The sequence below is a fragment of the Rattus norvegicus genome, chromosome 19, assembly GCF_036323735.1.
Source record: "Rattus norvegicus strain BN/NHsdMcwi chromosome 19, GRCr8, whole genome shotgun sequence".
NCBI classification, from domain to species: domain Eukaryota; kingdom Metazoa; phylum Chordata; class Mammalia; order Rodentia; family Muridae; genus Rattus; species Rattus norvegicus.
Window position 1 is genome coordinate 65956843 of NC_086037.1, and position 72089 is coordinate 66028931.

The following is a 72089-nucleotide window of genomic DNA, read 5'->3' on the forward strand; positions in this document are numbered from 1 at the left end:
GAGGGGCCCTGAGTCTGCTGATGGCAGTGAAGGGAACCAGCCAGCTGAGAGCCCTAGACATTTTCACTTCTCATGGCGTCCGTCTCAGGCACTGGGCCTACAGCCGCACAAGTTCTAGTCAAAAAAATCTCTTTTCTGTCCCAGACACTCAGTGAAAACATTGTTTCACTGGCTCCCTTCTTTGCCCCATCCAAGGACATCTTATTTTTTCTGTTCCAAGCACAAGGGGAGCATTTATAGAGTGCTATATGTTTGCCCCTGGGGGACTTCTGGGGTGCTCCCATCCCCAGGAAGGCATTTGCCTGCCCCTCTCTCAGCAAGGAATAAAACTCAGAAGAACAAGAGGAAAACGGCAGGGGTGGGGGGGGGAGCAGGACACAACAAAACAACACCTGTCCTAAATAAGATCTTTCTGGTGAGTTCCAGAACCATCTAGAGCATCTGGAGCAGTGGTCCTAACCTTCCTAATGCTTCCACCCTTTAATATATGGTCCTCATGTTGTGGTGACTCCCCTGCCCCCAACCATAAAATTATTTTGTTGCCACTTCATAAATGTAACTTTGCTTCATTTATGGATAACAATGTAAATGTCCGATATGCAGGATATCTGATATGTGACCCCCCCAAGGGGCCAAGACCTGCAGATTGAGAACAGCTGAGGCTAGTGTGTCTGGGTAAGTCAGCAAGTTCTCTTTTAATGAGCCTGGCAACTTTGTGTCTATTTTTAAAAGTTTATGACCCTGGATCTTCGAGTAAAAACCAGCACAGTGCTGCCCGCAGCTGCGTAGGCCTGAGAGCTTGGAAGTTTCCACCGCCCTCCAAGTGCCATCCATCAAGATAAGGGGGAGGGTGGGTGGGAGCCAGGCTCTTGAGACCGCCCAGGCCTGACTGGGCTGCTTAGATGGATGGCATCCTAGGCCCCAGCCTTTAGCCAAAAAAGGGCGCTCCGGCCAACCTCCATCCTGGGCTACTGCTGGGGTATGGCCTAGGGCTCCCAGCCAGTGCTCTCCCCAGTAATACCAGCTTCCTTCTGGGACAGGGAGAGCCGGAATGAGCAGGCACAGAAGAACAGGAGCAGGGAAGAGACATGCCTTCTTGGGTATGAGGGCCCAGTGGTTGCTATAACTGTTTTCTGTAAACTGGGTGGTAGTGGTGGGGAGCGTTGCTGAGAACTAAGAAGTTTGCCTACCCGCTCTGGAATGAGAAATGAAGGTGCCCACAGCTGCCTTCATTCCCAGAGAGATTCCTTCCAGGCAATGACTGCTCTGAGGCCCAGGGAGGCCTCGGTTTGTGGCTGTAACCCTCTATTGGCCTCTTATCCTAGGAACCCCAATGTCACCCAGGAGGGGCTCATCTAAGAGCTCCCACCAGCTCTCAGTTCCCACAGCCTTGGTCAGAAATGTCTCCTTCTTGGGTTGCCGTTCAATGACTCATACTTACAAAGGTGGCCACCTTCATTTCATTTTGTGGCTGTTGGCCACAAAAGGCAGAGCTGTCAATCACCCAGTGAACGGGACCTTGGACTCGGCCCCCTCAGGATGTTAGGACCTGGACTCCCTACACATCAAGTCCATCACAGGGCTGGCCCTCATCCTGAGAACCAAAGGTGGTCCATCTCCCAAAGCCTGACGCAAGCTGCTTAAACGCATAGAGCCCTCTCTGCAAACATAGCCACAGAAATCCCAGTGTGTCCAGCGGATAGAGGAATGTTGGCTGCTGGCGCTGCCAGGGGAGTGTGCAGTGAGGAGGAGTCAGGACCTGCCAGGAACCTCCCAAGAGCTGCTGTGCTAAGAGGCTCAGTCATGGGTGCTGGAGCTGAGCTGTCCCTGAAGCCAAGAGCATTGGCTCCTCTCTCCCCTCCCCCTTCCTTCCCTCCATCTTCCCCTTCCCTTTCTCTTCCCCTTCTCTCTCTCTTCCCATTCCATGACGATGCTGGAGACTGAACGCAGCATCTCACACGGGCTGGGCCTCATCTCCAGCGCCCTTTTTACTTTAGGTTTACCTGACTGGCCTTGAACTCATGATCTTCCTACCTAAGAGCCCCGAGTAGGTGGGGTTATAGGCCTGTGATTTTTTTTTTTTTTTTTTTTTAACGTCCTCTCCATGAACACTCCAGGTATCCTGGTTAAGATTCAAATTCAGTCTCTTTAAAACAGCCAGTTTCTTTTAAAGTCCAAAGTCTTTTCAAAATCCAACGTCTTTCAACTGCGGGCTCCTATAAAAAACAAAACAAGGGGTTGGGGATTTAGCTCAGTGGTAGAGCGCTTGCCTAGCAAGCGGAAGGCCCTGGGTTCGGTCCCCAGCTCCGAAAAAAAGAAAAAAGAAAAAAAAAAAAAAAAAAAAAAAAAAAAAAAACAAAAACAAACAAAAAAACGAGAAACACTATTAATAATTAAATACATTCTTACCGCAAGAGGGAAGCACCCAGGCATAGTCACAATCAAATTCAAACTAAACTTCAACCGCTCTCACCTTCACCTGGAGCCTCTCCTGGGCTCTCTCTTCAGGGATCCCAGCCCTGCTACACAGTATCAAGCCTCAGCTGCTCCCCATGACCCCTTCATGTCTTCAAAACCAGCACCACCTGAATGACTTTCACACTACCAGGTTCTGTTGCCAGCCCAAGGTACAAGGTTGGCTGCCTCTGGGCCACATCTCCTGTGTGCTGACCCTGAGGAAAGACTTCCCAGAAGATCTCACCCCAGTGATGCCAGCCTTTTCTTAGTCACAGCGGATTCTTCAACCCCAGGTGACCGGAACCACCAGTTCTTCACACAAATGGCCCCGTAGAACCTTTATGCAACCTCACAAGCCAGGCTCCACCATCTGCATTTTTCTCAGTGTTCTTATCTCCCAAGCTCCTACAGAGCAGCTCACTGAGCTCTCAACGCTCAATGCCTTTTCTAGCTCAAAGTGCCAAAGTCCTTCCACAATCCTCCCCCAAAACATGCCACAACAACACCCCACTATCCTGGTACCAACGTCCGTACTAATTAGGGCTTCTGTGATTCTGACAAAACAGCAGGACCCAAACTCAAGTTGGAGATTGTACTGGCTGCTTTTGTGTGTCAACGTGACCCAAGCTGGAGTTATCACAGAGAAAGGAGCCTCCCTTGAGGAAATGCCTCCATGAGACCCAGCTGTAAGGCATTTTCTCAATTGGTGATCAAGGGGGAAGGCTCAGCTCATTGTGTGTGGTGCTGTCCCTGGGCTGGTGGTCTTGGGTTCTATAAGAGAGCAAGCTGAGCAAGCCAGGGGAAGCAAGCCAGTAAGTAACATCCCTCCATGGCCTCTGCATCAGCTCCTGCCTCCAAGTTCCTGACCTGTGTGAGTTCCAGTCCTGACTCCCTTTGGTGATGAACAGCAATGTGGAAGTGTAAGCTGAATAAACCCTTTCCTCCCCAACTTGCTTCTCAGTCATAATGTTTGTGCAGGAATAGAAACCCTGACTAAGACAGGGAAGGAAGGGGTTTTTGGCTTACACATCCTGAAGAAGTCAGAACTGAAACTCGTAAGGACAGGAATCAGGAGGCAGGAGTTGATGCAGAGAACAAGGAGAGGTGCTGCTTACCACCTTGCTCTGCCAGCTTTCTTATAGAACCCGGGACCCCCAGCCCAAGGATGGCTCCACCCACAGTGGGCGGGACCTTCCCCCATCAATCACTAAGAAAATGCCCTACAGCTGAATCTTATGGAGGCATTTTCTCAATTGAAGTTCCCTCCTTTAGACAACTGTAGCTTGTGCCAAATAGACATAAAACTAACCAGCATAGCAAGTTAGGAGACACACAAGGATTTAAATACATATAGTTACACACACACACACACACACACACACACACACACAAAGGCTTGGTGTGCGAGACAAGGCAGCTGGCCTCGGCGCAAACCACACAGCAACTGTCGTCTGCTCATCCCATGTCATGTGACTGCAGCTCACAAAGACGCTAAAAGGTCGTGGTTGGAAACACTTGAGCTTATGTTGATGGGTTGGTTTCTAAGAATAATAAACAAAATGATGCTTAATACATGCCCTGTCCCACCCACCCCAGGTGGCCTGGGACTGGACCTTGCAGACATCTTTGTTCTTCACTCCAAGAGTGACTTGGGACACAAGGGACACAGAGCATCTCTTCATGGCCTGGCCACTCCCTACACCCAGTTCCCATTAGGACTTTTAATTTCCAGTGCATCCAGAACCTGTCTACACAGATCTCTCAAAGAGCAATCTGTCTGTCATCTGTCAGCACCTGTAAATACCTCTCTAGCAGTCACTCATCATCAATTTATATTATCTGTCTTAGGCAGGGTTTCGTTGCTGTGAACAGACACCATGACCATGGCAACTCTTTTTTTTTTTTTTTTTTTGGTTCTTTTTTTCGGAGCTGGGGACCGAACCCAGGGCCTTGCGCTTCCTAGGCAAGCGCTCTACCACTGAGCTAAATCCCCAACCCCGACCATGGCAACTCTTAAAGGGACAACATTTCATCGGGGACTGGCTTACAGGTTCGGAGGTTTGGTCCATTAGCACCATGGCAGGAGCATGGCAGCATGCAGGCAGACTTGGTGCTGGAGGAGCCGAATATTCTACATCTTGATGCAAAGGGCAGCAACGGGAGACCGTGTTCCACACTGGGCAGAGCTTGAGCATAGGAGACCTCAAAGCCTACCCCCCACAGTGACACACTTCCTCCAACAAGGCCACACCCACTCCAAGAAGGCCACACCCACTTCAACAAGGCCACACCTCCGAATCATACCACGCCCTATGCGCCAAGCACTCAAACACATGAGTCTGCGGGGGCCATAACTATTCAAACCACTATACTATCTATCATCTGTCTATTAATCACCTATAAATCATCCATCAGCCACCACTGCCTATTATTTATGTACAAATGTCAGTCAAGCAGTAAGGGTCCAGTTTTCAAGCCCTAGCAATTGCCCTGACTCCTGTTAAGAGTCACAGATCTGGGGGTTGGGGATTTGGCTCAGTGGTAGAGCGCTTGCCTAGCAAGAGCAAGGCCCTGGGTTCAGTCCCCAGTTCCGAAAAAAAGAAAAAAAAAAGAGTCACAGATCTGGAATGACCCTCATAGGTAAGCTGACCTTGAATACACACACGTAAGTGATGCTTCTATCCTCAACTGAGAACTCAAAAGGACTTTCCACCAATCAGAGTCAGTATCCACTCCTGGACACGAGAAGCAGGACCTGCTGATGGTCCCAAAGCATTTCTACCTTCAGTCTGCCACCCCAAGGGACAAATCAAATCCCGTCCACACCCCACCCACTCCATGTTCAGAGCGAAGCTGCCCTGAGTGTTCTCATGGTATATGTGTCTCAGGATTCGGAGAGCTCATCTGGATCCCTACACATGGGGGTGTGGTGTTAATGCCAGAACACAGCCGCAGCCAGGAGCCTGAGACCCTCAATGAAAGAAGCTCATGGAGATCCGTCTCATGCCACAGACCTGGCATGTGCCAGGCAGCCACAAGGAATAACCCAGGAACATGGGACTCTTGTCCTGGAGGAAATCAGCAGCTGATGGGGATGGCCTCCCATAGTGTGGAGTATACAAGAAAGCGAGTCATTAGCGTAAGCTGGACTGCTCTGTGGGGGAAGATGTTGCATAGACAAACAGCTAAGCTGAAATTTAAACGGCAATGAAATGACTGAGGGGCTAACATGGCTGCCACTCAAGCATGAGGACCTACGTTTGATCCCTAGCACCCACGCAAAACACTGGGAGTTACATCATGTGCCTTCAATCTCAGCCTTCGATTAGACTGAGGGAGGAGGAACCCTGGGGCTCATGGGGCAGTTGATCTAGCTGAGAGACCCTATCTTAAAAATGAGGTAAAGAGATGAGGAAAACACCCCTTATCAACCTCTGACCTTCACCATGTGTACACAGGTGGAGAGTGCATGTGTGTGGACACACAACACACATAACACACACACATGTACACACACACACATACATGTGCAGACACACATACATATACATACACACATAACACACACATACACACCACATAAATGTGCACACACATACATATACACACATACACACATACAAATATACACATATAAATACACACACCACACATACATACACACATACATGTGTATATACACATTCACAAATGTGTACACATACATACATACACATACATATACACACACATATATACACGTACGTATATACATACAGACATACCAAACACATACATGCACACATACACACACACACGAATGAAGATGTTGGCAGGAGAAATATAGAAATTTTCTCTCTAGCCTTGTTTGCAATGGTGGGGATTGAACCCAGGACCCACACACCAGGCATGAGCTCCGCCACTGCATTACAGCCTCTTTGACTTTGCATCATGAGACAGGGTCTTGTGAAACTGCCCAGCCTTAGCCTTGAACTCACTGTGTAGCCCAAACTACCAATGAGCCTCCTGCCTCAGCCTCCTGTAGCTGGGGTGACAGATAATAGGACCCACACCTCCACTTTGAACAAAAAGCAGAAGCCCCTAGACCAGGGGGAAGGGGAGCCCAAGGCAGCCTGTGGAATTTTCTAGGATTCTCCCCATGCTGTTTCCTTCATCTCCTTACTCTGTGGGGTCAACTGCAGGGTCAACTGGGATCTCGTGGTCGCTGTTTTTCTAGCTCTTGTGTTTTGAGTTGACATGTAAAGTTACTTAAAACATTCGCTGAGTGCTGGCGTTTCTGGGCCGAATTTCCTGACGTGAAATCAACACTCTATCTCGAAGGCTTTGTCCTCTGGGGACTGGCTGGACAGCAGACCTGTTTCCCTTGGCAGTGGCTGGGTTTCTCTCCCACGCCAACAGTAAGATGGGCCGATAATGTGGGTCTTGGTTCCTAGGAAAATACCCACAGTGTGGCATCCTCTGTGCCCTAATGGGTGACAGGGTGTTTCCAAGAGAATGCTTGGGGTCCTGGGATAGGGGTCAGTGCAGGGGCACTGAGTGATCAGGCACAGAAAGGGCTTCTATCACTCAGGACCATACCCCCAGAGGCACACACAAGGCAAAACTGGCAAAGAAAATCCCCTGGAAGAAGCTTGTTACCTGAAGACAGCGGGCCTTTGCCTCGCACATGCAGACCATATGCAATTCCAGGCACGCCTAGTGGGCAATAGAGTGCTCTATCCCCACAACGCGCCCACCACCAAGACTTATGAGTTTTGACCCTAAAGGCATGCATGAGGCAAGGGTCTCTCTAAAAGGCCTGGTGTAAGGTTCGGTGGGGACAGGAAGCCATGGAGCTGACAGGAAAAGACCCTGGGGTCCCCAAACCAGTCTCTTATTCCCACCATACCCAGGCCCACCAAAGTGATCAACAGAACTCATGATTCCAGCTCCTCCAGGTGGGGAGTGGGGGGTGGGGTTCCCTCACTCTTTCGCCACCTCCAGCAAAGGCATCCTGAACCGCAGCCCCTCACCCTGGCCCTGAACCTGGACAGCCTCTTCTGTACTCAGGCCACTGTCCCCTGATTGTATAGCACGACCCATGCCCTTGGCTGCAGTGGCCTCCCGGCTCCCAGCCCTTCTGCTGTTCTCTCCTGCCATCTCTGGAACCAATTTGACAGCCGAGTGGGTTTTACAGGCTCTAAGAATCCATTAGCTGACCTCATCATTTTCAGAGATCAAAAGGTCAGCGTTATCTGCAGGCCCACCTATCACAGACTGGGATGGGGATGGCTGCTTCCTCTCTGCACTGCTTCTCCAGAGAGAGGCTTACCCGAGGAGGAGAAGATCTGATTGGAAATATTTTCATTAAAGAAAGAACTCAGGAGGCTCAAGGGAGCTGATAGAAGAAAGAACATGGGGGCTGAGGAGGCTCAGGCAGTAAAGTGCTTGCCACACAAGCGTAAGGACCTAGAGTTCAGATCCCACACCCAAAAGCCACACCCATGGTGTGGTGTCTCTGACGCTAAGCACTGGGATGGTAGACGAAAGATGCCGGAACTTGCTGGCCAGTCTAAGCAATGAGTGAGCTCTGGGCTCCTAGAGAGACCTTGTCTTTAGAAGAAGACATCAGATACTACTCTCTGTCTCTCTCTCTCTGTCTCTCTCTGTCTCTCTCTGTCTCTCTCTGTCTCTCTCTCTCTCTCTCTCTCTCTCTCTCTCACACACACACACACACACACACACACACACACACACACATGCCACAGGATATAGGGGATGAGGCTGTGTTTGCACCATGCTCAAAGTTCTGAGGATACAAAGTTGCAGGATTAAAAGAGGATCCCCCAGTCTGTACCACAAAGGAAAAATCACACTACCCATGGCTAGAGAGGGTCAGGGGTACAGAAAGAACCATGTGTGTCTAGGCGAGGCCTCTGACTTCCCAGTTGACTGACAAGCACAAAGTCCTGGGTTTGAATGAGGTGTGGCGACTCATGCCCCGGAACACTTGGGAGGTAAAGGCAGGAGGATCAGAAATCCAAAGCTGTCTTCAGCCACACAGTAAGTCTGAGGCCAGCTCAGGATCTGGTCTCAAGATGGGATGGGGAAAGAGGAGGAGGCAGAAGCAGACGCACAAGGTATATTTGTACGTGTGTATTCAGCTGTGGTGGCAAGCCCTCCCCACTATGGGCTTCAGACACTACCGGGGGACTGGGAAGTCAGAAGCCATACATGGTTCTTTCTGTGCCTCTGACCCTCTCTAGCCATGGGCAGTGTGGTTTCTTCTTTGTGCTACTGACTGGGGTCTCTTCCCAGCACAACCTGGCAGGGTGGTTCTAATCCTGCAACTTTGTGTCCTTCTCTGTCACTGAGTAACATTGTTGTTTGAAGACACGTGGCCTCTCCACCTCAGTGGGATGTTAGGTCGTCTCCACCACCTCCAGACACAACTGCTGTTGCCCCTGCTAAACAGATTCATAACAGCGCCACAGTCCCACTCCTCACTTACAGAGACCCGCCTGCTTCTGCCTCCCAAGTGTTGACATGAAAGGTGTGTGCCCTACTGTGCTGGCTCTATTCCCCTCTTTCTATTTGTGGTTTTAATTGCTCGCTCCCACAAAATGCCATGTTGGTTTCTACCGTCTGTGTCCTAACAGTCTGGCTTATTTCTTTCCAAACTATCATTCATGCCCCTCCTCTTCCATACCACAAAATAATCACTTGGCCCCAGCCACCATTTGTGGAAATCATGGTGGAAAGTGGGAGAAGACAAATGATTTCTTTTTCATATCTCTTTATTTTGATAACAAGAGAATTTAGAGAGTGGAGACTGTGTCCCTCAGTGAGCCAGAATAATCCAGGTGGACAGGCTCAGAAGTCAACACACCTAAACAGGACACTGTGACAGTAGCCGTGAGCCTTCCACCCACGTGTCTCTGGAGGTCCAGCTGTAAATGCCAATGACACTGGTGCCCTCTTCAGAGATGGGGGTGAGCAGTAACCATACTCAGGAGTTCGGGCACAGCTCAGACACAGGGAGCCACCAAGCTGTGACCATTAGGCACTTGTCTTCGCTGAGGACACTGTTCCCATTCTGACCAGCCTCGGGCAGCATCCGGCTTAACAGACCCTTGAGTTGTTGACTGATTGACGGGAGGGGAACTTGACATCTGTGAGACCAGGGAAGGGGCCGAGGTGTCGGAGACACGGGGGCTGACAAGCACTAGCCGGGGACCACCCAGTTTGCTGCAGGCTGCCTGCTTGGTGACTGATCCCTGTCCACATCCCAGCCATCCACACTTCCCTTTCATCTGACCGCCCCTCAGCCTCGGCTGACACTGTGTCAGGGCCCCGCTTGAACACCTCAGGTGCCAGCTCCTTAGTCAGTCAGCACAAGCTCTTTGCTTGTCACTGGCACCGAGCTCTCTTTGTGTGGATCCGTCGGCCACCCGCCCAGACGGCCCCCCTAAAAGAGCTGTCAACCAGTCCATCCCAGGCCGTCTATGTTGGCTCACGATGGGTAAAGGCAGGCTCCAGGTCGACCATGAAGATGTGTAAGGGGTCAAAGAGGACACAGCTTTGGGCATCACAACCCCAGGCACAATTTGAGGCTTTGCCTCTCTGACTGGGTGTCTCTAGACATGGTCCTCTCTGAGCCTCTGTCTGCAACCGAGAGGGTTGAACGCTCTGGTCAAGTTCTTTCCGAGTCTACAGTCAGTTTCAGAATCTGTGGCGACAGACTATGGGCCCAGCAGTGCTAACGCAGGAGACACTGGGGAGGCAAGGGACGGTTGAGTGGATCCTCAGAGGTCGTGAGTGCCGTCCAGCCATCCTATCTACAGGTCCTCCCTCTTTGAAGATACCTGTGAGGCCGGACTGCACTGACAAATGATGCCCCATCAAGGCTTCTCACAGCTCTGGGGGAGAGAAGACTAAGGCCAAGGGGTCCCTCTCCACCCCTACAATGAAGCTCTAAGGAGCGTCCTTCCCACCATTGGAGACTCTGGTGGCTGTTGCCATCCCTTGGCCTAGAGCTGGGCCTCCACAGCCTCTGCCTCCACCTGCACGGAGCCTGGCTGATCAAATCCCCTCTTCTGCTAAGGGCACTGCTTGTGGGGTTTAGGGCCCCACCAGCCCCAGGATCACCTCATCCAAGATCTTTAGTCATATCTGCAAAACATTGTTTTGTCAGATGTAAACCACTGTGATGGAGTAAAGATCTATCTATCTATCTATCTATCTATCTATCTATCTATCCATCCATCCATCTATTATCTATCTATCTATCAATCATCTATCTATCTATCTATCATTTATCATCTATCTAACATCTATCTATCATCTATCTAACATCTATCTATCTATCATCTATCAATCATCTACCTATCATCCATCTATCTATCTATCTATCTATCTATCTATCTACCTATCTATCATCTATCACTAACATCTATCTATCTATCTATCTATCATCTATCTAACATCTATCATCTATCTATCAATCATATATTTATCATCTATCTATCTATCATCTACCTAACATCTACTATCTGTCATCTATTTAACATCTATCTATCTATCTATCTATCTATCTATCTATCTACCTATCTATCATCTATCATCTAACATCTATCTATCTATCATCTACCTAACATCTACTATCTATCATCTATTTAACATCTATCTATCATCTATCTATCATCTATCTATCTATCTATCTATCTATCTATCTACCTACCTACCTATCTATCATGTCTGTCTTCCTATTTATTTGAATTTTTGAGACCTATGTGAGGGTCTCGAATAGTCCAGGCTGCCTTTGAACTTACTGAACAGCCAAGGATGACCTTGAACTCCTGACCCCTTTGTCTTCACCTCCAGAGTGTTGAAGTATTCGCCAGGCATTACTGTGCTCAGTTTCTGTGGTGCCAGGGATAAATCCAGGGCCGTGTACATGCCTGTCACGCTCTCCACACACCGAGCTACCTCTCCAGCTTAGAGACGCTTTAGATTTTAAGAACTTTGTTATTGTCGTTATTGTGTAGAATATCGTGGTCGGGGGCAGAGTGCTCATGCCACCATGTACGTGTTAGAGGGTGGGGTGGGAGGAGTCAGGGACAACCCTGTATGGTCTGCTCTTTCATTCCACCTTACAGAGGCTCTGCTATGGAGGTCTGTCTGTCTGCCATGTTTATACTGCACAGCAAAACTCTTGACCCACTGAACTCTATCTCCAGCTTCACTTAAGCCCGCACAGTGTGGGAAGCCGCCCTGGAACGACACCCAGCCTCTCACTGGCAGTGAAAGGTACGAGTGGTCACTCAGGTGTCCGCAGCACCTCACAGTGCTCTGCAGGGAAGCTTCTCCATGTACCGAGGGGAGGCCCACAGGCTCACAGAGCCGGTGTGGTAACACAGGTCCTGCAGGTGCACTCTCGGGTTGATGGCTAGAATGGTTTCTTCCTCTTCCTTCCTGGCCCACTGTGTCCTTGCTGAAGTCAGAAGGGTGGGAATCAGCCTCAGACAAACATAACCCCGGAAGGTTCAGCCCTGAGGAACAGGGGCTCCAGGTCATCATCGAGAGCTGACAGGAGGACCGGAGCCAGTACCAGTGTGGCACTGGGTTCTCAGAGCAAAGTTAGCACGGTGCACAGGATAGTCACCCGTCCCTCCACGATGCTCCAGAAAGCAGCCAGGATATCTGTGGCTGGTTTCCTCAGCGTCACCAGACGCCTGTTCTTGCCTGTTGTTTTCGGATTAAGCAATCAGTCTGTTCTGCGTGTCTCCAGACCACAGCTGAAAGGCCTTCAGACGAACAGGCGTTGGCACAGCAGAGATACTGCGGGATCATCTGACTTGGACCTGGGGCTAGTGCAGCAGGCTCAACTTGCCCATGATGTGGCCACTGGGATTCAGAAAACATTAGCAAGGGGTAGGCACTGAGCTCCTGAGGAAGAAAATCCATCTTCCCTCTCGACTGGAGATATTCCAGTGACTAGACCAGTGACCTGTGCACACGCAGGACCATACCACAGAAGCAGGAGACCACACTGCTCGGCAGACACTCTGGATCCTTTCGCTTGGTCTCCACAAGGATCCTTCAAGCCAGGAGCTGTATTCCTCTCCCAGCCAGGCCTTTCCATATGAGCCTCAGATAGAGATCAGTCAACTTGGCCATATCTTAGCTTAACTCTTGCCACATACAAGGCACATAGAATGAAGACAATCACCCCAGACATAGAGTCCAGACCACTGATGCTATACAACAGTTAGAGGTAGACGCCTGCCAGTCTGCCCTCTGGCCACTATCTATCTCTGAAGCCACGCAGCATGTCAGACCCTTCCCTAAAAGAGAATCTACAGTCCCACCTGTGCCCTATCCCTGTTTATAGCTCAGAGCCCTGGCAGCCTGGGTATTGGTGTGTGGCAGTTCCCCACAGCAGAGCCAGGCAACAGTGGGGTAGGAGGAACAGGACACAATGACCCTCAGGGACTAACTCCCCCGCCCCTCAGGAAGATAAACCTAATGGGGCCCCTCCTGGCTCAGACCATCCTGTGGGGTTCTCCATAGCCAGTAACACAGTTCCATCCTGTCCCGTGCTGCTTGCCCTGGCTTCTAGGAGGAAGACAGGAAGGTGCAGAGCAGAACTCCGTGAGGGCACAGATACTGCCCTGAGAGGCAGCAGAGACCAAGGACGCTGTGCCCCGGGGGCTGCTGGCCTCAGAACCCCTGTGAGGTGGCTTTACATTTCATCCGCTTTCCAGGTGAGGAATCAGAACTCCCAGCAACACTGCTCCAGCTGGATTGGAGCCTTGGAGCCTTTTCCTGCCCCCCTCCCAACCTGCCGTGCTCTGCTCCCCATCTTTCCCAAGTCCCCAGTGTGCTGCCAAGTTCCCACCACGCCAAGAAAGAACTGCAGAGCCTGAGGTCTGGGTTCTGTCCCTTTGATTTCTGGCTTTACAAGTCTGCTCTTGGCTGAGCTAACCAGACCTCTGCAGATGGTCATCCCTTGTCCCTGGTGGTGTGGTGTAGAGAAGCGTACGTCCTTCCCTTCCACCCTGCCTGGCTTCGCTCCCCTCCCTGCCTCACCCCTCCCCTGGCTGCCCTGTTGACTTGTGGCCTCTGCCTCCAGGTGCATCCTTCTGTTCACCTGCCAGGGTTGAGAGAGTCAGGTTTGTCCTACTTCTTTGCAAGCTCTGGGTGTGCAGTGACCCCAGGTGCTCGAGGTGAAGCCTGGGATGCGTCTGAAGTCTGTGAAAGCCCCCCTCCACCGATCCCACCCAGACAGGAGGACGTCTTTCTTTGCAACAAGAGGTGCAAACAGCCAAGCTGCACTTGCATTTCCAGACCCTCACCTGAGCCCACGGGCTGCCTAACCCTAACCTCACCTGTGAGTGCTGGATCATCTATGGGGTGTATCATCCCTGGCCAAGGGGTGGTCTACATGTATCCCATCCAAGGGCATAGTGTGTCTGAGGGGACATCAGTGTGGTGGTGCAGAATTCATACCTCCAGGGAAATTTGACGTCCTCATCTGTGAGTTTAGGGAGCATGGACAGGGACAGGGTCTGCACCATTTTCTTTAAAAACATGTACACAGTGCCACACTGCCAGGAAGGGACAGAAAGTTCTAGAAACAGCAAAGGGGTCTTGCTAAGAAAAAGCCTGTAGGCGGATACAAACCCAGTTTAGATTAGTCAACCTTCAAGGCTGCCAAGTGGCTTCCTCGGTGTATTGTTAATACCTTGGGAGCTGGGTGGAGCCAGGTCCTTTCGTTTTCACCTTTGACCTTACCTCTGTGCTCTGCTACTCATGCCTGGTGGAGAAAGAGGACAGGAAGAAATACACTCCTAATTCAGTGACCAGCAGCCATGAGTCCCTCAGCCTAGCTCCATGGGTACACATGGGTAACCCGAGACCTGAAACACTAAGTAAGCTACTTCCCCATGCTGGAGTCACCAGTTGGTATCTCTTAAGCCTCCGGGCCTGCTTTGAGTTCAGTAATCTAAGACACCTGTAACACAGGCAATCAGGATGCTGAGGCAGGAGGACTGCAAGTTCAAAGGCGAATTGGATGACTTAGTAAGACTTTGTTGCAAATTCAAAACAAAAAATAAAAGAGAACTAGGAGTAGTCCCCCACAGAGGGTCTAGCTTGGCCTAGCAAGCGACAAGCTCTGGGCTCCAGCCTGAGAGACAAGAAACAAACAAAGCTTTAGCCAAAATGGCTGAAGCTGGGGTCTCATACTGAGAGACACTGAGGGTGGTTCACTGTTTTTCTGTGGAGACGGTGGTCTCACTAAGTTTCCAGGCTGCCTTTGAATCTCTGGCTCTCCTGACTTGGCCTCTGGAGTAGCTGTGCCCAAGTTCCTTCACAATCACTCCTAGCACAACTGTGCTGTGCATGGCAAGTTTGGGAACCTGAGGCAGAGGCAGTGTGACAAACACCTAGACATTTGTCATCCAGAGCATTATAGAACTCCAGTGCTGATGTGTGACATCAGCTGTGATATTGTCTCCATGTAAGCTGACTCCCACCAAATATCCAGGGGTCTCCTAGCTGCAATTCTGTTTAATCTCGCCCCTGTTCTTACAATCCCACCATGATTAAGCCTGTTACACAAGACTGAGCCAGCCCTTGGGGACATTTTCTAAGTGGATGATCCCAAGGGCAATGGAAGCTCAGGCTACCACCACACGTGGCTGAAAGGTGCGTCCACGCTGGCTGGCTGCGTGTGGGGAGGGTGTCCTGATGAAGGTGACGCCCCCACATTAATCCCACAGCGCCCCAACTCCGACAGGAAGCAGAGTACAAAAGCCGGAAAGGACATCAAATGCACCAGCTTGGCAGAGGCGTGGATGTGTGGGATTGCTGTCAGAGTTCAAAGGAGGGGCTAAGACGCGGAGGGTCCTGCACAGCATCTCCCCCTGTGCCGCTGCTCCTCGAGGGCACTGGAGACAATCACAGGCTGCACATGCTCTTCCTGAAGGTGACCTGGAGCCCGCAGGGCCTGCTCTGGCTGGCCTCGCAATGCATGCTGGGAGGCAGATGAGGCGATGCTAGAGGGCAAGTGCTGGTGGCTGGTGTTCTCTGAGATAGCTCTGTACACCAGGACCGTTTGTCTCCATCCTCGGAGCCCTCTCTTCACTGACCCCACCACTGTTTTTCCAAAACCAGCACAACTGAGTCACGGAGAGGGGACACACTTGCCTGAGGTCTAGCAGTCAGAGAGCAAGGAGAACTTACAGCTGGGGAGAGTAAGGAAGCTGGGTTTTGACAGATGAGTAGGAGTTGTATAGGGAGCGAGTGGGGAGATGAGCTGAATTACCCACTTCAGAGCCCGTTACCGCTGCCTCTCCATTCTCTGCCCCCGACAGCCTTTAATAATATTCTATTATTAAATGCACTAACATATAAAAAGCAAATAAACCCATTCTTTAGAGCAGGGGAAACTAGCTAGAATTTCCTTTATTGTGGCTGTGGATTTACTAAACCTAAGAATGTTTGTTTCCTAGCGCTCAAGCCTGTCTGTACACTAGCATGGAGTGGGAGGGGCTCATAAGCCCCGCCCCTGACTGAGGAGCTATCCAACCAGACGGCTTCTAGCAAAGAGAGTCAGTTTTCTGTAACGATGTAGCTTGGTCACGCTCCTGTGGATGGCCACACACCAAAGAACCCATGAGCAACACAAACTGGAGTCAAAGGGTTATTAAATTTAAAAAAATAAAGGCAGGGGATCGGGAGGAGTTAAGGAGAGGAGTCAGGGTGAATAACGTCAGTATATAATGTTTAAAGTTCTCAATTAATTAAAATATTCATTTTTAAGACGTGAAAATACTCAGAGATAAAGTGTGAATCTCTTATACATATAAAATGTGTAGTGCCGAGGCTGGAGAGATGTCTCAGCGGTTAAGAGCACCAGCTGCTCTTTCAGAGGACCAAAGTTCAATTCCCAGCACCCACATGGCTGCTCATATCTGTCTGTAACTCCAGTTCCAGAGGATCCGATGCCCTCACACAGACATACATGAAATAATTTTTTAAAAAATGTGTAGTGCATTTAATTTGTGGTAGTTCTTTGTTATGGGTGCTGGAGGGAGTTGATTTAAACATCATAGCTCTCATTTTGTTATTTCTCATTGAGAAATGTTATAGTTAGCTCGATATGAGGAAGCCCATCCTCCCATCTGGGCCTCATCATGCATCGGCTGTGGAACCCACAGGGTCTTGGTAACTTTTCCACTGCTGTGATGAGGCACCATGTCCAAGGCAAATTATAAAATACAGAGTTTACTGGGGCTTACAGTTTTCAGAGGGCGAGTCCATGACTGTCATGGCAGGGAGCGTGGCACCAGGCGCGGTGGGGAGGCAGGCAGGCAGGCCTGATGCTAGAGTTGAGAGCTCACAACTGATCCACAAGCACAAGGTGGAGAGACACTGGGAATGTCATGGGATTTTGAAACCTCAGTGTGCCCCAGTGACACACTGTGGGAGTGGTTCTCATTTAAACCACTACACTCAGTGTGATGGTTTGTATATGCTCAGCCCAGGGAATGGCACTATTAGAAGGTGTGCCCCTGTTGGAGGAGGTGTGGCTTTGTTGGAGTGGGTGTGGCCTTGGAATGGGTGTGGCCCTGTTGGAGTAGGCATGGCACTGTGGGTGAGGGCTTTCAGACCCACATCCTAGCTGCCTGGAAGCCAGCATTCTGCTAGTAGCCTTCAGATGAAGATGTAGAACTCTCAGCTCCTCCTGCACCCTCCCTGCCTGGATGCTACCATGTTCCCACCTTGATAATAATGGACTGAACCTCTGAACCTGTAAACCAGCCCAATTAAATGTTGTCCTTTATAAGAGTTGCCTTGGTCATGGTGTCTGTTCACAGCAGTAAAACCCTAAGTAAGACACTCAGTATCTTGGGTATTGAGCAGGGGATGCTCTAGCCCTCAGTGCTTCTTCTTTGGTGGGGAGACAGGAAACAGACAAGTTAGTGTGTGCTATTGCCAGAGATAGGGACTGCCCACTGGGCACTGTGGCTGCTGAGGGACAGAGACTTCCCGAGGGGTAATCGAGGCAGGCATCGGCAATGAGGTGGCATAGAGAGAAAGAAGATTTCAAAAAATCTAGAGGAGCCAAGAGAGACAATGGGGGAGAACGTGGAAGGAGAACAAGGAAGAGAGGGTCATTAATTACTGTCACTGTTAACATCACCACCACCAACAGCACTGTGAGCATCACTGTCAGCATCGCCGGCGTCACCAAGGCCATCAACATCACCATCACAGCAATTACTATCATAACCACTACCGTCGGCATCACCATAACCACCTCCCTCACAATCCCCATCACCACTATCACCATCATTATCATCATCATCACAACCATCACCATCACCACCATCACCATCATCACCTTCACCACCATCCTTACCATCGCCACCACCATCGCCACCACATCATCACCATCGCCACCATCATCACCACCACACCACCATCACAACCATCATCATCACTATCACCACCATCATCACCACCACCACTATCATCACCACCACCATCATCACAACCATCATCATCACCACCACCACCACCATCATCATCGTCATCACCACCACCACCATTACCACCATCATCATCACCATCACTACCATCATCACCACCACCACCATTACCACCACCACCATCACCACCACCACCACCATCACCACCACCACCATCATCACCACCACCACCATTACCACCACCACCATCACCACCACCACCATCATCACCATCACCACCATCATCACCATCATCACCACCACCACCATCGTCATCACCACTACCATCACCATCATCACAACCATCATCATCACCATCATCATCACTACCACCACCACCACCATCACCACCATCATCACCATCACCACCATCATCACCACCACCACCATCGTCATCACCACTACCATCACCATCATCACAACCATCATCACCACCATCATCATCACTACCACCACCACCACCATCACCACCACCACTACCATGATTGTTGCCATTGCTCTTGGCATCGCTCTCTAGAAAGCAGGTCCTTATCTCTGAACAGCTCTAAACAAAACATGCTTAATGCTGACATGAAGCCCCTCAGAAGGCAGGATCACTGACAGGACTTAGAGGACGGGAGAGCCAGGGCATCTCAGTCATATCGTTCTTGAAACTTCTTCCACCCCTCTCACATCTGTGTGTGTGTGTGTGTGTGTGTGTGTGTGTGTGTGTTTCCTGCCACTGAATAAAGCATCATTTTCAGAAACAAGCTGTGACACTGGAAGCCCTACAATTATCCACTGCACATCCTCAAGAGGACTGAAGCAAGTTGGAGGTTCCGCCTTTGTCATTCAACAGGATTCTGAGGCTCAACGGCTTGGTAACCCATTCCCTTTAGCGCTAACAGGGGATGGCCACTGTGGTCTGGGTTTATGAGCATCTGCAGAGGTTGTATGAGAGAGTGTGTCTAAAAACTAAAACCCGGCGGTGGCTGGGTGGCCAACGTCAGCTCTTACTGTCAGCAGTGATGTCTTTGTCTTGGTTCTTCGTAGCTTCCTTAGTTCAAATGTGTTTCTTTCACATTAAAGGTGAAGTGATGGGGGCCAGCAAGACGGCTCTACAGATAAAGGGGCTTGCCACCAAGCCTGACGACCTGAGTTCTGTCCATGAAATTCACAGGGCGGAAGGAGAGAGTGGAGTCCCACGTGATGCCCAGTGTTCTCGGTGTGCCTCACTGGATTGCTGGTGACCTCAGGCTCGGAGCCCTGGAGGTCCCTGTGCCTCTACAGAGGTCAGAGATGAAGAGAGAGTCTCTCTATCTGGCTGGGCGGGTCAAACCCAGCTCATCCCTGACTGGGAAAACTCATTAGCCTGGCTTTCTTGGCCTCAGCTTCCTCTTGCAAAATGGAATTGATAAAGCCACACCACAGGAGGGCAGGGAGAGTGAAGACACTGTACAAGGAAAGGTGCCCGGAACAGGTGATCTCTCTCTTACAGAGAGGCAAATCACAGGGGCTTTATCAAATTCTCTCTCTTTGCTTTACCTTGAGACAATGGCAGTCCAACTGACAGGCATGAAAAAGGAAGTAAGAAAGCAAAAACAAGTAAACAAGAGGGATATGGTACAGGCATATGCACATGCACACACATGCACACATGCATAAACATGCATATACACATACACACATGCACACAAATATGCACACACATACACACAAGCACAGATATGCCCACACATATAACATGCACACACACACATACATGCACCCACATGACTACATCCACACATGCATATAAATGCATATACACATGCACACACATGCACACATATGCACACACATGCACACATATGCATATACACAGGCACACATATGCATATACACAGGCACACATATGCACACACATGCACACATATGCATATACACAGGCACACATATGCATATACACAGGCACACATATGCACACACACACACACACACACACACACACACACACACACACGTGCTCATTCACAAAGGCCAGCTGAGGGACCCTGTTAATGTATAAACAAAAGGTGGGGGGTAAGCCTCGAAGGCTTCACTCTGACAGCCCCCGAGGCAGTGATGAATTCGAGAAGTTATCTCATTTCCCACTGTTTTAATTAGAGACTTGGGCTCTGAGGCCTTGCAGCTGGCTGCTTTGTGCCTCGTTCTGTTGCCTGACAGAGAAAAATGTCTCCATGATGTCGGCCAAACTCCGTGCCAGACCCGAGCAAGCAAAACTTCTGAGATTCATAAACTTGTGGTTTGGGGCCCGAGTGTCATTGAAGCTGGGCCTCCGTGGGGAGAAGGTGACACAGACTGTCCTTCTCTTGGGTGACCTCTTTCAACCAAGGTGGGGGGCCTCTGGCAGGACTGCAGGAGGAGCAGGTGGGGCCCAGGAGACAGCTCTAAGATGATGTCTTGCGTTCCTGGGTCTAGTTTCCATGAAGTGGAGTCTCCTTATGGCCTCCTAATTGAGCCCAGCTTGGAGAAGGAGGCTCTGCTTCTCCAAGACAATGCCTTTGATTGCCGAGGGTGCGCTCAGGGGTAATTGAATTTGTTGCTCAACTTCTGCCAAGGGAGCCTTTATGACAGTGCCACAGCATGTGCTGGGGCTGAGCTCTCTGTGTCTCTGTCTCCCCTGTGATCACCTGCAGAAAGGAGGTGACAGGCAGTTAGAGGTCAACTGGGGAAACAGCCTGCCTCTGACCCCAGATGGTGAGCACAGCTTGGGGATGTGTCTGGTGTTGAGTTTGTCTCTTTGCAAACACCTTAAGTAGTCACCTGGCTCAGGACATCTTGAAGATGAACTCTGGGGAAGGGCAACTGCTAGCTTAGAACTAAGGAAATGGTCCCGTGAGGGCCATATGAGACTCTGGTAAGGGACATGATTAGGACCTGTTTGTATGCACTCCTGCTGAGACCACCCAGGACGGCCACCTTGCTCAAGGTAGACAGGAACTCTCTAGACTCTAAACAGCTGTCTAAAAGTGACTGTCAGAAGTCATCTCCCTCTGCCGTAGAGGATCCTGTTCAAAGCCAGGCCAGCTTGCACATGAGATCTTGTCAGCATCTCACCGGGGGAAGGCAGGCCCTCCTGAATGTGCTCTGTGAGCAGTAGATGCCCAGAGCTAGCTGTGGCCAGCACAGTTACCTAGGCATCCATCAAGCCTGTGGTCAAGCCTGTGGCCAAACCTGTGATCAAGCCTGTGGCCAAGCCTGTGGTTAAGCCTATGGCCAAGCCTGTGGTCAAGCCTGTGGTCAAGCCTGTGGAGGATGGGCAGCTGGCTGAGGCTTAATCTCTTGAATGACCATAAGAGAAGCTATACCAAATAAGGGAGATTATAGATGCTCCAAAGATATCTGTAATACGTTGACTTCTTGACCCGAAAATAACTTAGGATAGTATAGACTCCAGAATATGATCCATTTGCTCATTTTGTTCATAGAAACCAACTCTTTAGCCCATGCTAGATGCTCAAATAATTCTTGGAACCAGTCACCTTTGGATGATACAAATTTTGAGTATTAAAAGGATAAAGGTTTTTTTAAATATATATATATATTTTTAAATGTCTACTCTTGGTCAAAATAAATGATGTGTAATGCCCCCTAATGCACACTTTAATCATTAAACTATCATTTAAAAGGCATCTCGAGATCGAGCAGTGAGGAAGGGCAGTGATCTGAAAGATCAAAAATGAATGAACAAATAGCTTCCGGTCTGTTTAACTGACCTCTCAAACTGAGAAATTAAAAAGCACGCAGCACCCAAAGTGCCAAACCACAACCCCCGGCATCAATCCAAACGGCAAAGGGTCACGTGGCAAAATAAGATGCTAGCTCGCAAAGGATGGGCAGAAATGGACCCTGTGACAAACTCAGCAGACAGTGCTTCAGGGCTCACGGGTTAGAGAGAGGTGGAGAGGATGAGCAGAGGTGTGAGATGTGTTTGGTACAAGATCCCAATCAAGGTCATGAGAGACGAACCTATGATGTTGAAGAAGAGGGGCCTGCAGGCCTTGAGGCTGGAACGACAGACACCACCCAAAGTGAGGTACAGAGAGAAAACCTAAAGGAACAAGGAGGGACCACTGTCGGGCAGTGGAGCAATTTTCAGTAGCTAGAGACCCTGGAAGAGGGGGGAGGTGAAAGGGAGGTGGAAGGGGAAGAGGGAGAGGGGAAGATGGAGAGGAAAAGGGGAGGGAGAAGGAGGGGAAAGGAAGGGAAAGGGACAACAAGAAGTGGGAGGGGAAAGAGAGAGGAAGGAGGGGAAGGAGAGAGGAGGGAGGTGGCGGAGGGGAAGAAAAGGAAAAAAAATTACTTGAAGAAACAACAACTGAAATGTTTCCAATTGGGCTGGAGAGATGGCTCAGTGGTTAAAAGCTCTGGCTGCGATTCCAGAGGTCCTGAGTTCAATTCCCAGCAACCACATGGTGGCTCACAACCATCTGTAATGGGACCAGATGCCCTCTTCAGGTGTGCATGAAACAGAGGACTCATATAAATAAATCTTTAAATAAAAAAAAAGAAAGAAATGTTTCCAATCATGGTTAAAACTGCAGCCCAACAGTGTCACAAGAAACAGGAGCGAAACTACAGCAGGGCACAGAATGATGAAATTATTTAAACAATCAAAATTTCCCAATAAGAAAGAGGAAATTCCCCAGGTGTGGCTGTGCCTGCCTGTGATCACAGCGCTTGGCAGGAGGTTTCTTGTGAGTTCAAAGCCAGGGCTGGGCTGCATACAGAGTGAGGCCCAATCTCAAAATAGTAAAACAAAATTTAAAAACACGAAACATCACAGTGGATATGGAGGTCTGCTGAAACAACACAAACCAGAAGACCATGGAACCAAAAAGGATTAGAAAGAAAGAAAGAAAGAAAGAAAGAAAGAGAGAGAGAGAGAGAGAGAGAGAGAGAGAGAGAAAGAAAGAAAGAAAGAAAGAAAGAAAGAAAGAAAGAAAGAAAGCAAGCAAGCAAGCAGCTTCAACCTAGAATCTTACACTTATGACAACGCCTTCCAGTACCAAAGGCAAAGTGAAGGATTTTCTCACTCCAAAACAGGAAGAATTCATCACCAAAAATACAAAAAGAAAAAAAGGTAGAGGGAAGCTCATAAAGGCAAATAGAGATGGACAGAAAACAATGGCAAGACCATAGTTTTACACATAATAATGTCAAAATCACACTAAATGTAAATGGTACAAAAAAATTTAAAAGGCTGAGATTGTCAGACAAAATAACAAAAAGGTAAGTCCTGACAGCATGGACACAAAACATCTTTCTTACTTAAATTGCTTTGAAGGAACTTTATTGTTGTCGTTATTGTGTAGAATATCGTGGTCGGGGGCAGAGTGCTCATGCTACCGTGTACGTGTTAGAGGATGGGGGGTGGGAGGATGGCAAAGATGCATCTGGGGGATTGAAAACACATTTATTTATTATGTGCCTATAAACAAGCACAAATGCCAAAATAGGGGAAGTGGAATAGGCTGTGGTTTGTGTGAGATCATACCACAGGCAGGCAGCCTGAGGTGTGTGCCAAATGTGTGCATCCTGTGTTATGTTCTGAGGAGCAGCTGAAAGTAGAACCTAAGATGTTGCTAAGAAGATGACAAAAGGAGATAGAACAAAGCAACATTAAAATAATATCCGGTTAATTAAAAGAGAGATAGGAAAAGAGGAGAAAATGGAGACAGTATACAGAGAACAAATAGCAAGAGCTGTGCAAACAGCTGGTGACCGAAGTTCTTGCCCTGCAATCATGAGTACCACAGTATGCATCTCCAGAATTCACATAAAAGCTAGGCGGGTATGGTCACCACCTAGGACTTAAGAACCAAAATCAGGGGATCCCTGGATCAAGCTGCTAGCTAGGCTAGGATTCATTGAGCTCTGGGTTCATCTAGAGACTCTTGTCTCAGTGAATACAATACAGAGCCACTGATAAAGATACCCAACAACAACTTCACCCCCTGCCTCCGTATGCATACATGTGCCCACTGAAATGTCTTCAGGTTGTATGAGCTGTGAGGACCAGTGTGACTCCCATGATCCAGTTAGCTCTGCTCCAGGGTCATCACTACTCAAAGTCATCTCCTCCAGGGTCATCACTACCCTGTGGCAATGGCAGCACGGTTACAAGGTAAACACACCCCAAACTCATTTCAAAACTTTGCTTAAATCTTCACCGTAACATCCCATTGGATCAAGTTTGAGTCCATGTCCCATCGCCACAGAACAAGGGAACACATGCAACCCTCAACAAAGGGCCTCCAAGGCCCAAGATGAAGGTGTGCACACACATCAAAGTGGGAGTCTGGCCAATAGTGGAACCTTCCCTGGGCATAATTCACTCACAAAGAACCTTGAACTACAAGCTTACACTCTACAAAGAGCAGAATCTGGTCTAATCAGTGTCCAGTTTTCCTCATAGCCAGGATAGGGTTGGGCAGCTTCTCAGTTTGTCTTGAGTAGAAGCACAGAGAGAAGACACTGTCCTCACACATGGTAGTGGAAATATCCCTCTGCCATCACACACTATGGTGACCATGGTAACCAAAGAGAGTTACTGATAGGTTCCAGTGCCCATTGTGTATTAATACACACATGCCTGATGCACACTCTTTACTCCTAGAAGAACCTCAGTACTGTGCAACACCATGGGGAGACAATGTGATATGTGTGTGTGTGTGTGTGTGTGTGTGTGTGTGTATTAGTGGATTGATAATGGATGATGGATGAATGGATGAAGGATGAAAGATGATGTGTGGATGATGGATGGGTGGATGATGAATGGGTGATGAGGGATGGATGAGTGGATGATGGATGATGGATGGATGATGGATAGGTGATGATGGATAAATGGATTATGGGTGAATGATGGATGAGAAATGAATGATGGATGGATGAACGGATGGATGATCGATGAAGAATGGATGATGGAGGATGGATGGGTGATGATGGATGGATAGATGGATGATGGATGAATGATGGATGGATGAGAAATGGATGATGGATGGATGATGGACAGATAAACAGACAGATGGTTGGATGAGTGACTTGATGGATAGATTGATGGGCAAGTGATGGAGAGCTGTTGAGCAATCAAGATGGCTGGATGATTGACACTGTATCAAAGGGTGGATCCTACTGGACTAAGCTCATCATGGCAGTCCTGAGGTCATCGCTGGCACCTCTCTGTGTGTGAGGCGTTGGCAGCGTCTGATTCCACTCTTCAGGTTAACAGTTTGACACCCCCCCCATCTCCTGTGCCTGCCCCAGCTAAGGCCAAGCAGATTCACCAATGTACTCCATGTAAAACCACCTCCCATAAAAGCCCCTTGGGCCGAAGGCAGTTTTCAATCCTACAAAAACTGGGGCTGCAGGGTGGGGGAGGGGGAGGTGATTCTTCCATGTCTTTTCCTCGTCTGCCTCCTCTAACATGCGCTGTATCGTGTCCTGCTAGGGATCATGATAAGGCTGGCAGCTGGATCTGCCGAAAATGAGAACCCTCACCCCTTCTCAGTGACATGCCTAATTAAAACCAAGGGCTGAGGGCCTTGGACTTGAGAGCATTAACCACGTCCTGCTATCGGGCGGGGGAGTGCACCCTACAGGAATGCAAAGGCCGCAGCTCCAGAACACAGAGTCGGGCCTTTAGACTTTGCCCTCTGTCCCCGGGCGGGAAGGCAGGCTCTCTGCAAGGACGATGGGACTTCTTTATGGACAGGACTCTGCTGGAGCCAGCGTCCACCTCTGCACACCCTCTCCCTGTCTCTGCTTGCTGTCTTCCCTGAGTCTCTCCTATTATCCCTGTTTTCATGGCTCTTCTGCCTCTCCATCTCCCAATTCCTCTTGCCTTTGTCAACCTGTCTTTTCTCCTCAGCCCCCCTTATTCTATCTTAGCTTTGTTTCCACCCCATCTAATCCCTCCATCTTCTCCAGCTCTCCTCTCTCTCCTTCCCACCCTCCATTCCTCTCTCTTCTTCCGCCCATTTTCAATCTCACCATCAATGAGCTGATACAGTACAGGGCTTAGCCAGGCCTTGGCATAGCAGTACAATAGAGGCCTGCTCTACCCTGGCAGTACCCTTGGGCCATGAGACCAGCACTAGGCCCATTCTAAACCAAGACCCCATCTTCGGTATAGTAAGTCTCCTGAGCTGGCAAATCTTCCAGAAGCACCTTCTCCGGTGGCTCGAGCAGCCATCCTGTATCCATGGTCACATCAGGGACTTCAATGTTTCAGCTCTAGAGGCTAATATGAACCCTGTGCAGATGGACAGGAAGAAGAGGTTGAAGGTTTGGGGAGGCAGAAGGGAGGAGAGCCAGGGCTGCATGGGGTGGAGGTCTGCCAGAGCAGGGGCTTTGGGTCTTATGGCCAGAACACCCTGCCACTCATAGGCTTAGTTCACACAAGTGTGTGTGTGTGTGTGTTGTGTGTGTTATGTATATGTTGTATGTGTGCATTTGTGTGTGTACGTGTGTGCATATGTGTATATGCTTTCTGTGCATTTATGTGTGTGAGTGTGTGTATGTTGTATGTGTGCATTTGTGTGTGTGCATTTGTGTGTACATGTGCATGCATGTATGTGTGTGTATGTTGTGTGAGTCCATTTGTGTGTATGTGCACATACATGTATGTTTGTACATGTGGGTGGATGTGTATGTGTGCATGGGTATGTATGTTGTGTATGCGTGGATGTGTGTGCATTTGTGTGTACATGTACATGTATGTATGTGTGTACATGTGGGCATATGTGTATTTGTGTGTGCATATGTGTGTGTTATGTGTGTGCATGTGTGTATGGTGTGTGCACGTGTGTATGGTGTGTGCATGTGTGTGTGTGTTTGTGTGTGTGTGTGTGTGTGTGCCCACGTGCATTCATGGAGATAGAGGGAGAGAAGACATTGTAAAGAAATACACTCAAGGGGCTGGGGAATTAGCTCAGTGGTAGAGCGCTTGCCTAGGAAGCGCAAGGCCCTGGGTTCGGTCCCCAGATCCGAAAAAAAAAAAAAAAAAGAAATACACTCAAGCAGGCAGACTGACTGGCTTCTCAAGACTTGCTTGGCAGGACAGTCAGATGGAGGAAAAGACGGGAATGAGACAGACAGGGAGAGCAACCAGGAAGCCAATCTCAGGAGAACAGGGAAGGAAGAAGACTGTAGAGAGGGAAGCTTCCTGGCCCCTGAGAGAGAGGCAGCAGCTCAGGCAAGGAAAGCTCTCAAGTTGGGAACCATTACTTGGAGGCTGTTGAGGTGTCCAGGCCAGTACACTGCAGCCGGGAGCCCTAGTGTGCGAGTTTGTGAATGTAATTTGGGAGCTGGCCACACCATTCATTTATTACAGGCTGTCCGTGGCCACCTTCCTCACCAAGCCTCCCAATCTGCAGTCAACCCTTCCCCCACCTCTCCAGACTCCGCCTGCCGACCTAGAAACCTCGATCCTTTTGCAGTGTTCCTAGTCTGCCATTCACTGGGTTAATTCAATCAGAGTCACACACTGTGCAGAGGGCATGGGAGATGGGAAGGGGACCCTGTCCTCAATGCTCCCCCATCTGGGTCCCACCAGCACCCAGATCCCCTCTAATAGCCCTGGGTCCTCCATGGCTTCCCACAATCTCTTGGATCTTCCCAGTGCTTTTTCTAAAAATGAAAAAAAAAAAAGGCTCAAAAATTGTTGCTTTTTCCCACCCTGCAGAAAGGGCCAAGAAGCCACACCAGAGGCTCCCATCAAGACCACCAGAGCATAGAGGAAGTGGATGACCATACAGGGATGGGGCAGGTGAGGACAAAGGACCTGCCAAGGGAGGTGCTGGTAAGAGGACCACATCTCCAGTTGGAGCCCAGGCTGTTGCTGGTTCTAACACTGGAGACCTTCTCCTGTTGGAGGTTCTCTGTCATCCTAAGACACACTGTTCTCCCTTCATCTGAATGTGTGAACTCCTGCCTCTCACAGCTCTGTTCCTGACACCTGCATCCTAACCCAAGGCCTGGACAGAAGAGGTGCCACTCAGTGAGCCCTGGCACGGCCACTGCCCTCAGTTCTAGTCCTCAGGGATGGAATTCAACCACCCTTCTAAATGGACACCACACCCTGATGCACACATGCACTCCGTGTGCTGCCACAGGGGACAAGACATTGACTAAAGGGATGCCCACCCCAAGTCCTCAGCCTTCTCCCTCCCCAGCAACCCTGCCCTGCCTCCGGGGCTCCAGTATTCAGGTCTCACACTGAGATTTCAAACAGCACCCATCTTAGGTGACTAATATTGGGGACCCAGGAAACACGCACTCCCCAGACTGCCTCACTTTTGCTGGGAAATTTCTTTATTCCCACCAAATAAGCAAGAAAACCCATCCATTTCCAGGCGGCCAGGAGAACGAAGGCTTCCACGGCCCCAGGACACCTGCCCTCCAGCAGGAATAGACCCCATCCAAGTAAACACCCTGCCTAGGGAAGACGGCCAGTTGGGGGAAGGAATCCATCCGCCAGGCCCCGGACATCCTGGATAGCAGTCAAAGCGCTTCCTTCCACATCCTAGAGAAAAATGTCATATTCATCCAGCCAATTCTCCTTTCACACGGGGAGAACGGTACCTGGTGTGATTTCCGCAGAGCAAGAACAACCTGGCTCTGTTCCCCAGATGTCAGCCTGATGACTTCCCTCAGTCCTGCATCCCTTCATGTTTACTCTACAGACATTGCCTGAGTCCAAGCTCAATGGATAGGTCTTGTTCCTGGGGTGCTGTGTGAATCGAGCACTTCACGATCCACTACGGTCAGCCTAACGAGGACTTTGCTGTCGCCACACAAGACGGCATTTCGGGGATGCTGAGGTGTGGCTGGCAGGCCACCATCCAGTAAGGAGCTCCTCCGTCCAGGGAGGACCGGGTTGTTCAGATGTCCTTGCCCGTAGCACTGACTAGAGAGGAAGTCAGAGACATAAGGACCCTATTACAAGCAATGGATGTTTTTGACTCCCCTATCTAGCTCTAGTCTCCGAATGCAGAGAACATCTTAGTTCCACAGGAGGAGGAGCTGGTCCTATAACAGCCATCCCTAGCTCTGCTACTTGTGGTTCTGGGTGTGAGGGATCACTTGTTACAGCAACCAAACTAGCCCTGACAGGGGTTGAGCAGTGCTTACAAGCGCCCCCTACAGGTGAAGACCAAACTCAGCCCTTTGTAGTGGAGATGAAGTCAACCCTGCACCTTCTCTACTCAGCTGCCTCCTGGGTCTGTGTTCTGTTTTGACTTCTACGGTTTCTGAGGGGAACGAGGGGGTGTGTGGGGGTGTGGTATTAAATTGGAAAGACCGTGGGCAACAAAATTGATAACTTACTCTATATCTATCTGTATCGGCTCCTTCCCTTCCAAGAAGAACACACTGCTCTCTACCTTGGTTCCCGCCACCACCACCTCTGAGCGAAGCTCAACTTCTCCTCTCAATGTCTGTTCCCAAGAGAACCAAGCTATGAAGGAGGAGCTCAGAGAGCTCAAGTAGATCACCCAAAGCTGCCCAGCGGCCTGCAGACTGAACTGTCCGCTGCCTTCTTTCCTCCCTGTGATCTCTCTGACCTTTCCTTCAGATAGTTGCAATTCTAAAATGACACTCGGGGACACACCTTGATCAGAATTACCCTGAGTGCTCTGGCACAAGGGTGTCTTGCGTGTTCTAGAGAGGGTGTGGGCTTTGCTGGGCTAAGGAATGCTCTAGAAGGAGCTTGGCACTGCCTGCTGGCCTGTAGTCAGCCTGCACTCCCGACCCCCATCCTGAACACCGTGGGACCTCTGTTCTCCATGAAGTTGTAAGAGATGTGGGGGTGAACTTGAGAATAGGGCAGTGGGGAGGAGAGCTCCTTCCACTTTCCCTCTGCTCTCTGAGCCTGGTACCTAATGATAGATGGCCTCTCCACAAGGCCTTCAGAGAGCATTCATTAGTCACCATGTTTGGCTGGGATAACACCACAGGATTAGTGGACAGTGAGGACACGCAGACAGTGAAGTGTTACACACAGGTAAGCACAAGGCAGACGCAAGGACAGGATGTGGTCAATGAGGAGACCCCTCCTGGGGACCAGCCAGCTCAGTTCAGACACAGTTAAGCTCCTGAGGTCAAAAAGTGTAACTACACCAAGCAGCCAGTCACCAGGGGACACTCTAAACACCCATGTCCTCTTCGAGTTCCTGGGGGCACTCTGGGCACTGTGAAATCACATTTATGCAGAGGTGGGAACCATTCTGAGCAGTCATTTATCCCCCGACCTCCAAATAGGTTCCCAAGGCTTGTCAGAGGCGGAGCCCGTGAATAATATTTCACACTGCCTGGGGCTTCCTTGCTCCCTCAGAGCCTTGGCTGCCTGGGAGAGGCTGGCTCTTCTGGAAGCTCGGGACCTACTTGGACACGCCTGTGTTTTTGCACCCTCGGCCGGCCGTCTGGGTGTGCATTCACCAAATGGATGTATGTGTGTTGAAGTTGGCAGTGGAACTTTGGAAGTGGCTGGGCGCTGTGAGGAGATAGGGCCCTGGCTTAGAATAAATTTGCATTAGGCTCCCTCAGCCCCTCCAGGGCCTGGCTTAGAGAGGAGACTTATTCATCAACCGCCATGGAATTTGGTCCCCAGGGTTCCTGGCTGCGTCCCTCTGTGCTGACCATGTAATCCATCATGCAAATAGCAACATTATCTGTAAAGAGAGGTGGAGTCACATGGCACAGGCAAGGGGAGTTGGCACCAGTGGGGCTCTGAGACCCGGGGTGCTGTGGCTTTATACTTGTTGGTCCAGAGACTCCTAGGTCTCTCAGAGGGAAGCAGGGAACAGAGAAGTGTCTTGCCCAGTAAACTAAGAATAGATTCCCCTAAGGAGGTGAGCAACCAGAGAGTGGGCAGACCATTTGTCTTGTATAGATGACCCTCGTGTCCCTAATAGGACACACGTAGACTTTCAACAAGGCAGAGACAGCCCTGTCCTGCCTTCTCTTCCAAGGCCTGTACTTCACTATGTGTGTGTGTGTGTGTGTGTGTGTGTGTGTGGTGTGTGTGTGTGTGAGCACACACATGTGTGCATGTGTATGTGTGTACATACATGTGCATGCTTTTGTGCATGTATATGCATGTGTCTGTGTGTCTGTGTGTACTAGCACGTGTGCATGTGCATGCACATGTGTGTGCATACATGTGTGTGTGCATGTGTGTGCGCATGTGTGTCCAGCCATCACATAGTGGCCTCCTAGCCTCCTTCTTCTTTGCCCTGGCTGGCACATGCACATGGCGATGCTGGAGGATCAGCTTTGATCACACGGGTAAAAGCATCCCTCTTAGTGCAAAAGACCAGAGGGGGAAGCTCAGTCTTGAGTTACCATGTGGAATAGGGCGCCCAGTCTGATGGCTGTGTGTGTGTGTGTGTGTGTGTGTGTGTGTGTTAGTGTGTGTGTGTGAGTAACATATGAACGTGAGCATGTGAGAATGAGTGTGAATGGGCAAACATACTTGCATGAGTGTGCGAGAGCGTGAGTGAGTGCGAGCATGAGTGGGAGTGTGCTTGTGTGTGCACTTACTCACTGTGAGAAAAAGACCCACTGTGTGCATTTCTAGCACCAGCTTAGCTGAGCTGAAGGGACTCTGCATTGGGAGGAAGTGTGCTCTGCATTCACCTCTGTCTGGGTGAGCACAGGGAACCCCAGGGGACACACTTACTTCCCATGGGAAAGGCTGTGGGAATCCCAGGGGACACACTTACTTCCCATGGGAAAGGCTGTGGGATACTCGAGGTTGACTTCTAGGACCCTTTTTTCTAATGATTTTTTTTTCCCAGAAGGTTCATGGTGACCAGGCTCCAGCAGAGGAAGATGTGAGATCGAATCCCACATCTCCACTATGGTGATGATGGCTGGCAGTTTTCCCTAGTGTCCCTACTGTGTGCATGTTCCCTTTGAGGGCCGGAAGACGCACTCCCAGCTCACAAAACCCATGCTGGTGAGCAAGCTGTGCATGTGACTTCCAAGGTGGAGTTAGTTTCCAATGTGAGACCATCCCCCAACAGATCCCCTGTTCACGATGAGGTCTACTCTGTCCTCCCAGGTCCCTGAGTGATCTTGGTGTGCCTGGAAGCCCACAGTAGGTCTACAGGATAAGCATAATGAGGCCTTCGTTACTTTAAGCCACTGGGACTCGGGGATGTTTGTTACCACTGCCAACGTACCCTCCTGACTGACGAATACAGTGGCTACCTGACCTGTAGTGGGTACTTGACTCCTCTGGGCCTCAGTTTCCCCACAGGGTGGAGGGAGGACTTTTCGCACCTCATTTGGCTTGTGGAAGACAGAGACGGGAGTGACACCCGTCAGAGCCTCAGCAGGCATGGGTGTTCGGAGGACAGGTGGTCTGGGTTGATTTGCACTCAGCACCCACCGTGTCGCTCACCTTCCTTTCCTCGCCTTGCCAGGTTCTGTTCCCAGACTCCTCGATGCGCTCCAGGTCCCTGGGATTTGACGTGCACTGTTTGACACCCAGGTGACATGTTACAAACTCCAGGAGCCTCCGCCAGGAAGACGGGAGAGCGGCACTGGCTCGTCAGCTTCCTTGAGCCCCCAGGATTTTTTTTTCTCTTCTTCAAATCCACCTTTTCCATTAACTGGACTTTTATAGCTTGGATGAGAGACAGTGAGGCACGCACGTTTCCAAGAATTCTCCAAGCCTGCTCCATGGCGCACGGAGCCCATTAAGAATGTGTAGGATCCAGTTTGGGACCCAGAAACCCAGAGAGACATGTGTTTCCCCGCAGACTGGGGTTTGTGCCTGGGCATCCCAGGGTCCCAGCAGTGAACAGCCTGGCTTCTTGTTCTCTTGAAATCTCAGTTTTCCTCCCCTGTAAAGTATAATGATTACAGACCGTGCCTGGGTGCAACACTTCTCCCACCGACTTAGAAAGAAGCTGAGGATCAGAGGCCATCTTCTGTCTGAGCTTCAGGGTGAGTTCAAGGGCAGACTGGGCAGTCCAGGGAAACTCTGTCTCAACCATAAAAGTACAAGAGAAAGCTGGGTGACAGGTCAAAGATAGAGCACCTTCCTCGTGTTACCTCAGAGGTTGATATTTGCTGATAGTATTTAATTCATAAAATCTTCCTAAAATCCGTGAGGAGCAAGAAGCAAGAGCTCGACAGCGGCGGCGGCGGCGGCGGCGGCGGCGGCGGCGGCGGCGGCGGCGGCGGCGGCGGCGGCAGCCTCATCACCAACACCACCATCATCATCACCACCACCACTACCACCATCATCATCACCACCACCATCACCATCGGCACCACCATCATCACCATCACCACTACCACCACCATCGCCACCAGCACCACCACCGTCAGCACCCCTGTTATTATTTATTTCTACTTTAGACCCCAAACAGCCTGCTGGTTTCCCCACCAGGAACCTGCTTCCCATCCCCAGATATTCTCAGGCATACTTTCCAACACGCTGATGAGCTTTGATCTCCTGAGTGGCAAGTCGCAAAGAATGTGCTAGAAAGGATGATTTACGGCGACGGGGGTGACTGACCTTCTGCTTGGGTTAGAAAGTAGGCACGAGTCACTGACCTTTCCTTGTACGGTCTGTCTTCACGGCCTCCTGCATGGACGGCGCCTGCGCATAGCATGGGCTGTGGGACCCCCTGCTCGCCTTCCTTGCCCAGAGGATACAGCAGTGGGAGCTAAGGAGACTGCGCAAGCGCGTGCCTGTGGCGTGGCTGCCTAACAAGTACAGACAGAGGGATGGACGGACGGCTTTTTCATGGCCATCTGTCCACAACCATCGCAGAGTCTGGCATGCACTCAAAGCCATTCACCTGTCGAACAAACCAATGGGTAAAAAGCACGAGTTAAAACCTGGGGAACCAACTGAGTGAGCCCTCCACGCATGCGCTCCCTCTGTAATTGCTGGGGTAAATCCTGCTCCCCAATGCTCCTGGCCATCCAGAGAACAGCAGCCACCCCCATGCTCCCCGCTACCGCTCCTCGTGCTCCCCTCGTGATCCCTATCTCTACTCCTCGTGCTCACCCCTCCGTGCTCCCAGCCACCGCTCCTCGTGCTCCTGCCCACCGCTCCCACACCCCCACACCACAGTAGGGGATCTGGGCCGAATCTTCCTCCTGAGAGCCCCCCAGATCTTAGCAAGACTGATGTCTGCTGAGCACAACTGGGAGGGGGAAAGAGGATGGTGTAGACGGTGGCTGTGTAGATGGAACCTCAGGTAGAAGGGATGGCAGGACCCTGGGTAAACTGTGGAAAGAACTTGGCCGTGGGCTAACATGAGCTACAAGGACAGGAAGCCATAGCTTCTCCTCGTAGCTCATTCTAATGTCTGAAGGGGGCTTTTCTTTTTACAGACAGAAGTCACATGCAGAGGAGCAGGACTCTTAATACCATCTGATGGTCTCTGCCAGTCTCTGCCAGTCTCTGCGGCTCTCTGTCGGTCTCTGCGGCTCTCTGCCAAGAAGATGGCAGCCATCCACCTTGGTAGACGTGCCTCTCTCCTCTCTTTTGTGGCTTTTCGGTTGAAGCCAAATGGAAATCTTGGGATTCACACTGTGGACAGGGGCTCCCGCTCTCAGAGGGTGATGTTTTGGTCTGGATAAGCATTTGTGCGCTCTCTCTCTCTCTCTCTCTCTCTCTCTCTCTCTCTCTCTCTCTTTGTGTGTGTGCATATATGTGTGTGTGTGGTGGTGGGGGCGTGCCTCATTGTAGCATGCCTGTTGTCTCCTCCTGTCACCCCCCACCCCAGTAAGACCCCAAGCTGCAAACGGGGGTGACTTCAGGCATCCTCAGGTGTCCCAGGCTCTCGACCCCTGTCAGAATCACCAAAACCCTGCTCACTCTCATTTCTGACCGAGAGCGATGTCTCAGGCCATGGCGGGTCCTTCCTCTAAAATAACACGTTTCCAGTCCACCAGGCCGCCCTGAGTAACCAGCCCTGTTTATTGAGCCCATCTCTTGGCCTTCAAGCCATCCCACGGTTCCTGGGATTGTGTCGAAAGCCCTGGCTTTCAACTCTGTTTTGCAAAGTCCACTGCAGGCCACATTTGGCCCCAATCTCGCCTCTCTTTGGTCCTTGTAGAAAGTTCCTGGGAAGCCGTGGGCTGGGCTGAGCAGAGGTCTGAGGCAGAGGAACTGCTTTGAAGGACTCGGCGGGCCTTGGCCTTCACCTCCCCGTGGATTTCCTGGTGAGCCGGGGCCTGAGTCGCTGAACAATAGCCCCAGCTCCTGAGCCCTGGTGGCACAACCTCTTCCCCCGAGGTTACAAACCAGCTCAGAAAGCAGTTAAACTCAGAACATGGAGCAGAGCCAACACGGGGCTCAGCCACCTCAGGTGTCCCTCCTTCCCTGAGTCACTCGGAGCCGCTGGCTGGTCTGCTGGAACCGGTGATGACCTGCCTCCAGCAAGCTTCCCGGGCTATGGGAACAGCGAAGAGGCTGAGGTTGAAAGAGCTGAGTCTTCTTCTTGCTGTGTGGCCTCCCAGTCCTCTTAGAGCCTGACCCTCTCTGTCTTCGCTTGTGGAGAGACCCGAATGCCTCCTTCTGGCCCCGTGGCTGTGTCTACAGGTGGCTTGCTGACCATGGCTCTGCACAGAAGCACGGACATGGAAGGACTGCTTTCCCAGGGGGAGGCTCTCCCAGTTATAATGTCCTTCAATTAAAAATCCCTGCATGGGAACTCAGGGCAGGAAAGAAAAGTCACTCTCAGAAGTCAGGTGACCACAGTGTCACCAAGGCTGCTGCAGAGGGCTATTCTCATGCTCCTGCGAGCCCAGGTTATGTTGCTTGAAACTCCCAGGCCCCAGCCAGCATTCTAGACTGCACTGGGAAGCCTGACCAAGGGTCAGGCTCCTTAGCAAATGCTACCCACTGTCACTGCATTAAGAAAGCTGATGTGTGAGTGCAGGTGATGGATTTGGGGTGTCTACAGTCAATCAAACTCTCCATTCCTGGTGGAGCTCACTATGACCATCACAGTTATCACCACCATCACCACCAAATCGTCACTGACACCATTACCAAAAGCACCATCAGCACTACCGGTGTGGCCATCTTCACTGTCATCTCCACCACGATTATAACCAATATCATCATCGCCATCACCTCCATCACCATCACCACCACCATCACCACCATCATCAACACCACCATTACCACCACCACCACCATCACCACCATCATCATCACCACCATCACCACCACCACCACCATCATCACCATCACCACCACCATCACCACCATCATCACCACCACCATCATCATCACCACCACCACCACCATCACCACCACCATCACCCCCACCATCATCATCACCACCATCACCTCTACCATCATCACCATCACCACCACCACCACCATCACCCCCACCATCATCATCACCACCATCACCTCTACCATCATCACCATCACCACTACCATCATCATCATCACCACCATCATCATCATCATCACCACCACTATCGGTGAGGGCTCCTCCCAACAGTTCAACAGCCTGCCTTACTCAAATCTTCTGAGTGACTGGATGTAACTGACTTTTCTCTAGGAAGCATCAGGCCCTGTAAATGCGGGGCAACGTAGCAGAGACTCCTGAGTTTCAGGGAGCTGCTCACTTCCTCCCTGGGAAGCCTGATTCCCATAGTCACATCAGCCTAAGGAAATCGACACTTTACCTTTAGAAAATGACAAGGAGTCCCCAGGACTTGGGTAGAAAGTCCTCTCCCCAGAGAGGTTAAGTGTTATCTTAAAGCTGTACTTTATTTTGAGTAAGAGGATATTGGTGACCTGCAGAAGAGCCTTGCTTTGATTTGGGGCCTTTGGGCAGAGGCAGACTAAGAATCCACATTTCCGAGTCCTACTACACGTGGCCTCCTATTACTGACAGGAGTCGCACGGTAGATGACCGTCAGTACACCAGGTAGGCCATGGTGTCACATGGATAGATTCCCAGTGTTTCAGAGAAATCGAGACATCTGAGGCCCCTCTAGGCTGCTTGAGACTCTGTCTACAAAACAGAACAAAAATAAGCAGAGAGAGAGAGAGAGTCAGGTGAGAGAACAAGCAAGTGGACAGATGGAGAGAGGAAGTCGCCGAGTGTCTGGCTTTAAAGGAGCATGTAACACGTGAACAGGACAGTCTCCAGCCTGCTTGGGCAGGATTCTGCCTCGTGACTCTGTTTTGTGTGTTTCTTAGATTACCGCTCACATACCGACAGTCGATAAAAATAACATTCATCTCTGCACACATAGTACGTACTTAGTCATAAAGCATTTCCTGCACCCTGGAGCACATCATCTGTACTAAGACCTGAATCCATATAGCAGTCTCGCCACCACAGCCCTGTCTGTAACAGCAAGAGATGGAATTCGATGTCTGGGAGGCAGGTGCTGTTTTATACGAAGGCCGGGACATGTTTTGAGCCAATGTGACACGGCTGTTAAAATGGACGAGAGGGCATCTCTGCCCAGGAATGTGACGTTCGTGCAAGATACAGCAGGTAGGGAGAGAGCTGGAGAGATGGCTTCGTGGTAAAGTGCGTCCCATGCAAGTATGAGGCCCTGGGTTTGATCCTGAGAATTCACATTCTGATATATCAGAGAGAGAGAGAGAGAGAGAGAGAGAGAGAGAGAGAGAGAGCAAGCGAGCACTGGGGCATGGTCTCTGTGGATCTCTGTGGATCTGTGTGGTACACACATGTAATCCCAGGGATTGGAGGTGGTAGAAACAGGTAGATCCCTGAGACTCACTGGACAGCCAATCTGGCCAAATCAGTGAGTTCCAGGTTCAGTGAGAGACTCTGCCTCCACGGTAAGATGGAGAGTCATAAAGGAAGACATCGGACGTTGACCTCTGGCCTCCACGTGCACACACCCACACACACACACATGCACACGCATACACATGCATGCATCACAGGGTCATCAAGCAGAATAAAAGAAGGCACAGCACAGCATGCACACAAGGCCATGGGAAGGTCATGGTATGCTTCCCAATGTGCTTGGCTGTATCTAGGAAGCAGCTTCAGGGGAGTAGGGTGCAGAGCTGGGGCCCGAGGACAACACGGGTAGGCTGCAGTAACGAACAACCCATAGCTCCTGCCTGAGCGACTTCACGAACTCCACTCTCAGAAGGTTCTTGAGGGAGGCCAGCCACTTTCCTCCCGTGTCTCCTAGTCCAGACCATGAGCGGCCTGACTTTCTAATCTGGCTGTAGGTGGGGAATGGACAAGGCGGGGCTCCCACCTGGACATAGCGCTTGTCTCTCCTGCTCGCAAATCCTTGGTGGATATTAGATGCATGATCCCCTTGGCCACAGGGGAGCTGAGCAGATTCAGGAGACACGGATCCCCTGGTGCCCGGGAAGGAGGAGTTGACCTCTGCAGAGGTCAACGAGAGGGAATGACCACTCTCTTGAGCCCTTAACATTTTTCTCATTTTTAATGATGTGTGTGCATGTGAGTATACTGCCCACAGACTTAATAAGAGGGGGTGAGTTCAGGTGGAGATGAAGTTATAGATTATCCTGAGAGCTGGAAACTGGAACTCAGGACCTCTGTAAGAGCAGCAAGTGCTATGAACCACTGAGCCATCTGTCCAGTCCGGCAATCTGCTTTAAACATCCGGCCACCATTATTTAATGCCCAGACGTGAGCTGAGAATTTTTTTTTAACTCTGTTATAGAACTAAGCAACTCACCATGGGGAGCCTGGCCTCAGTGGAGCTCGCAGAAACCGTCAGTGCTGTTGAGGGAGGAGCGAAGCCACGGCATGCTGGTAGACAGGGGAAACTCTGTCTGTTCATCTCTCAATATGCATCCACATTGTACCTACTGTGTGCTGGGGTGGAAGGACCCTGCAGTTAAATAAGAAAGACCTGGTTAGCCAGGTGTGGTGGCACACACCTGTAACCCACGCTCCAGGAAGGCGGAGGCAGCGGGCTCAGTCCGGCTTTGATTATCGTGTAAGCTACAACAAACGATGCAGCCTCTCCCTTGATGCAGTCAGTGGTTTCGAGTGACGTGAAACTCTAACCAGAAACCAGACACTCAAGTTCAAGTCCCTCCTTGGTACGTTGTTTTCTTGATGGTTCATACCTAGAAGGCAACCAATATGGCTGAGGCAGAAGGGGCATTGACTGCATGGGAAGGGACAGCCCTTATGGAAGTGTTAGGCATGCTCCTGCCTCTGCAGGGGATGGCTGTGGCCTGCAGGAGGGATGTGTGTTGGAGGGGTCCCTCGGGTCCGTTGTTCCTTTCTTTGGGTTGATGGATGGACAGCTCCTTGAAGCTAAGCGAATCCCTTTTCCATAACCGTCTCTGATCTCTCCACTCGGCCGAACTGGAAAGTGTCCGCCAGGAATAATCGACTTTGCATCTTATCAAAACTTTGAAAGCTGAAGCTCGTTTCAGAGGGATGCATTTGGGGTTCTTGAATGGGTAGTGGGGGAAGGAATGCCAGGATCTTGGGATTATCAAGATTTGGATTAGTGTGCAATTTCCTGAGTCCCCCCAACCCCCACCCCAACTTCACAAATGAGGTCAGAAAGGCCCATTCTGAATGGAGCCCATTAATCTCCCGCCTGTGCGAGGAAACGTGGCCGGCGCAGGTGTGAACAGTCTCACTGTTATTTTTGGGAGAATGTGAGCTGAACAGTCACAGGAAGTGCACGGTCTCCCACCAGCATCCTGCTGTATTATTTTAGGCTGCAGAACTGAGGCTGGAGAGCAGAACCCGGCTTTCAACACACCTTTAAAGGCAGAGGGACACTTGGCAGGGGAGAGCCCTGCTACAAAGCTAGGGGTTGGGGGGGGGAGCATTCAAACAGCATGTGTGCTCAGAAAGGGTCACCTGTCGACCTCCTGGGAAGCCACATCTATGCAGTGGTCACAGCGCTGTGACACCGAGGAATGGGTAGGTGAAGCCCAGTTTTATGGCTTCTGGGGCCTCGTGCTGAGCACACAACAGAGTCCATAGAGGTCTGTAATAGGATATAGCAGAATAGGACATAGCAGAAGTTCAGGCTGATCCACACTGCTTTTCAAGATGACAGAATGGAAATGGCCAATGGCAAGCACCCATTAACGAAGGTCATTTTCAAGGTTTTTACTTTTCAGACATTTTAGCAGGTGAACCTGGACCTGGCTCTCCAGCTCTGGCTACAGAGTGACTGGCTCCGAGGTATTGTTCTCTGATCCCTTTACCGAATGGAATGAATACCATCACCGGAGGCCTGTAGGCCGGGCAAACATGCGTGACAGAATGTGAGCATCTATATTCCGTCTCCAAACTCACAGGAGTCATGGAGCAAAGAGCTGAGGTGTGGGTCCACAACTTTGGGAAGGCACACAGGAAGAGTCAGCCTAGGACCCTTACCCCAGACTGAACCGCAGAAGGCCTGTGGCCGCGCTCCCCGCCCCCTGCCCCAAGGCTCTCCAGGGTTCTCTGATCTGTTTGTTCTTCTATGCAAACATTTCCTGGTCACCCACCATACGAAGGCCTGGAGGTAGGACGGGGCTGTAGCTGTCTACAGGCCAAGACCCTGTCAGCCCATGAGGCATCCAGGGCTGTATCTGAGGGTACATGTGGTAAGATAGAGACTCAAGGGCAGACTGGGTGCCAGTGTGGAGCAAGTCAAAACAGAGTCTACCCCTCGCTGGAGTCTATGAGGCAAGAAGTGGGGAGCCGGATTTCCCAGAAGTGGTGTGGTTGGCTCCAAACAGTGCCCTTGGAACCCTGGTGGCCTGGGGCAGCTGTGGCTGCTTGCTCTCTCTCTCTCTCTCTCTCACTCTCTCTCTCTCTCTCTCTTCCACACTGTTTCTTTGTCTCTGTCTCTGTCTCTCTTTGACTGTCTCTGTCTCTTTGTCTCTCTGTTTCCATCTCTCTGTCTCTGACTGTCTCTGTCTCTCCCCATCTCTCTCTCTACCACCCTATTTCTTTGTCTCTCTGTTTCTGTCTCTGTCTGTGTTCTCTCTGTCTCTCTGACTGTCTCTGTCTCTTTGTCTCTGTCTCTCTATCTCCATCTCTCTCTGTCTCTCTCTATCTCTGTATCTCTTCATCTCTCTGTCTCTCTGTGTCTTTCTCAGTCTCTGTCTATGTGTCTCTGTCTCTGTCTCTCCCTATTTCTCTGTCTCTCTATCTGTGTCTCTGTCTCTCTGACTATCTCTGTCTCTCTGGGTCTCTCTGTCTCAGTCCATCTTTCTGTCTCTCTCAGTATCTCTCTCTGTCTCATCTGTCTCTGTCTCTCTCACTGTATCTGTCTCTCTGGTTCTGTCCCTCTGTTTCCATCTCTATGTCTCTCTTAGTGTTTCTGTGTCTGTCTCTCTCTGTGTGTCTCTGTCTCTCTCTCTCTCTCACACATATATACATATATCATGCGCGCATGTGCACTCGCACACACACACACACACACACACACACACACACACACGCACGCACACACACCATAGCTAGCTGTCAGTTACCTCATCCGTGGTCACAATAGGGAGTATATCCTCTCCCACCTTCCCCCTCATGGGCCAGGATGACACCATACAATGGGATTCCTCACTTTCCCTGTCACAGTGACGACCACAAGGATTTGGACCCGCTGGGTCAGAAGGATGAGGGCTGGGGAGTGGATGCAGCTGGCTTTAGTCACAAGAGCAGGCCACCTGGGGCAGTAAGCAGAACAGCCTAGACAGAGAACAAACCTGATGTCAGGGATTGCATTGGGAAGGCCTCAATGCTTCCTGGTCAGGGGCTCACCTTGGTTTGCTCCTCAGTCTCTCCATCTGTCCAATGGGTGCAGCAATCCCTGCGTGACTCGTGCCAGATATGGGACCTGAGCTGCCAGCTTCCTGTGAACGACTGTCAGTGTCTTCCCAAAGGGAGCTGTGTGGTCCATGCAAAGGAGGGTCCCGGGGGGCCTCCCTCACCCCAGCCTGCCAGAGCAGTAACTGGAAGGGGGCTCTCGTGGCCTCACATGATCAGGCAGGAAAGAAGGTCGCCAGCAACTGCAGTCATAAATACTGGCCTTCCCTTTTAGCACGTTTACAACGCTCCCTCTTTTCCGATGCAGTAGCTTTCTCTGATGTCTTCCTCCCACTGCGTTTGCTACCCGCTGACATCTGTTTAAATGTGGGGCCAGTGGAACCGAGTAAATCACCCTCTGCTGATTGCAGGGATTTGATTCCACCGTGTGCTGCAGAGGCCACGCCAGCTTCCCGGCCAGCCAGCAGCCACAGACCCCGAGCACCACTCTCACTCAGCCTTATCTTGATGAACCAGACATAAATCGTAACTCCTGCAGAGTGGGAGAACCCCAAAATGCTATTGGGAGGATCTGGAGAATGGAGTGTATGAGTCTCCCTCCATGCGTTGAGGCAGCCGCGAATCAGGTCTAGAGGACCTGCCACCAATCGATAATGCTAATGCTGGGACACCAGAGAACATGGGGAGAGACTACCACGGCTCTCCTGAGCTGGAGGTGCATGGGAAAGACTCCCAGGCTCACTTTGCTAAGGTCTTAAGGCCCGGAAGAGTACACAACGCGTCTCTGTTAGCATTGTGTTCTGCAACACTGGAACAAAACCAAACCGACCTTGTGGCTTATATCCGCGACGTTTTATTCTTTAACATAAAAGAGAGGCCTGTTCAGTGCTTAACAGTGCTTTATGAAATTGGCAAAGGTCTCAGCTCCTTTGGTTCCCTTACGGTGTAAGGGATGACTGTCGAAGCTCCAGCTATGACATCCTGACAGCAAGATGTCCAAAGAAGGAGAGAAGAAAGGGCATCCCCTTCCCTTTAAAATAAAAAAGAGAGACAAGGGGTTGGGGATTTAGCTCAGTGGTAGAGCACTTGCCTAGGAAGCGCAAGGCCCTGGGTTCGGTCCCCAGCTCTGAAAAAAAAAGGAACCAAAAAAAAAAAAAGAGAGAGAGACAAAACAGAATGTGTTTTCTCCGGCAGAACGGTTTTAGAGTGATGAAGAACTGTGGAAATCATTCAGAGAGCCCCGTGCATTCCACTCTCCCTAACGTCTTTCTCTGCTGTGGGGTCCGAGTTACACTTGGGGTCGTCTTTGATTTGGGCTGGCCTCATTTTCCCGCCTGTGCTAGTTCCCTGCTGGGTATCCCACTCTCCCCATCCTTTGTCTACATTCTGGAGCCACAGTGTCTGACTGCCCCAAGCTGCCTACCCAAGTTCCTTGGCACCCCGAGGCTGAACCAAGCTGTTTCAAGATCCAGAGACAGGAGATGGGACATAGCTTTGTGGCTAAAATGCACACACTGGACGTTAGCTTCAGTGCAGACATCAGGAGAAACATACCAGCATGGTAGCACTAGGGAAAACAGGCAGATTCCTGAAGCTCACTGAGCACCTGGCCTAGCCTACCTGGTCAGTTCCAGGCCAGTGAGAGATCCTGCTTCAAAATATCAGGTGGCTAGCCTCCAAGGAATGATGACCAAGATCATTCTCGAGATTCCACACATGTCCCTGAACATACACAAGACATGTACGTACGTGCTTGCACTCACGCAATTCAGAGAAAGGCTCAGGGAGTGCAAACCCATTGTTTGAGCACACATTCTTACAAGCTCTCGGCAGGAACTATAAGCCAGCTGCCCTGCTTTCAGGAGCCTGACTGTACACATAGTCCTCTCTCTGTCCCAGACAGGACAGTGGGGAGGGCTCCATGTGGAGTTCTGGAACCCACGATCTACTTCCTAGGATCTTCTCCTAGACCACATCATCTGCCCAGTGGCCAATAACAAGGAAACAGTAGGATCAGGTTCAGGGCCAGACACCTCCCCAAGGCCCCTGTCTAGAGCCCAGATGGGGTCATGTGACCATGTGAGTCAGGAAGTGACTGTGGGTGGAGAGGGGGATGGGACATTTGGGCGGGGACACAGCTGGGGGTGGCTAGAGGGGGACCTGAGTTCAATCTCCAGGGCCCATGTAAGTAGCTAGGCTTGGTGATCCATGTCTGTAATCCCTGCCTTGGGAAGACAGGGAGGCAGGAAGATGCCTGAGGCCCACAGGCCAGCACAGCAAGCTCCCGATCAATGACGAAACCCTGTCTTCAACTCAAGGCTGATCACTTCTGAGCACCCTGAAGTAGACCTCTGGCCTTCATGGACCCACATGAGCACTCATATGAAAATGAATCCACACATTCTCTCTCTCTCTCTCTCTCTCTCTCTCTCTCTCTCTCTCTCTCTCATACAACACACACACACACACACACACACACACACACACACACACAAATGAGCTGATCCAGCTCACAGAGCATCTCAGTGGCCTCCCAGGACAAGGTCACTCCTCGGATGGTGCACAGCGAGGCTGGGGTACAAGAGGAAGCAATAACGTGGCCCAGGGCGGAGCCTGCCCCATCACCCTTCGCAAGTTTCTTCTGGAATTTGGGATTTGAGCTTGCAGCGCAGAAGTGTAGCCACCCTTGATGGAGTCCAGTCCGAGGTCCCGGGAACACACGGTGGGCAAGTCCCTGCAGAGGACCTTACAGAGGACTCCACAGAACCCCAAAGATACAGCCACCCCAGGAGCAGGAGGGAAGAGCAGCAGGTGTTTACATTTGTTGAAGGGATCATTTGGGTGATGGACGACAGGCCCCGGCCTCAGAAGATCATGCAGACTTCGGCTTTCAATCTCTCCAGGGTCAGATACAGTGCAAGGCTGACACCGAGCTCAACTTTAGGAGGGATGTGGCGCATGCCTCTGTACTTCTGGTTTCTGGGGGTTGACTAAAAGTGATACGGACATCATACGCGCTCCCCGCGTGGCTCAACACCCTAGCCAAGGCTGCATCTATGGCTCCTTAGTCTGATTTCAGTGGTCTTCATCAGCTGCCCACACTGGGCAGAGCTCACCTTCAACTTGGCATAGTCTGTTTGGGGCCTCCAGGTCCTGGCTATGTACCATTAAGGAATGTGCAAAGCATTGTGGGTAAATGATGACTGTCTAGCAGACATCAAGACTAGCTTGGAAACTCTAATGAAGCTCATAGGTGATATGGGCACTGACTGCCAAGTCCTCTAGAGGATTGGGTGCAGATATTCAGGGGGCATTGGTCCCAGCACTGAAGACAGGCCCCTGACAGGAAGGTCAATGTATTCTATCATTCAGGAGTGACCTGGCTGTCTATGGATTCCACATAGGGGACAGGATTCAGGGCACAGGGCAGAATTTGCTCAGAGGGAGAATTGTTATGTCTCTGAAAGGGCAGTTCAGCCCTGGTGCCTGCTGTCACCTTGCAGAGGCTGTTCTGGATGGATCTTCTCATGTGACTTTTCTGAGTGACATTTTCCTTCTCCCCTCCTCAGAGGCTGCCAAGGCCTGGGCAAGATTTCAGAGGGATGGCCAGTGACTACAGCAAGATTCTCAGGCCTCAGCTCGAGATGGTTCAAGACCCAAGAACCCCCCTTTCTACCACTTTCTGGCATTCCACATTTCTGCCCTGTAACCTCCTGGAAGCAAGCTCTACTCTTGTCCTCCACTCAACACTGGCAGGCCCCACTGGAAGGCAGGTTGTGAGGCTCAAAGGTGGGGTATGCTGTAGGCTCCTGGCAAGGTTGCCCCTCAGAGACAGGGACATCAAGAGTCATTACACATGGATTCAAGAGGCCGCCTGAAGCACTTCTTGGAGGTCCTGTACATGGCAGCCTGGGAGATACGCTCTGCATGCCTCACCTGGAAAGCTGAGGTAATGATGCCCTCAGCCATCGGGAGCCACTAGTGACAACTACAAAACAAGATGTTCTCTTAAAGGTAACAGGCCCTGGGCCAGGCTATGAGGGTAGACAGGCATGAACACTGACCCTCTGACCTCTTGGATCTTTACCAGAAACCACTCCAGTTGTGGCATCGAAACAACAGAACAAGGAGAGAACCCTGTCCAGGAGGCTGACCCTGGGGGGTCCTCTCCTCCTACAGACATCAGTCCTGCAGGCTTATCTCAGGGCTCCTAACGGGAAAAGGAGGTATTTACAAGAGGTGAAGTCCGCCCTGGCCACGGGCCAGCTCACATCCTTCTCAGAGGGCAAGTGATTTTTTTTCAGACTTCCACAGCCTGTGAAGCTGAAGAAATGCACTCCTGGTGCATTTCTCCCAGGAGAACAGGGAGGAGTCGACGACGACAACCGAGGACGTTGCCTGGCTCAGAGCAGGAGAGCACGCCTGCCCCAGCTTACAGCTGCAAAATAAATCACATGGAGGAGTGGGTGGGACTGGGAGAGCACTTGCCTAGCATGTACGGTCCTGGTTCTGAGCAGAAGACATAAGTATTTTCCCCTAACCTGACATTGCATGGACCCAGTCCTGTTATGTGAGGTCACCAAGAGCTGACAACACCAGAGTGAATCTGTGGCAAATCAGGTACAAATCATCTGGGAATTATTTTAATATGTAATATTATATATTAGTAATATTTATAATATTATACACAATATATATTATATTAATAGCAAATATATTATATGATAAATAATTTCTATTATAATAGATATAGATATAGATATAGATATAGATATAGATATAGATATCAGGGCAGGGGTGTGGCTCACCTGGTAGAGAGTCTGCCTAGCATACATGAAGCCCTGGATTCAATCTCCAGCATGGAATAAACCAGAAAACCAGATGAACTATACATCCTTTAATCCAGCACTCTGGAAATAGAGACAGGAAGATCAGGAGTTCAACGTCATCCTCAGCTTCATAATGAGTTTGAGGCTAGCCTGGGCTATATGAAATTTTGTCTCAAGAAGATAGATAGATAGATAGATAGATAGATAGATAGATAGATAGATAGATACATACATACATACATACATACATACATACATACATACATACACACATAATGATAGATGATAAATAGATATAGATGATATCGATGGGTATAGATATATGTAGACATAGATTCGCAGGCATGGCCATGCAGGTCTATAATCCCAACATTCAGAAGCTAAGGCAGAAGGATCATAAGTTCAAGGCAACCTGGGCAACTTTGTAAGAAGTGCTTGGTTCACAATGTAAAAAGGATGTAGCTCAGAGGTGAACAGCTTACAGGTGTCTATGAGGTTCTGATGAGACTCTGGGTTCCATCTCTAGCCCTGCGAGTAGATAAAGGAATAATAAATGAATGAATTTGCAACCCAAGTTCCTGTACAGAAAGTGTTAAGAATGGAGAAAAGCTATGTGGTAAAGGTGGGGCAGCAAATCCAACAAAACGACTCTGCAGATAAAGGAGCTGCTGAGCCCAAAGGCCTGAGTTTGATGTCTGGAACAAACCCAGTGGAAGGGGAGAACCAGCTTCAGCAAGTTGTACTCTGACCTGCATACCACATACACACACACACACACACACACACACACACACACACACACACACACCACACATACAGACACACACCACACACCACAAAAACACACACCACACATCACAAATACCATAAACACACACACACCACACATCACAAATACCATACACACACTCACACATACACACACACACACACACCACACATACAGACACACACCACACACCACAAAAACACACACCACACATCACAAATACCATAAACACACACACACCACACATCACAAATACCATACACACACTCACACACACACACACCACAAACATACATACACACCACATACACACACACACCACACACCACAAACATACACACACACCACATACATACACACCACACATCACAAATACCATACACACACACCACACACCACAAACATACACACATACCACATACACACACACACCACACATCACAAATACCATACACACACACCACACACCACAAACATACACACCACATACACACACACCCCACCACCACCACACACACACACCATACACACACCACATACACACACACCCCACCACCACCACACACACACACACCATACACACACCACATACACACACACCCCACCACCACCACACACACACACACCATACACACACCACATACACACACACCCCACCACCACCACACACACACAAACACACATACACACACCACACACACACACCACACCACACATACCATACACACCACACATACACACATACCACACACACACCACACCACACATACCATACACACCACACATACACACACTTGTGTGTACACACAAACATATGTGTAAAAATAATAGGGTGATCAGTAGAGGCGCTAAGATCACGGATCAGTTATTACTTTCAAATACAGGGAAGAAATAAAAAACAAAATTAAAAAATTAAATATGGGGGTTGAGGATTTAGCTCAGCGGTAGAGCACTTGCCTAGCAAGCGCAAGGCCCTGGGTTCGGTCCCCAGCTCCTGAAAAAAGAAAAAAAAATTAAATATGATTGGATTTCAAGCAGTCATAGTTAAACCCCTTCATTTAAGGGGTTTCAAATAGTGAAAACACTTCCAAATGGGTTTGGAAGAGCTAAGTAGAAAGGAGTACTGTAGCCCCTGGGTCCCCAAAAGCTTGCTGGGCCCCATGCACTAGCAGGGACTTGAACCCTGTCTTGGAAAGTACAGGGCACGAGGCTTACCTGGGCTAAAGTACAGTGTGTGTGGAGGTGCAAGGCTCAGAGATCCCCCGGAGTCTCTCTGCCTTTGCTCTGCCCCCCGCTGTTCTGCGTAGTGTGTGAGGCACCCTGGAACAGAGTGGACCTGTTGCCTGTTCCGGCTCCAGAAGTGTTCATTCAGCAACGGTACATTGTGCAGCCCAGCCCTTCTTCCGCACTTCTCAGCATTGTTCGGCTCTCAGCTCTCCATCCCCCAGAACCAAGCTGCTGTGGATGCCCATAAAACAGAGAGGCCCTCACCTTCCTGTTTTCCCAGCCCTGGCTTGCTCAGGATATGCCTCCCCTCGGGGGTTTGCTCGGGTTCCCAGGCTTCTCTGAGCGGGAACTCCAAGATCTGCAACTGTCCAGAGCTCGAATCTCTGGGGATAGCCTTGATCCACGGTACAGGGGGGAGGTGTCCAGAAACTGGGGGTGGGGTGGGGTGGGGTGGGGATTTACATAGCTGGGCATCCATTTTCTGCTTGTATGCTCAAATAGCGATCATTTAAGGGATACATACCCCACACATGATTCGAGAGATGTCCCAGGTAGCTAACACTGTGTCACCCCAAAACTTAGAGAAGTATCTCAGGAATCATCTGCTCTTGTCTGAGTTCATTTGATGAGAATGCTGGACCAGGATACCACTCCTACCTCAACCCACACTCCCGGGGTTACAGTGTGACAGAATTTACTTCTGTCAAAGATCTGGAGGGTAAGCATCTGACAGAGAAGTGTCCACGGAGCTGGTTCACTCTTGGAGTAGGAAGGAGAACCAGGTCTGGCCTCTCCTCACATCCTGCCTGCTCTGCTCAGGGCTCTGCGTCTTGCAGATCCATCCACCCAGCCTCTGCCTTCATCTCTACCTGGTGCGTTCCCCGGGCTGTTTCTGCTTCTGTCACGCTGGAGTCCAGCTTGCCCCTGTAGCCTCTGATCCGTTACCTTGCTGTTGCCATGATAAAACACCATGACAGAAGAATGTAGAGAAGGAAGGGTTCTTTTGAGCTTACAGTTCCACTGGGCTAAGAGTCCATGACAATGGGGAGGCAGGTAAGGCAACCGGAGCAGGATGCTGAGGGCACACATTTTTCAGAGGTGAGAATGAGGCTGAGAAAGCAAACCAGAAGTGGGGTGAGGCTATATCCTCTCAAAGCCAGCCCCAGCAGACTGCGCCACCCTAACTTTCCCAAACAGCACCGCCAACTGGGGACCAAAGTGTCCAAACATCTAAGATGACAGGGTGGGAGTGTGGGGGACATTCTCACTCAAACCACTGCAACCCCCTTTAATCTGAGTCTCTGTAAAGACCCCGTTGATGAATAAAATCACCCAGCAGGGGTTGGGATGCAACATGTTATTTACGGGAAAGGGTTCATGGGTGCACGCCAGCATCCTCTCTGGGTCCTGTGGTTGTCACGGCAAATTAAGTTTCCATCTTCCTTAGGACGTCTGGGCCTATCAAAGCTAGCCACGAATCACATTGTGTCACAGCTACTCAGTGCCACGTTGACCTTCTTTGTCACCCAGAATGGATACCTACCTGCGGCCGTACATCCTAGAGACTTAGAGGCCAGGTGTGTGGAGAAAGCCCCTTCCTGTACACCCTCTGCTGGGGTCTGCGTGCATGTTTGGATCTGTCACAGCACAGCATTCCAGTGTGTGACAGTGAGAGGTGGCCTTCCTAGAGCAGAGTTGGCAACCTGAAGACCAGGGGCAAAGCAGATGTCCTATACGGGTAGCTGGCTGGGCATGGAGAGATGGGGAGCAGACAGCAGGTGCCTCCCCGGAAAGAGGGGCCTCAGCTTGTCCTGTCCAGAGATCCCCAAAGCTCTGAACATTTTTGATAACCTCATCCTGTCCATCCACATGTTCAATGTCATAATCTTTTGCAAACCTCTTGTGTCATAAAAACACTTATCACATTGACAAAAGAAAGTGGGGCCCTGTAGACTCCAGGTTGGTGGTGACACCACACAGGGCTGCTGGCAGAGTCAGATCTAGGAACAGGGCTGTAGCTGGGAACGAAGGACAGACATGGCCACCAGACAGCCTTCATTCTAGGGCAGCGCCAGCTTCTCCTGTGAGCTCCCCTGGGCTCTTCCTCACTTTGAGCATAGGTGTGACCTTCATACACAGAGGTAGATGCAGGGCCAGCTGCTGGATGGACATTCACAGTGTGCCTTCAAGCTCGGTTTTTCTACACAGTTGATGACTTCAAAACCAGGAAGGCTCCGCTGTAATCAAAGGCTTCCTCTAAAATTCCCTTCCACGTCTTAGGTACCGGGTGGCTGGAGGAGCCAGCAAAAACTCAAATTGCTCTGAAGAGACTCTGGGGAGGGCTAGAGGAGCTGACCTTGGAAGATTTTGGGAGGACTACCTTGTGCTTGCCAGAGTTTTGAAGATGTTTGACATCCCAGCATTAATATTACTGTTATCCTAAAATCGATTTGCTGTTTGTAAACAACTACTTTTTTAGTTTGGCAACAGAAGTGAGTACAGATGGATAGGAGAGTTTAAAGGCTGTTTGTAGCCAAGCCTGGAACCTGACTTCAATCCCCAGAACCTACAGGGCAGGAAGAGAACCAACTGGTGTAGTTTGCTCTCTGACGTCCACTTTTGTGGCTTGTGACACATGTATGTTCACACGCATAGCACACAGAACAATAGAATGTGAATTTCTAAGTGGACATGCAAGACGGGACTTGGAAGTGTCTGAGGGATGGGCCAAGGGTCAGCACGGCTGCAGATCATTTTAAAAGCTGTGTGACTAGGACCCAGTTTCTGTAAGATCCAGGGCCTTAATGGAGGCAGGGCAGTTCCCAGCCTGGTCCTCACCATCCCCCCCCCCCTTCCAGGTTGACCAATCCTTCTGGTCTCAGTTGCACTGAGACAAGCCTGGTGCTGAGGCTGGCACAGTGCCCTCTCTGCTGTTTCCATGGTGACATGGGTACAGTGACCGAGTCTCCTCTACGTCCTTGCTCATCTAGGCACCGTCACCAACGTTCATCACTTTAGCCATCCCAGGGAGGGTGCGACTCTTTCTCACTGTGGTCTCTTTCCTTCGATTTCTTCATGCCTGTGTGTCTTTGCACTGGGTGTGTGCACGTGTGCGCTTGTGTGTAGAGGTCAAAGGTAGCCTGGTTTCACATGGAAGCTTGGGATCCGAACTCTGTTCCTCAGACCCGCATAGCCAGCATTTTCTGGTGGGCCTGCTGAGCTGTCTCTCTGGCCCTTGCTATGGTTCGCATCTCCCAGAACCAGGTGAGTTTTACCTGCCACATCTTTGGCACAGGATAGGAAGCCTTTGGCAGGGGGCGGGGGACCCACCGTAGCCTTGCACACCACTGGATATGTTACAACTGTCCTTCCCCAGGGTTGTATAGTCAGTAGCGGAGCCTTCTCGCCAATGTAGATACGGAACTTACGGCTTCAAAAGGGATGGCTTCGGAGGTAAGTGGGAATGACCGATGGGGTGTGGCCCTGTGTTTATCTGATGCCAACATCCAAACCGAACCCTGAGTGCCCCCACCAACCCTCGGACTCCGCAAGCAGCAGATGTTTGGTGGGGCGGTCACATCTGCTCACCGTGCCAAGTTTTCCAGTTTTTGGTCTCTTCCAGTCTCATTGACCCATCATGCCTCACGTTCACACTGGGAAAGGCCAGCCTCATGGGAGCCGGACCCTATTTATCCTGGGACACAGATCAGTCTAGAAAAGACTGCGGGCGGCAACAGGGCTGTGGTGGAGAGGCATCCGCGGTCACATCATACCCGCCCTGCCCCCGCCCCCTTGAGTGACGCCTGAATGACAGTATTAAAGGGTCAAAGACACGTGATCCAAACAAGCCAGGCACAGAAGGGAACGGTGTCGAGCTGGCCAGGGCCGCACATGGTTTCTTAGTGTGGACTCTGCAGTGAGGACGGGATTTCACAGACCTGCTTTACGGCTCCCCTAAGTAACATTATCTTGTTAAAGACATTAACCTCAGGCCTTGGCTGTTACATATTTAGTTTTATTGTTTTTCATCCTGGGGAGAGACCTGTAGGAGACACTCCTCGGGCGAGAAAAGGGTCGAGGGTCAAGAAAACATTGAATGTCAAGGTGGCCAAACGGCTGCTTGGGGAACGCTGGCCAATTACAGAGAACAGACCGTGCTGCTCTCTCTGGTCTGTTTTATGGTCTTAAGAAAAAAAAAAAAAAAACTATGAAATAGCAAACGTTAATAACCCTTCGTGGTTTTGCCCAGTATGACACAGCTGTGAGAGGAGGCTCCCAAGCTCGAGGGTGGATGCAGCAGGGAAAGGCTATCTTCCTGAGGCCGCCCCAGCTGGAGAGGGTCTTCAGAAGAGGGAAACTCATCCATCTGCCTTAGCACCCCACCTGCAGGCTCTGCAGCCCCACCCAGCCAGTCAATGACCTTCATTCCTACTGGGTCTGTGAGGGGGACTCTGGAGACCAGAGCCTGAGCTTGTATGGCCTCAGCTTGTCTAAGAGTTAGGGTTTCCTCATGTGGTGGTTTGAATATTCTTGTCCCAGGGACCCACTGGCACTATCTGGAGGGTGTGGCCTTGTTGGAGTGGGTGTGGCCTTGTTGGGGTGGGTGTGGTCTTGTTGGAATAGTGTGGCCCTGTTGTAGTAGGTGTGGCCTTGTTAGAGTGGGTGTGGCCTTTGTTGGGATGGGTGTGGCCTTGTAGTGGGTGTGGCCTCATTGTAGTAAGTGTGGCCCTGCTGTAGTAGCTGTGGCCTTGTTGGAGTGGGTGTGGCCCTGTTGTAGTAGGTGTGACCTTGTTGGAGTGGGTGTGGCCTTGTTGGAGTAGGTGTGTCACTGTGGGTGTGGGCTTTCAGACCCTAGCTGCCTGGAAGCCAGTCTTCACCTAGTTACCTTCGGAACTAGTGGTGGAACTCTCAGCAATTCCTGTGCCATGCCTGCCTGGATGCTGTTAGGTTCTGACCTTGGTAATAATGGACTGAACCTCTGAACCTGTAAACTAGCCATAACTAAATGTCCTTCTAAGAGTTGCCTTGGTCATGGTGTCTGTTCACAGCAGTGGAAACCCTGACTAAGACATCTCATCTGGAGAGAAAAGTCTAGGTAACTGAGGCAAGCAGGAGCCAAATGGATTCCCTGGAGCTGGGGTTACAGATGGTTGTGAGCCACCTGACAGAGGTGCTGGGAACCGAACCCTGGCTCTCAAGTATCCCTCTAGCCCACATCTCATTCTTTCTAAATCTCACCCATTCCTTGCCTGATAGAAATCATCACCTAGTACGATTTACAAACACCGTGCTTCTTGTGCCTGCTTCCCTCACATGTTCACGGATGGCGCTGATATCAGGATCTACATAAGATAGCTTGGCTGGGCAGGAACTCTGGATCTCAGTACTATACCACAGTGTTTCTCCTTGGTCACCCCCAAGATTGGCCCACAGAGTCTGAGGCCAAATGAGTGTCAGAGAGGGTGTGACCGATGGTGGACTGGGCATTCGGATATCTGAGGTTCCTGACTGGATGACTCCCTTACCTGCCTTGCTCTGACTAATTAGCATTGTGAGGTCATGGCCCATCAGCTGACCATCCTGTATAAAGTTATCTTCTCGATTTGAGACAGCTCTTCTGTTGCCTTGGAGTGTAACTGACTCGGAACAGTGACTTGCCCACTTTCTTCCCATCCCATGCACAAATACTTTGGAAGCCCACAGCCAAGTGGTGCTGGGGAAAAGGCTTTCCTGAGAGGTCTGCACAGAAATCAGCTGCCCCATCTTCCCCTCCAGCCTCCCTTTTCCTTCTTTTGAAGGCACACTGAAGTGCTGGCTCAGCTTCCAAAACTAAGCACACTATTCCAACTTGGAATAGCATCTGAGTCTTAGTGGCCAAACAGCCTCTGCAATACTGGAGTCTTAATTCAGAAAGTCTTTTCGAAACCCTGCCTACCCTCAACCCTGCTCTTCAAAGTATAGATTTGTTCAAAGGGCTTTTCTGGAAGTCTACGCAGTAATATCTACCAACTTTGAATAAACAGCAACTTGGCTTGCCCAAGGTTAGGGATTACAGAGAGGAAATAATTAAGGATGTGTGTGCACTTGCCGATGAGATGTTCACTGTGGTGATGTTTATCTAGATGTCGGCCCGTAAGCGATGCCAGCAGCCCTAAACTGCAGGAGAACGAAAATGAGCCGGATCTGCAGCTACAGAGAGAGCCATCACAGCTGCCTGCCTGTATCCGGGTGTGAGCATCTGGGAAAGGGCTCGGGCTCGGGTGGAGCTCAGCAGCAAGGCCTTGGTTCAGTTCAATCCCAGTGCCACAAGGGGTGGGGAGGGAAGGAGAGGGGGGAGAGAGGGAGGGAGAGGGGGAGAGAGGGAGGGAGAAGAGATGCAAATAGGAAGGGAAGAAGAATAGAAGGGATAGGGAGGGAGGAAGGAGGGAAGGGAGGGAGGAGAGGAGGGAGGGAAGGAAGGGGAAGGGGTAGGGATATGAATCATCAGGGCCTTGCAAGCACAAGGGCCCAAGTCCTATTCCTAGTACCTAACAAAGTTGGGGTAGCATCTCATGCTTGTGCCCTAGCTCTGGGGAAGTGGAGACAGGTGAATCTCTAGGGTTTGCTGACCTGCTTCTAGGCCAATGAGAAAAACTGTCTTTAAAAACAAAAATCAAGTGAATGAAATGGCTAAGGGGGTAAGCAGCACGGGCGTTGGATTTCCATGGCGGAAGGAGAGAACCGACGCCATAGAATTGTCCTCTGACCTCCATACATGTGTTACAGTACATACATGCACACAGATATACACGATAATAAAACCTGCATATGACACAGCCAAGGTTGTCCTTAGTGTGCACACACACATGCATGCACACATTCTCATGCATGCACACACACACATACATGGACATACGCTCATACATGGACATACACACCTGCATGTGCACACACATGCACACATGCTCACACACAGGGAGACACATATACACACATACATGCAAGCACAAATGCACTCACTCATGCACATACTCACATGTACGTCCACACATACAGACACACATACACCTGCATGCACGTGCACTCACCAATGCACATACATGTGCACACACCTGTGCACCCACACAAAGCAGACGGATCTGGATACTTGTCTCAAGTTTCCTCTATTTTTAGATGGTCTGGGACCTCAGCTCAGGGGACCGTGCTGGTCACATGGCACGGGTGTTCCTACTTTGATTAACCCTCTCAGGACACATTCCTATAGACACGCCCAGCGGTTTTGTGGCTTCTATATGATTCTAAATCCAGCCAACAGCGGAGATAAGACACCTCAAGCCCACCATCAACTTGAGGCCTAGATCCAACAATTTTAAACCACAAGACTCCATACCTGACCCTCACAGGCTCACCTCGCCTCATAACGCAAGATGCGGTCAGTCCAGCTGCAAAAGTCCCCGTAGTCTTAACAGTTTCAACGTTTTAATATCCCGAAGTATCTTCTAATATTCATAGCAATCTCTTAGCAGTGAGGCCCCATGAACTGAAAAATAAGTAAGACTCTTCCAATAAATAGTGGTGCAGGGCAATCAGCCCCATGCCATGAGGAATGGGGGCATAGCAGGGAAAGACCAGACCAGAGCAAAACAGAGCAGGGCAAGCACCAAGTCCTGCTGTTCGAGCCCTGCACCTGGGGCTCCAGATGAGCTCATCATCAATGTCTCTGAGCAGCCTCACGCATCCAATGCTGTCACCTGTAGCATAAGCTAGCTCCACTCGGTGACTCCAGCTTTCCTTGATCGATATCCACTGTCCTGGCATCTCCAACATGCTCAGGGTGTGTCTTCTGTTGCCCCATTGAAGAGCTGGGGGCTTCTCTTTATTGGCATTTGCATCCTTAACAATTACCGACGCCTTCTCCACACCGCCTTGCCTGAGACATGAAGCTTGCTCGCCCTTCCTTCCTAGACAGTCTTTGCTGTCCACTTTTCTTTTTCTCTTTCTGCTCTGTCTCTCAGCAGACCATCGGCGAGAGTCAAGCAGCAAACAGTAACCATGCCACACTCTGGATGCCCTCCCGTCTCAAAAGTCCCTGCACCAAAGAAGGCAGCTCATCGCTCTTTAAATTCAGGCCTGATCGACTTTTGAGGACGCAAGGGGGAGGATGTAGCCAGGCTCTTTGCCATAAGGTAGCCTGAAGGACCTCTAGCTCAGTTCCCAAGAAAGTCCTTGTTCCCCTCAGTACCCGTTTCTCCAAACATTCTTGTCTTCCAAGATCCCACCAGAATGGTCCCCTGAGCTCCGCTGGGTCCCTTACCCTACCGCCCCAGACCCTGCACCACTCCTCCATCGTGCTACTTTCAATCAAAGGCCCGAGAGCCCATACTCATGTTATCAAAGCAACAGCCCCACTCCCCGTGTCACCTGGTGTTCTAGTCACTTTAGCAAATGCACTGGGAGGAAAAGAAGGCTGCGTGTTGCCTCGTCACCATCAGAGAGGTGACGGCTAGTGCTCAACTCCCTTTCTTGTTTTTCTGGCTAAGTCCAAGCACTAGGCCAGAAGATGTTGCCACTCATACATGGGGCGGGTCCTTCCTCTCTGTGGCAACACCCTCCTCACACATACCTCGAAGTCCGTTTCTCAGGTAAGTGAAATCCTGTCAAGCTGACAGTGAAGATGAATCACCAGACATGTATTTCCTCATAAATGCTTACAGTATTTCTAGGCAGAGCAGAGTCCTAACCATGGTCGCCAAGGGGAGGACAGCACACAGAGTCTGGGGCAGGGACAAGACACAGGTGGGTGGATGGGTATGGTCTTGTTGTTTTGTTTTATTTTGTTCTTTTAAAAATCATATTTGTATTTTCTTAGGAGCAGGCAAAGCTCCTACAAGGTATTGGGCATCGACTCTGACCATGGCTTCGCATGGGATTGCCAGCCATCTTTTTCTGCATCTGTCAGAGAGCACCAGGCTTTCTGTGCTGTGAGACTCGGCACTGCCTTCCTCTGCAGGTCTCTTCCCTCCTCTAGACAGGTTACCTCTGAGATATGAGCTGAGGCCCCCTCCTCTCAGCACAGCTGATATAGCAGTCCCTTGGAGAAAGTTGGAAGTCGGGAAGCCCCACCCTCTGCAGAGAAAGAGAGAGAACGCACGACCTGCAGAAGGGTGGGATCAGGAGGGCTCTGACTCCAGGTGCAGCTGAGGAGGCTGCAGCAAGCGCCTTCAATTGTCAGCCTGGAACACACAGGGACTCCTGAGGCCCACGTTACAGGATGGGGTTGTACTTCCAAGTGGCCTTCTGAACAGGCAGGCAGAGGTGACTCAGGCTCCAATGGCAGAAAAGGCCTGCAGTTCAGGGCTGTGTGGGACATTAAGTTGCAGAGATGGCAGAGAGGACAGGGCCAGTGATGGAAGCTCCGAGGGGCAGGAGGCACAATGGTTCAAGTCTCCTACCCACCTATCCGCCTTTATTCCCCTGCAGGATCAGTGTGTGCTCACAGCCAAGGGGCTCCGGACAGCAGGACTTGATTCTAGAAAGTTCCACAGACGTTTCTCTTTTTCCAGTTGACTGGGAGAGCTGACTCTGCAGCCCTGGCTTCCTGCACACCCTCCCCCACCGCAGGCAGCTAGCTGATGCCAGGGTTGGTTTTCCCGTATGCATCTGTGAGAGAGAAGATTTCCCCTCACTCAGGTGAGCCCAGTGGGCAACTGGGGCCAGGCTCCCTGAGTATCACACAGCAGAAGCGGGGTGGGAAAGTCAGAAAGGTGTCCCCGAGTGGACCATCTGTGCGAATCCCTGATGGAGCCACGGATCAGTGGGGTACCTCAGAGGGACATGAAAATTGAGTGTCAGGCAAATAGAAACTGCAAACACAGGTTGACCCACATTCACTCTGGTTTGTCCAGACAGGTGTTCCAGCCTTTTACCCATCCCAGGCTGCCAGGGTTTCCTAGAGCCAGCTCCTGGCAGTGACACAACATCACTACCGCCTCCTCCTCCTCCTCCTCCTCCTCCTCCTCCTCCTCCTCCTCTTCCTCCTTCTCCTCCTCTTCCTCCTCCTCTTCCTCCTCCTCTTCCTCCTTCTCCTCCTCTTCCTCCTTCTCCTCCTCTTCCTCCTCCTCTTCCTCCTCTTCTTCCTCCTCCTCCTCCTCCTCCTTCTTCACCACCACCACCACCACCACCCACTCTGCCACCACTGTACCTAGGTCAGGGGAATGAGGAAGTTTCCCAAAGCGACAGAAAAGCATTGCAAGCTGTGCTAGCAGGGTGAAGGGTAAGAAGGAGAGTTGGGTGAGCATTAACACCAGAGCCACCATGGCAGGGAGACTCAGGTCAGGCCTGGCTTCCAGCTGAGCAGCCTTGGGCAAGGAAATAGAATCTTAAGCCTCTGGTGGCCCTCTTTAAAAGGAAGACTGGATTAGTCACAAGATGATAATGGAAACCTAGCACACTATGAATAGGGAGCGGCGGTGGGGTGACAGAAAGTTCTCAAGAAACAGTGGCTTCAGTGTTCTAGAACAGTCTCTGTCATAACTAGAGATGGGCATTTGGGCCCAGTTGCTCTGCTCCACAAGGAACCCAGGCATCTGTTTCCTCCCTATCTTGCACGCTGTCTTCTCTCATGGGCTTTTCCTGCTATGACGACAGCTTAGTCACCAGCCCCCTCATGCACAGGGGACACAGGATGAAGGGCGACTATGTCAGAAACTGCATGGAGGTTTCGGAGAGCTGCCACTAGGCCATGGGGATGGAGGAGCTGATCTGAAGAGAGGGAGGAGGAGACCCAGGTATAACCGCAGCTGGGGCCTGTGCCTCTCAGACATCTGTGCAGTGGGATTGTCCCCAGGTTCATCCTGAATCATAGCAGAAAGGTGTCCATGTCTAATGGATACCGCGTAGACTCCGGCTTAGGGCACTTTTTTATAGTATACTGTATGGGTGCAACTCCTCCATCCCCTGGCCAAATGTCTTTAGGCAAAATGGTGCAGGGTTTCAGAGCCTTGGCTTCCACCCTGTGTAAAACAGAGGACAACAGAACCTGCCCCAGGGTGGCGTGAGGGGTTGAGGAAAAAAGGAAGGCCAAGCTCCTGTCACCATGATGGGTAGAACCGGCTCCCTGAGTGACAGTTCCCTCCATCTGAAGTGGCCATGAGGAGTGTAACGAGCCAAGCCTCCCCCAGCTCAGTGGGCACACCTCCAACCATTTAAACATATCCGAAAATACAGCATCAATGACCCAGAGGGAATCCAGATGGGGGTGAGGTGGGGTGGAGGCCTGAACGCCCCTGCCTTCTTTCTGGCTTCGTGCTGTGTAAGGCAGAGTTCAGAGTCATTGTCAGCCCCCGAGCTGTCTTCTTGCTGGCGAATGGTGGGGGCAGAATCACGTGCCCGCCCTCTATGAGGTGATGCTAAGCCACACCAATTCACCTGTGGCTTCCGCTCGCCAACCCAACAGACCATCCAGACACACAGTGCTGTGGTTTAGCATGTCCCCAAATTCATGTGTGGGGACCATTTGGCCATGGGACATATGAAGAGGTGGGACCCCAAGGGGGAGACTGGATCTCGAGAAATTTCCTCATGGCTGGGATTGGGACTTGATGGTAAGCCCAGTCTGTTCCTATCATCCCTTCAACCACATGAGGACATAGCATTTAAGATGCAAAGACTGGGGGTTGGGGATTTAGCTCAGTGGTAGAGCGCTTGCCTAAGAAGCGCAAGGCCCTGGGTTCGGTCCCCAGCTCCGAAAAAAAGAACCAAAAAAAAAAAAAAAAAAGATGCAAAGACTGTGTCCCCACTAGACATGGGACCCACCAGGGGCTTCCCAGAGACCAGAACTACGAGAGAAAGGAATAAAAATCTTTGTTGTTTATAATTACTCAGCTTGTGGCATCCTGTGATAGAAACGCAGATGACCCTCACACATGGGGTGCTCACCTTGGGGTAACCCCAATGGCTTGTCTCATGAGGCAGTCACAGGAAACCGTAAGACAGAAGGCCAGTCTCTAAGAGCATCATACCCCAGAGTCCACAGTGTCTGTCACTTTGGGTAGTGAAAGGCAAGATGGAAGCTCCCAGGGGCTGGCCATCTCCATGCTGTGCTCTGACCGATCTCCTTTCTTTCCCGGTCGCTGTGTTCAGAAACATTGTCATCCCTTTTGCTCCGAGCAAGGGGCGAGGGAAACAGAAGCTTATAAAGAGCCATCTGTGGTAAATCTGAAATATAAGCTAGTGACCGGAGGTTGGGAGATGGCTCAGGCTGTACACGCAGGAGGATATGAAATGTATGCCCAGTGCCCACATTCAAAGCCCAGCATGAAGGTACACATCTATAATCCCAACGCTGGGGAAGCAAAGAGAGAAGGATCCCCAGGGCTCACTAGGCAGTCAATCTAGCTGAATGGGTGACCTCCGGGTTTAGTGAGAGAGCCTCTCTCAAAAAAGTAAGGAGGGTGAAGGAAGAGGAAGGGGAGGAAGACCTGTGTGGCCTCCATGCAGAGGGATCTGCACCCATGCACGCACCCATGCATGCATAAGCCCGCCCATGCGCCCACGTACACGCACGCACGCACGTATGTACGCACGCACGTATCTACGTATGCACCCACGCACGCCACCCCACACGTGCCCACACACCCACGCACTACTGGCAAGCATCCACCTCTAGCACCTAATGCTGGGCTCTGATTTTGACCTGTGTCAGGCTCAGGAGAGGGTGCAGGGATCCTGGCCCCTTCACAGCAGCCCCATCTAAGCCTCCCAGGAAGAGTCATGGCCCTTCCCGACCACTTCCTGACTGAAGAGCAGCCTCATCCTCATGAACTTGATCACGAGTCAACCAGGGGGCACCGTCTCTCCTGGGCCCCCTCCGATGGGCCCCTTGGAGCAGGTGTTCCCCGGGCGAGGTCTCAATGCTTACATAACCCTGGTTCCATTTGGAAGGATGAAAAATCACCCTGCGGTTCACTGTAAACAGGCTTAGGTTCACCCAAACACACCGAGGAAAGGTCGGCCGATTATTCATGAGCCTCTCCTGACCCTTTGCCCCCCCCACCCCACCCCAGCTGCAGACATCCTGGTACTCACCCTCTCCCACCTGGCCATCCAGGACCCTGCAATGGGGTTCACAGGTCTCCTCAGTCGCACTGAGGATCCTGTTCCTGGCAACCATTCCCACTGGGTCGCCAAAAGTGGCCAGGGGGAGGGGCACAGGAAGTTACTGGAGAGGCTGCTGTGTTGAGTAGAAGCTTGCTCACAGAGAGGCCATCTTTCACCCGGACAGCAAAGGAGCTGGAAACTCAGAAGGGCCGGAGAGTTTTGTTCAGGGGAACAAGGACGCGGCTGCACACCAGCTAATGGAGCCCCGTAAGACCTTCACACGGCACATGGAGTGTCCAGAGGTCGCTCACACAGACTTGAGATAACATCAAGCTGAGCTAGGCTTCTGCTCTGTGGGCTCCGTGTGGGTGCAGCTGGATTCCCCATCCAAGATGGCGCAAGGTAGATGGTGACAGCTGATACCTGCCCAGGTAAACGCTGAGACTTGGTAAGGGTCTCAAGAAGTGTCCCGTTTTGGAAATGTAAGCTGTCGTAATGACCAGAGGCCCACAGTTAGGCATACTTTCTGCAAACACACAGGAATGTTTTGCTGATGGGATCCCAACTAGACCGTAGCAGAGTCATCTGGGAAATTGACGGAATTAACTTGGGTGTCACCCAGAATTCCTGAAATGTCAGGGACATGGATAGGGTTCACGCCTGTTTACGTTCTCTTGTTTGCTTGCTTGTTTTTGTTTTGGTGTGTGTGTGTGTGTGTGTGTGTGTGTGTGTGTGTGTGTGTGTGAGAGAGAGAGTGTGTGTGTGTGTGAGTGTGTGTATGTGTATGTATGTGTGCGTGAGTGTCTGTGTGAATGCGTGTGTGTGTGTGTGTGTGAGAGAGAGAGAGTGTGTGTGTGAGTGTGTGTATGTGTATGTATGTGTGCGTGAGTGTGTGAATGCGCGCGTGTGTGTGTGTGTGTGTGTGTGTGTGTGTGTGTGTGTGTGAGCTGGGGTTACAGCTATGAGCTATCATGCTTAGATTCTTGGGATGGGACTCAAGCCTTCCCCCTCCCATGACAAGCACTATACTGACTGGGCCATGTGTGTTCTCTAACACTATCTTGTGCTGCTGAAGTGTCACCAACACTGCAACCTGATGCTTGACCAGGGTCTGTTGGGCCCAACCCAGAGGTTTAAGATTGGCAGAAAATGTAAAAAGAGGTTGGGCCAGTTTTTCATGCTCTAGCTACATCAACCCCAGTAACAAACAAAGGGCTCCCTACCTACTCCCCTTACACATTGTGGATGTTGCCCAGATGTGGGACCACACTGGAGGCCTCACAGCCGCAAAAGCATCTCCTGCAGGAGGACGCAATGGAGGACTGACTGAGAGACCAAGGATTGCTAGTGCAGACAATGCCAGCCAATAAGGAACTGCTGTTTAGAAGATGCTTTCTTGGGACCAACAGTGTGTGTGTGGAGAGTATTAAAGGAGCTTGCAACAGTGTTCACATGAGCTTGCTGCTGTTTCTGACCTGCTCCCATAGTCTGTGTCATTGACTCCATGTCACATCACCTCCAATCCCTAAGGGCAGGTAGAGTAGTCCAGGCACAGGCAGCACCCAGAGAGTGGACAAAGCATGTTCTGAGGCTTCCCGTGGACACTGGCTGAAGCAGAGGACAGATGGATGGGGCTCAGGGTGCCCCGTGAGTGCTCAGAGAGCACAGTGCTGGCTCAGAGCTCATGCTTGGACCAGCAGGCTTTGGTGGAAATGAGGCCCTGAGAGAGGACTCAAACATGAAGGATAGTTTGGGGATGTGGGATATATTAGGGATCGGGATCATGAAGAGAACTTGAGGAGCACAGCCAGGGTAGAGGCATCTTGAGCCAACAAGTCCCCAGTCAGTAGTGTGATGGATTCCACATGCCCAGTCAGAACTTCTATGGTCATATCTGTTCTTAGTTCTTCATCTTGGATGGTGTGGTGGTTTGGATAGGAATGACCCACATAGATTCATGTGCTTAAATGTGTGGACCACAGGAGGTGGCACTATTAGGAGGTATGGGTTTTTTTGGAGTAGGTGTGGCCTTGTTGAAGGAGCTATGTCACTATGAGGGTGGATTTTGAGATCTCAGATGCTCAATGCAGGCCTAGGGTGGTATTTATGTCTGCTGCCTCCAGATCATGATGTAGAACTCTCAGCTCTTTCTCCACCACCGTGTCTGCCTGCACGGTGCCATGCTTCCTGCCACGATGATAATGGACTGAGCCTCTGGACTGTAAGCCAGTCCCAATTAAATGTTTTCCTTTATAAGAGTTGCCTTGGTCATGGTGTCTCTTCACTACAGCAGGAATCCTAAGACAGAAGTTGGTACCAGAAGTGGGGTATGGATATGATAGCCTTGATATGCTTTTCTTTAGAGGAATGTGAACTTTGGAGCTTTGGATTAAAAAAGCAGTTGAGGGGCTGGGGATTTAGCTCAGTGGTAGAGCGCTTACCTAGGAAGCGCAAGGCCCTGGGTTCGGTCCCCAGCTCCAAAAAAAAAAAAAAAAAAAAAAAAAAAAAGCAGTTGAATGCTTTAAGTGGAACTTAGTGGATCATCCTAGTAGGAACATGGGAGACAGTGGTGCTGAGGGTGATTTGAACTTTGGGGGCCCTGCTCAAGAGGTTTCACAGGAGGAAAACATTGATATGTGGCCTAGAGATCATTCTTGTGATATTTTGACAAAGAATGTGGTTGTGTTTTGGTCTTGTCTGAGAAGTCTGCCTGAGGCTAAATTGAAGAGTTTTGGGTTAGTCGTTTTGGCAGAGGAAATTTCAAAACGGCCTAGTGTTGACTCTGTCCTGTGGTTTTTAGTGTTCACTCCTGTGAAGATCTATAATGAAAAGGAGCAAGCTGAACAAGAAAACATACAAAATGCATAGTTTAAGGAGAAAGGGGGACACTCAGGAGTGGATGATGCTCAGCCCCCTGTTCAAGGAGATATACAAATTAAAGAAAAGCCTGATGTTTAATGGAATAAAGGAAGTGATGGCCTCAGGGTAAGACCCCACCCACCTAAGCTTCCAACCTGTGAAAAGGAATTAAAGAACAGCTTATATCCAGATGTGGTGGTGCACATCTTCAGTTCCAGCCCTCTGGAGACAGAGACAGTTGGGTCTCTAATTCTGAGGCCATCCTGGTCTAACAGAGAAGGTTCCAGAACAGCCACGCTTAAGCAGTGAAGGAAACCATCAAAAACAAGGCTAATGCAGATGGTATTGAAGGAGGAGTCCATGTTCCAGCCCCAGGAAAAGCGGAATGTGGCCACATGGTTCTGGCTTTAGGGCCAAGGACAGAAGAAAGGGGTGGTAGATCCTCCCTCCATGGCTAAGGAAAGCAGCTAAGGCCAGGCATGTGTCAGGGGTGTCCCTGCATGGAGGCCTAGAGAGGACATTGTGGGAAGCTGTGAAGGTGAAGCCTGGATTGCTCTGGAGACCCCAAAATTTTGGAGATGCCAGAGCTGTGGGATGCCTGCCAAAGAACACTGCTAACGGGGAGTGGGACCAGCCCAGGAGAAAGAAGCCGGTTGCGGTCAACGAAACTGAAAGAAGCTGGAGGTCTGAAGAGAGCTTTGACATCAGACACGGAGATGCAGAGTCTGGAGTTTTCCCTCATGGTTTTCGGTCTTGCTTTGGTCCAGTATTTCCTCACTGTGCTCCTTTTCCTCCCAGTTGGAATGGTCACGTACATCCCGTGTCACTGCAGGTTGGAAGTATATGATCTGCTTTTTTATTTTGGTTTTATAGGGGATTACAGTTGCCATGAATCTCAGAAGAGACTTTGAACATATTTTTTTAAAAAAGAAAAAACTCTTTATTGATTCTTTGTGAGTTTCACATCGTGCACCCCAACCCCATTCATCTCTCTGTTCCTTCCTACCCACCCTCCACCTTGCAATCCCCACAAAACAAAAAACAAAATAAAAAATAAACGAAACATAAAAACAATCTCATCATGGAGGCTTTGTTGTGTCACAGTGTATCCCACAGTATACCCTTTTGTCCGCACTTCTTTACTCGCAAACATTTGTTACAATGAGTCATTGCCTAGTCTGCAGCTTCTGCTGTATCATCAATGCTGGATCCTCACTGGCACTCTTCTCAGATCTCCTGCTGTTGCACAGTGTCATGGAGATCCTGCAGCTTTGGAACAGCAGGACCAGCCCTTTCACGTGCTCCAGCAGTTCACAGGTGGGGTAGATGTTGGGGTGAGCCAGCTCAGAGCCCTGGATCTGGGCCTGGGTGGCAGCTGAGTTGGTCAGCCTGTGGGCTCTCCTGCACCATCCCCTCCAGGGTGATCTCTCCAGTACTCCCCCAGCTAGTTCACCCAATGTTACAGCCAGCAAGGGGCAGGGGCAGCTCTCCTGCTCCCTCCCGCCCTTGGGGCTGGCTCACCCACACCCATGCCATCAGAGCCAGCTCTACTGTGTTGTCTGGGGTAGGGGTGAGGGTGAAGGGAAGGACTCACTCTCAGGAGTGCTGCTGCATGTGCAGGGTGGGGCTGGCTCTCCCACTCTCATGACCCAGGGGCCAGCTTTTCTGCCTGCCAGGTGTTGATGGGCAGGGTGGCAGGAATGGCCTCTCCTCCATGCCATATCACCTCATGGCAGACAAGTGATAGGGACAGCTCCCTGTCCCCTCATGCTCATACCTTTGGGGCTGGCTCTCCCACACCCCCACATCAGGGACAGCTCTATTGTTCTGCCTAGGTGAGGTGCAGGGCCCACTCTCCTGAGTGCTGCAGCTGATGTGGGGATAAGGAGGGGGTGGAAGTTCGAACTTTTAAATAGGGCTGAGACTGTCATAGACTGTGGGGAGTGTTGGAGCTGGATTGAGTGCATTTTTGCATTGTTTTGTGGCTACAAGCCTATGGGGGGGGCAGGGAGTGAAACGTGGTTGTTTGAATAGGTTTACCCCCTCTCCCCCCCAGACTCATGTGTTTGAATGCTTGGTCCATAGAGAGTGGCACTGTGAGAAGGTGTGGCCTTGTTCGAGCAGGTGTGGCTTTGTTGGACAAAGTGTGCCACTGTGGGGGTGGGCTTTGGGGTCTCAGATGCTCAAGCTAGGCTTCGGGTGACATTCACTTCTGCAGATCAAGATGTAGAACTCTCAGCTCCTTCTCCGGCACCATGCCTGCCTACACGATACCACACTTCCCACTATTAAGATAATGGACTAAATCTCTAAACTGTAAGCCAGCCCCAGTTAAATGTTTTCCTTGGAAAGGATTACCAAAGCCATGGTGTCTCTTCACAGCAATAGAAGACAGGAGGTGAGACACTCTCACCTTCCACTGGCTTTGGAAAACACCAGCAAAAAAGTACAACCCACCTGGGATGAGACAACAGCTGGTCCAGGCTGTTGCCATAGAGATGAGTCCTAGGATGAGAACAGCTGGCCAGGCTGTTGCCATGGAGATGAGTCCTGGGGAAGCCTGGTAAGATGGAGGCTATAATGAAGGTAGGACAGGACGAAGTGCTGGGTCAGGGTGCCTTCTGTGTGTGCTCCTTCCTCTCATCGTCATTGTATGCACTACAGGACCGATGGCCACACATCTCAGACTTGCCCAGGCAAGGTTGGATGCCAACCTCACTGGGGGACGGGTTACACAGCAGGAAGAAGGCAGGAGAGCAGGAGTGGCCATGAGTGAGTACCTCCTGAGGTCACAGGGAGGTGGCTGAGTGTGGTGACGGCTTTTCCTCTCAGGGAAGAAGGAAAGGAACACGAAAGGATGCGCAAGCCTTTGCCCCATAGTCGCACGTGGCCGGACAGCCCAGAGCCTCTCAGCCGTAGGTAGCAAGCCCTAGCATAGGAACCCAGCAGACACGTTCACTCAGAAGTGTAGATTGTGCTTACATCCAGTTTCCCACCCTTGTTTACATCCAAACTTGGTTCTCCAGTATCCGTGTGACTTTAGAAAAGTTGTTCATCTCTGTAAGACTCTTTTCCTGTCTGTAAAGTAGACCGGGCAGGACGCTGCTTCAAGGAGATGGGAACCATGGCCTCCAAAAGTTACTCCAACAGAAGCATATGTTATTCTTTCTATGACAACGTGATGGTGGAGATGATAGGGACGATGGTGACCGTGGTGGTGAGGATGATGGTGATGGTGGTGATGACAATGATGGGGAAGATGTTGTGCTCATATGGTGGCGATGGTGGTGGTAATGATGAACTCTAGCCTTAGACTTAATCCTACTGCATGATCACCTCTTGAAAGAGAAAATGGAGGAGGAGAAAAAAGGAAAGGAGGAGGAGGAGGAGTGGAAGGAGGGGGAAGAGTATCGTGGTACTTTCTCTGCACCTCATCTTAGAAATGATGGATCCGAGGATGTCTCCTTCCCCAGGTGCCTCCCAGACTCACCCCTGATTTACTTCCTGGGCTGCTGGTCTCTTGCCCTGGGGACCCCGGGGCCTGAATGACCTGGATTTTTCTCATCCTATACAACGCTTGAGCAACACAGAAAATGTTGGTTTATTTCCAGACGTGACTACGCAAAATGCTGATGGTCAGCACATACTCCTTTTATAAACTCCCTGAATCCAGCCTCAGAGCTGACCTCCCCAGACTGCAAATGCAGATGGACTCTGTGGGCTACTTCAAGTCCAAACTCCAGCTCATAGAGGAGAAAACTCCAGGATGGTTAGGAAGGTCTGTAAAACACCTAGAAATAAATGTTGACATCACCCACCCCAACCCTAAGCATTTGTTGCTCCAAGGGACTAGCCCTGGGCACTGGGAAGTCTGCAAGCCTGAGGTCAACTACTAGCGCTTATGGTTGGAGATTTGTGACCTTGAATAAGTCACTGTACATCAGTTTCCCAACATGTCCAAAGAAGTAGTTATGGTGTTGGTTACCTAAGAGAGCTGTAGAGATGAAATGAGAAGTGTCTGGTGTCTACTCATAATAGCATATGGATGTGTGCATAGACAGAGGGATATGTGCACGGAAAGATGGATGTGTATGCGTGAACAGATGGATGTGTGCATAGACAGAGAGGGATGTGTGCATGGACAGATGATGGATTTGTGCATGGACAGATGGATCTATGCATGGACAGACTGATGTGTGCACGGACAGATGAATGTGTGCACAGACAAATGGATGTGTGCATGGACATATGATGGATGTGTGCACGGATAGATGGATGGATGTTTAGTGATGAATGAGTGTGTGAGTGGATGGGTGGATAGTAGACAGAGTGGGTGAGGAGCATTGGTGGAGGGTGAATAGTAGAAGGTGAATGGATGCAGTAGAGAGACAGAGAATAGGTAGACAGATGGACACATGGGTGAGAGGATAGATAGGTGGGTGAGTGGATGGGTAAGCTGATGGGCGGATGGGAGGATGAGTAAGCTGACTGGTAGATGGGCTGACAGGTGGGTAAGCTAATAGGTGAGTGTGTGATGGGTTAACAGCAGATAAGCAGATGAGAGATGTGCAGGTTAGACAGTAGATGGGCAGATAAAGAAGAAATGGATGGATGGGTGGAGGAACAAGTCTCAGTCCACCATGTACTCCTGTGCAGATCCCTCTTTTTTCTAATCCAGCTGAAATTTCCTAGGCAGACTCTGGGTCCTCGCCATATCAGACTTGTATTTCTGGGTGGTGCTTCAAACTCATTACTGAAACCCGAAGCAGAGGCATTAAATGGATTAGGCTTCCGAAATGAAGCTGGAAGCCTCTTTAAATCAGCAAATGTGTGAGCCAATCAGAAACAGAGCATGGGCCTGAGCAGAGAGTTCTCAGGGGAAGTACAGATACCCAGCGAACATTTTTTTTTTTACGCTCGAGATCCGTAGCCACCAAGTAAATGACAACAAAAAGTGCTTTGAGAGCTGGGAGAGAAGAGACATCCATGTCCTACCCAGTGGTGGAGCCCACCCGTAACAATAGTTACTTGTCAATCAAGATGTATCTCCTGGGGGGTTGGGGGTTTGGCTCAGTGGTAGAGCGCTTGCCTAGCACGCGCAAGGCCCTGGGTTCGGTCCCCAGCTCTGGAAAAAAAAATGTATCTCCTGGTGGTAGTGGCTTAATGGATACAGGAGTAACCAACCACTTTATACTTGGAGGCCTGTTTAATGTGAGGGAATCCATGCCTGGTACTGTAAATCTGGTTAAATCCTGGTGACTCAGGAAGTCATAGGCACTAGGGTAGAACCTACTACTACCGTTGTCTTGTTTAATAGACATGTCACCAAAATGCCTTGTAAATATTTCCGTTTCTACCCATAGATTAGCGCTGCGTCCAACCTTGGTCAGGGAACCGTCTTTCTGCAAGAGGCAGTAGTTAGTGCAGAGACTCCTAACTGATCAAAGAATGAAGAAAATGTTAACAGTGGGTGCTCAGCCATAGACAGGACATCTGTATCAACCGTGTCTCTGCCCGAGGTCCAGGGAACATCACGGAAAGGGACATGGGAAGAAGATGGAGCGATGCTGTGAAATGCTGTCCTCTGGACAGGACGTGACTGTTGCACTCATGAACTCAAACAGCTGGGGGTAACTGGCACAGAATCAAGCCAGACAGTGCTCCAGCACAGATAAGGAGAGGTGGGGCTTGTGATGCTCCACCCCGGATAAGGAGTTCTTACAGCTGATAGGCTGAGGGAGGGAGAGTGACTCTTCCTGGGGGGCATAACCACTGGTAGGGCGCCCGTGCTCTGATGGCCCCACACCCATGCACTCTTGGGCAGCACTAACCGAACATGTAGATTTAAAATAAAGGGGAGAAGCATACATAGTCCGGAAAGGGACATGAGGGGAAACTGGGAACACCTGGAGGAGGCAATGGAAAGTGGATATAATCAAGATACATTGTACATGTGTAACATTCTCAAAAGAAGAAAGTTATATGGCAAGGTTGTAGAGGCTACATAAAGGGCACACAGTTACATAACCGTGGTACACCAGGTCAATGGGTAAAATAAAATAAACACAAAGAAAAGACACGGCCTGGGAGACGGACAGAGGGAGGGGACAGCAAATTCCAGCAGCTGTGCCACTTGCCAGGAGTGTGCCTTGGCAGGGTGGCTTACTCTGCTGGCCTGAATTCAGTTCATATTTGAAAACTCCATAGGACACTGGGGTATTCCTCCCACTTCACAGATGGGGAAACTGAGGCTCTTTAAGAGCATAGGGTATTTACAGTATATTTCTCCAAGGTCATCCCAGGACTGGAGGCTGAATCTGAGAAGTCGTATGCCACATTTAATGGCCTGGATTTTCCCAGTGTATGAAGTGACTCCATTTCCCTTCCTCCTCCAGCTACCACTGAGCCAAGCACACACTCTGAACCAAATCCTATGCCGGTTCAGCTGTCCCCTTTAATAACCCACTGAACTCAGATTTCCCACAAACTTGGAGCCAAGACTGGGGGTTGGGGAGACAACCATGGGAGGTGGCCCCCACCATGCCTGAGAGTTCCGGACACTCCAAGGGACTCTGCAGCAACTAAGAGGCTTCATTCAAAATCATCAAGGGAAAGCTCTGGCAGGGAGGGTCATGAGTCACCACAACTCCTCCTCACCATAGTAGTAATGCCAGCCTCCACCAAGCCAGAGCAGGGATAGGCCGGGGCTGCAAGTTCAGTTTTTGGGTCTCTTGAGCTGTTTTCCGGTCTGTATCAGCAGCAGGCAGCAGGTCAAATCTGTTATGACTGGGCCTTTTCCAGCCCTCAGTGGTTGGAGGCAAAACCAGCCTTACATAGTCACTCATCCCATGTCCCCAACTACAGCTTTCCTCGATGACACTCCAACCTCAGCACTGTCTAATGTCCATGTGCTCGGTGGGGGTGGGCCACGACCCCCACTCCTCCCGTTCCTCTTCTAATGAAGGGTATGGATGGCTTCTGAGGAAGATGGTGGGTCTTTCTGAATTCCATTCTCACACTGGGAGCATCTAGGAGTCAATACTGCCCAAGTATGCCCTTGGCGTTTAGACCACAGGGGAGGGACCCAGGAGCTTCTACGTACAAAGCAGCCCCTCCCAGGTATTAGTGAGGTATCCTAGTCAGAGAGCTATTTCTGTGGCTCTGTTCATGGTTGTTGGAGCAACCCGAGTGGGGTCAAAAATGAACTCCCCACTGTCAGCACTTCCTGTTCAGTAAATATGGGATGTGGCCAGGAATTGATATCATTGTTTATAGTTATTTTTAATTGGCATGCAAAGTAATGAGTTCCAGGGGCCAGAGGTTGGGGCCAGAGAGCTTGTTAAGTGCTATAAAGCCCAGAGTTCGATACCCGCTATTGTAAAGAGAACAGTGGACTCCCTGGGGCATGTGCATACAAACTTTGCCTTGTTGGACCCCTCCTTCCAACTAGCAAAGCTCTTAGAGACGGCTTCTCTAAGCCAGGGGCTGCAGGCCTGTCAACCCAGCCGCCTAGGAGGCTGAAGCAGGAGGATACAAAGTTACAACATTCAAGGCCAGCCTGAGCAACAGAGGAAATTCAAAC